We start from the raw sequence: 72089 nt of genomic DNA on the forward strand, positions 1-72089 counted from the left end.
TTTACTTGTTTAGAAGTGTCCTTGCCCTACTTTCCTAAGAGCTCTCCCAGAACATCGACCATATTTCACTTCCCTCTTCATCTCCCATACCTGACACAGATTGGCTTAATAAATTAATAAATTATCCAGAGGCTCAGGTGTCTTAAAATCAATAACCTGGTTCATGGTAAGTGTCAAGTAAATTAAATTCCTTTACCCTCTTTTCTCCTTCTTGCCTGTGAGTAATCCAACAAGGCCTGTGGCGCATGTGGCCCCCTCAACCTATAACACCTACCCCTCACTTCCACCTGGCTGACTCCCACCCTTCCTTTGAGGCCAGTTTGCCTCTCTGACCCTCTCCCTCACCACATTAATGCCTTTTTTATATTCTCATAAAAACTTTATTATTTTCCCTTATAACATTCTGTCACCATCCTGACTATAGTGTCTAATGTCTATTCCAACTTCACTGTAAGCCCCATCAGGCCAGAGAAAATGTTTATCATGCTCATCTCATTTCCTAGGACAGTGCTTAGCTCACAGTAGATGCTTAAACAGGTGCCTGGTCTAGGCCAAACAAATCCCACTGTCTCTCTAGTATTAAAACAGCAATTTCATGTAAATAGCTCATTCTTAGGAAAAGCACAAAAACAACAAAAAAAGAGAGTAATCCAATTAGTATACCTATACACACATTCCCCCCAATTAAATTAATACATTATACATGCTTATATTGGCATGTATTTGTATATATTAGTATTGCTAACATGTCATTAGGATATCTGTATGTAATCTGTTATTCTACATCTTTTCATCTCCTTATTCATGAAATATCAATTAAATTAATGTATTTTATTTTATTACTAGCATATATATATGCATATATATGTAACACAAAGAGAGAGAAACAGAGATAGAGAGATACAGAGATATGAAAAAACCTAGAGAGTAGATTCAAAGAGATGGGTTTACTGACAGTTTTTCAACAATATAGAAAGTATAAAATACCTCAAATTAAAATATATATATATATTAAACTTCTGAGGTCTGTTTTTACTATTTTAAATAGTACCTTTTTGTTTGTTTGTTTGAACCTATGAATTATACACTAATCATGGGGAAACATCAAAAACCATAAATTTTAAACTATAAATTTCAGTGTTTTAAACAACGCCTGATTTTGGATATCAGCCCCAACATACTCAATGAATAAATGCCTGATAATAATGAAAGCAAATTAAATTTCCTTTGAGTGGGTGAAATACATATTTTGCAAAGTAATAAACATCACTGGTTTACCTTTCTTTATTGTTATTTAAGATCTTTGCTTTTCCAAAATGAAAGATTATAAGTTTAGTTTGTTTATAAATCATAGGATAAGACCTATTGGTAATATCCTTGCAATTCTATTTGTCGTGCTCATGTTATAATTGGTGATTCCATAAAGAAAATAAGTTACAGTATATTAGTGAAGTATAACCTATACAAAAACCTCAATGACAGTTGTTACTCATCAATTTTTGATCCCTCCACTAGCGAACTCAAGAACTAATATATCTGGAAAAAATTAATCTAATGTATAACTTCTAGGCATATGTCTTAATATTTTCTTCACACACACCCCAAAAATACTATTTTCACTCTGTTATCCACCTAAAACACTCTCATATATTAAATCACTGGGAATTGAACAAGTGTCAACTAAAATCTACTCTATGTTACTGCTCCAATCCAGACAATTTCAATGTGTAATTAATGCTTTTCATTCTACCAGACTTTCCTGCATGCCTCTGGGTGTGACACATTCACATTATTCTTCAATTACTGAAGGTATGACAAGATCTATGATAAATATGACTAGTGGTATTGTTTTTCTATGATAGTTTTAATTCTTGCACAAGGAAAAGAATTGCTCTGGATAACTCATATTGTACATAACCTCAAAAGTCCTTCCTGGATGTTACAATTGAGAAATTTACCAGACAGAAGGAGCATCTGGGGATTTCAGTTTGCCTCCCTGACTAAATCACGGAAGACAAGGAAAGTGCACATGATGCTAATTGTTGGCAGGTGGTCATGGGTGGCTTTTAGTCAGCAAAATTAATAGTATATTTTTCAGAAGGGCGGTTCATACTTCAAATATGTAGAGTGAAGTAATAACATAGAAAGACCTAGCATTTAGGCATAAAATTTTGTTTCTAGAAAGTTTAAATATTGAGACATTGCAAAATTACCCCCAACATTGAAAAATCCATGTTCTTAATAAATATGTTTCCACTGACACATAAGTGTGTATGATTGTAACAGTCGGGAATTGTAACCCACTCGACCATTCTTTTCACATTTTTTCTGAAAATGCTGAATCTGACTAATATGTAGCTTGTAGATGAATGGCATGTTTGTATAAGAATCCTAGGAACCAACTTCAGAAGATGCAGACTCTGACCTTCAGTCATCCCAGTTTCAGGAGATTTCCTAACCTTCAACTGTAGAACCAGAATGACTTTAGAACCAGGATGATGAAGACCAGGATGACGCACGCCAGACCATCACTTGACCGGTTTTGAGATCTTTACTGGAATGGACTGTGCTGACTTGCATGTAGAGAACCTTTTAACCGCCCCCCCCCGCCATGATCTTTTTTGTTTTGCTTTACTTCTCCCTCCTTATAAAAACCTCTACCTACACTGAGATGTGGAGATGGGCTTTGGACAACATTCCTCTATCTTCTTGAGATGCCAGCACTTGAATAAACCTTTTTCCTTTTTCATCAGCACCTGCTTCACGAGCTTGGCTTTATGGCAGCAGGTGGCTGAACTTGGGGTTTGGTTACATGATGATTGTTTTTGACCCACCTCTAGAGTTGGATCAAAAGAAAAATAGTTGATTCATTTTCAGCAAGAGAGGCCAGTGACATTTCTTTATAATTTGTAGTGCAGTACAAAGTCAGAAGAACTGTATTTCAAATCTAGTTTTGAGTATTTTTAGCTATGCGACTTTGGCAGTTTATTTGACATCTTCATCCCTCAGTTTTCTCATCTGTAAAATCAGTACAATAATATATATCTCTCAGGCTTTAAGAGCTATTCTGGAACAAGGAGATGCTTGATAAATATTAATTGCTTTCCCAGGTCTCCTAATTCAAACTTCCCTTGACAAATGAGAAGACTGAGAGCTTAACAGTTTATTTTTTCAGATTTATCTATATTCTTTCCACCTAGGAATGAATGATTAATTTTAGTGCTTCTAAGAATTTTTTCCACCATTCTTTTTTAGGAAGCTTCTGGAATCAATGCATTCATATTTTGCTATATTTTTATCAATTATGTGCTAACATTATCAAAATGTATGATGTATTTTCCTTCTTATAAACATTCATCTATCGAATATCAATAGGTTTGAGATCATTTATTGATAAGCCTGTTACATAATGGACCCTGTGCAGGATCCTTATGATATAGAAATTACAAAGATGAGATGCTTTCAGCCTTGCAGGAAGTACAGAAGCAGAGTTGGGCAGGGGAAGAGTTGCTGTTAAGACAAAAGATTCAGATGGTTCTATGAGAAGCTCTGGAGCTGGGATGGCCTTTCAGGGTTATTCCGAATTGCACCAAGGAAGGCATCTCTGTATCCTTCCATTGACCAGCCATTAGATATGAGGCACCCCTGGAGGGTGGGCATAGCTTTGGGTGCGACAGCTCCTTTAGGCCATGGGCTATGCCCAGAGAGGGCCTCAGTTGTGAGCTTTCTGTGCCCACTATTCCAGCAGGTAAAGAAAGCCATGGTGCTAAAAGGGCGTCTGGGTGTTGCATCATGGTTTCAGGGGCAGGGGAGGAGAAGGAGGAGGTGGAGGAGAGGAAAGAAAAGAGAAGATGGAAAAGGGGGAGGGAGGAGAGGGAAGGACTCCTGTCCTTTTTCTCTTTTTTCTTTCTTCCTTTCCCTCACCTATTCTCCTTTCTCCTTCCTCCCTTCCCTTCCCTCTCCCTGCTTCCCTTTTTCCTTCCTTCTTCTCATTCATTCTTTAGTTGTTCCTGAGAAATAAAATAAAGATCCTTAAGAGAGGGGGAGGAGCAAGAGGACCCATGTGTCCCAGCTGATACCTCAGCCAGCAGCCAGCTCCACCCACCTCCGTGCGACCGTTTTGGACTTCTCAGCTTTTCAGCTGTCCTCTGATTACATCCACTTAAGTGAGCTCAGGACGGTGACAGCCGCAGAACCTCTCCTTAGCATACAGAGTTGTCAGAAGTAATGAACTGCTGCTGTAAGCCACTAAGTCTGGGGTTGGCTTGTTACACGGCAAAAACGATTAAAAGAGGCACATCATGCATCTAATGTTCAGCCAATGATTTAATCAACATAAAATCAGAATAAAAATGCTCAGGCTGCAAAACAGTGCAGTGATCCTGTATAATGAATAGCACCCAGGAAGATATTCCTCCTCAACTCCTTCACCCTCCCCCCTGCCCCCACCCCACCCCACGCTTCACCTCCAAGCAGTACACCCCGCAGCTGAATGAGTCCCAGAGGAACCGAGGCCTGGATTATTCTTGCCAACTCAGAGTTATACAAAAACATTTCACTTCATCACTTATAGGGGATCTTTTGTTGGCAGGACTTCAATCTACCGATTCAAGTGCTTTAACGAACTCACCCAAATTTTTATTATCCCTGAGGTCTTCTGTACCAGTTGCTTTTATGACTAATTTGCAGGAAATAGCTTATTTTCTTCATACATGGAGATGTCACTTTAACAGGCAGAGTTAATATATGTCTTAATTTTAATGGAATTCGGTCACCCAATGTCTCTGGCTAGTTTCTGTTAAAATTGCTAACAGATAAGTTCTGTTTTGAATTTTAGAAAACTTGCTAGTTTCCTGAATGACTCTGCTATTTATACAATGACTTAAAGGAAAAAGAGATAAAATAACTTACCACCACCAAAAAAACCACACACAACAAAAAACATCCCAAAACCAAAAACCCCATGAGGGTGACAATGTAAAACTCATAAAAAGACTGTCAAGTTATTTTTATACCCAAGAACCTCTGATACTAATTCTCTAGCATTCATTTAAGTTATAATTTTAAAAGCTAACTTCTTTTGATTGAATAATGATTTTAAAATTTGGTTACACATTTCTGTACAGTTTATCAGCGTCTGTATTGTGTTTCTGCTCAAGAATACCAAAGAAAATTATGCAAATAACAGTAATAGCAATTATCAGTAGTAGTAGTAAGAGATTAGTAACTTATATTCCATGACTTTGCACAAATATTTGGGGTCTCACATTTTGAATAAAAATAGTTAAGTGACTAAGTCACACAATGAAGAGAATTTTGTAATGCCTGGAACATAATAACTACTAATCCAAATTTATTAAATAAATGAAAACTAGTAAAAATTCATTTACCTCAAATGCTGACTAATAAGTTTGTAAAATTTTAGTGACTCAAGAAACTTGCTAATACTTACTCATGAACCTTGCTGACAATGTATCTTTTGTGACAAAATACAGTTGTTGGTTAAGACAATGACTTGGTGATCCTGTGCTATACACATTCCTCTTTCCTGGTACCACTAACTCAAACAGCATCATTAGTATAAAAGACTTCCCATATTGTTTCCCCAAAAGAACCGGGAACTTCTGAGTAATTATATTAAATGAACCAGGAAAGAAACTTGAATCCAAGTTTGAGTTTCAATGATGCCAATAAATATTGTACACCATGGGGGTTGTGATGGACAGAAAAAAGAAGATGCTATGAATAATGTTAAAAACCTTTCTATCTTGCTCTGGAAATGGTTTTGAGCTTATATTTGAATTAAAACATGTCTGGTTTGAAAATTAGCAATATTATCAGTCTCAGTGATGGCGAAAGGCTATAAAGTCATCACTCAGAAAGACTTACAAAGAAGTTTGCTTTCCTCACTCTGTTTTCTGTTGAGATTCTCTCCACAGTTCACTCCACATCTCAGCTTTTAGAAGGATGCTAATGTCCAGCTTAAGCTTTTCCTTAAGCTTGTTCTTAAACTATGAATTTCTGGTTTGGAAGAGGTGGAAAATCATTTTAATTTAATATGTTTTACTGCTAGACTGTAAGTTATAAGAAGAAAACAAATGGGATGGAGAAAAATAAGGAATACATTGAAAAACAGGAACTAAGAACTTAAGGAGATGTAGCTTGTAACTTATAATAGAAAAAATTGTTTTATAAGGTTTTTTTAAAGCTTGGGAAAATTAATTACTACAATCATTCTTTTGATAGAAAGTAATTTTGTACATTTAATATTTTGAGAGCTTCTTCTAGAATTTTAAAGCTATAAAAATTAAGCAAAAAGAAAATTGGAAGTTTAAATATTGTATAAGATTTGAATATAGTTGTAAGAGGAAGACAACTTGTGGCCAGGGCCTTACTCTTTATGACCAGCCTTCCAAACCACCTTTTTATATCACAGGTACTCTGGGCCACCGGAGTCTGGTTTGAGAATTGCAGCTGATTAGGAAGCAAAGAGAGGACTCCCCTTCAGGTGATACATACTCACCGATTTATTCACTAACGCTGTTGAGGGCCCGCTATATATTGCGCTACCCGGTACCCTACAGGACGCACGAGACGTGCAAAAAAACCTTGGACATGCCTCTGCCTTCCGCCGAGGAGGCAGGTCTTTACACGGAACAGAGGTCCTCCGGACAATAACACATACAAGCCAGCCCGTGATGCTAGGTCCGCCTCTGTCTCTGAGGGGCTTTGTCTGTAAAGTGGAGTTTGAGATCAAGACCCTTAATTAGGGTCTGAGAATTAAGGAATAAATATCTTACTGCATTTGTTTAGTGCAAAACTGGAAACGCCCTTAAAGCCACCAATAAGACAGGTTGGACAATGATTGCCAGTGCCACTGAATGTCAACACAGCCATTAAAGGAATGGGCAAAACTACATTGAGGTAGCATGAGAGGATGCTGAAGACATATTTTTGAAGGACAAAAGCTGTATAATGATCCCATTTATATAAAAAGATCCATGTCTATCTCTACGTATATATGCTTATCTCTGTGTATTCCATGTGTCTCTGTGTATTGTATCTGTATTTGTATCTGTATATGTATCTGTATATGTATCTGTATATATATTTGTATATGTATCTGTATATGTATCTGTATCTGTATATATATTTGTATATGTATCTGTATATGTATCTGTATCTGTATATATATTTGTATATGTATCTGTATATGTATCTGTATATATATTTATATATGTATCTGTATATGTATACGTATCTATATGTATCTGTATATGTATCTGTATATATATTTGTATATGTATATATTAATGAAGACAGAACAGAACACTAAAGTTAAATTATTACTGATGGTTACCACCATAGAGTGGGAATGTGAAATAATAATAAAGAGAAACTTGCATGTTTTATTCCACATACATCTGCAGTCTATGAATCTTTTACAGTAAATTGTAGTATATATTTCTCTGTTAGATTAAAAAGAAGAGGAAAAATAATGATGCTGGGTCTGGCTTTTTAGGGCATATTCAGACAGTAGAAAAAGTAGTTTATTTTATAACACAAGGGAAGATGTTTGCTTCTACTTCCTGAATAAAATTACAAAAATAATACATTTCAAAGACAGAAAACCCCCCATAAACTAATATGCAAAGTGAGGCTTTGATGGGAATTAGTTCATTTTATCCATAGACGGCAAATGAATCCCAAGGTTTATCAGCAAACAAGATAAGAGCATCTGCTTTCCAAGGCAACTACAAAGGGAAGATAATTCTCTTTTCAAAGTCACCTATTCATGCTTTCAGGTACTCATAAAGCACCTGTTTGGCCTCACATAAATTACATTATAGGACAGGCAAGCCATGTTTCATAGTTACACAAAGAAGAGATATGTTCTATTTCAGTCCAGCTCTTACCTAAGTGCGGTGTTTAATATGTGTAAGGGGGACGGTACCGAGAAAGGGGGAGTGTGAGTGTGAAGTAATGTGTAAGATGAAATTTAGCAGGAACTTTGACTTGCCTGGTGTTTTATCTGGGTTGGGCACAACATAATTATCCTTATACAAATATTACCACATGTTCTCACTTCCCCCGGCCCTATCCCTTTTCTCTTTGCTGGCTTGAGGGGGTGTGTATAAAAGACATCAGCAGAGCCTGGAAGCCACTGAGCGGTGGACTCCTGGGCCACAGCCCACCCTCAGCGCTGAGGTCGCCCGGCTCTGGGAACAGCTCCCGCTCAGTGCCCTTCACCATGAGCCTCGGACCCAGGCCCACCTCTGCTCCTGCCTTACAGGTGTTGCTGCTGCTCTCACTGCTCCTGACTGTGCTGGGTCCCTCCGCCGCCAGGGAAAGTAAGAGAAGCTTCAGGGAAGCGGAAGGTGGGGCCCTGCTTTCCCGCGGCTGTGGTTCTCCTGCTGCAGCTGCCCTGGGGAGACTGCCGGGGGGCTGCTGGGGCTGGGGAAGGCCATTATACCACACGTCTATACGCGGGAGCTGCACTTAGTGGGCGCTCGATCTTGTGCCAGGCCTTGGGCTTGGGTGCTTGACTGTCGGTTTCAGATCAAATTCACAGTGGCCTTGTGAGAGGGCTACAGTCCACAGCTAGGACCATTAATACATCTCGGTTTCTATCCTAGCTGACAGCATGGGCACTGAGCGGTACTTGGAACTTCGCTGCACGTGTGTAAAGACAACCTCTGGCGTTAATCTCGGTAACATCCAAAATCTGAAGGTCACCAGGGCAGGACCCCATTGCTCCAAAGTCGAAGTGATGTAAGTCCATGCTACTGTAGTATTAACTCATTAGAGAAGCCCTCCGCCTCAGTCCTCACCACCACTCTTTTGCTCAGCCCCATTGATCCCATCTGAAAGGCCAAGAAGCACACAAACATTCTATTTTCTCTTGCAGAGCCAAGTTAAAGAATGGGAAGGAAGTCTGCCTGGACCCAGAAGCTCCAAGAATCAGGAAAATAGTCCAGAAAATGTTGAAAAGTGATGAGCTAGCTGCTTAATCTGTTTACTGTCTGTCAAACCTTTTCATCTCCCCAGAAGAGTAAGAGTTTGCAGCCTTAACGTTCTGGAGTTTTAATTTGTCCAGGATACCTATTCATACTGTATTAAACTTTGGATGAGTTTTCCATTCTGTCTCAAGAAGTCACATTTTATTCTGGGGAGGCTGGCTAATAGATGACAAAGATAAAAGTAAGCAAGCCTAGTGTCAAAATATAATATGTGGCTTACCCCCTCACTCTAGGCTAAATGTGGTACTATGCTTTGCATTTCTTTATTAAAAATTTTCTTTCCAAATACATTTGTGTTAACTTATCTTGCTCTACTTTACTGTTAGACTAGACGCACCCATGGTGATTAAAAGCTTCCACAATGGTCAGTGGTATTAGGAATCATACAGAGTCCAGCATAGAGCGCTTGCTCAATAAATGTTTGTTAATATACTTAGGGACTTTATAGAGTTTTTCATTATCTTAGTTCTAGGATGTCCTGTTTAAGACAATTCTCTGAAAGATTTTTCTAATGTTGATTTTAGTCTTCAAACCCTAAAATTAAAAACACTTGTAGAATGTAATTCTTGTAAGCAGTATTTACTTTGAATTGAATATATTTAATACTACTAAGCCAAAAAATAAATTTAAAAAAAGTATGAAAAAGCTCTATCAAAAACTCTGGTATTTTCAGTAATAATAATAATAATAATAATACAGATTCTACTTGGTATTAAATATTTTACCTTGGCATATTTGTACATATTTGCATTTACTTAATATTTGCAAGGTTACAATTTCAGTATTAAAATCGATCTTGCAAATAAGTACAATAATTAAAACTATACCAGAGTACTAATTATTATTTTATAATCAACAGAACTTTAATTTATTTCTTAATCCCTTAAACTTATCCCCACATAGTTTACAGAACTATTAGAATAAAATCCAAAGTTGTTATTACTTTGCTGTCATATATGATTAATTTTAACAGAATCGTTTGGGGTGAGAAGCCTTAATTATCTTTTTATTCTTTTTTATACTTTGGCGTTCACATATGACCAACAACAGAGCCACTCCTTGACAATCTGTTCCATTTTCTATGTACCAGAATAATACCTAAACTTTATGAATAACTTTTAATATGCCAGGCCTATGAAGTGTTTTACATGCATGAACAAATAATTCTTACCAGATAGATATAATCTGATTGAAAGCATGTCCTCTAGAGAGAGAATGACTCGGTAACTCCGTTCTACCACTTGCTAGCTGTTTAACTTTGGGCAGGTTGCTTAACTTCTCTGTTCTTAATTTTCATCATCTCTAAAATTGGATAATAATATTGCTTATCTCATAGAGTTGATGTGAAAATTAAGAGTTAAAAATTCAAAGCGTGAAAATAAAACATGTCATACAATAACCCATATAAAGATGTTAGTGATTATTTGTTATTACTACTATAGCACCCCCAGTATTACAGAGAAGAAGTTCAAAGAGATTAGGAAATTTGCCCCAAGATCAGGTAACTAAATAGGGGATAACTAGAGGGGGAGTTGGAATTGCACTCTCTCTTCGCCCCCGCAGAGCACCACTTTCCTTGATTCCTTCTTTCTCTAATGGAGAGGTTACATTATATAGCATATAGTGTTACTGACACACAGGGTAGGACTTGGTACATCAGCAGCATGCTGCATATACTACAATCATTATAGGAGAATAAGTTCACCTACCCCAACTTGTGCACGGAATTTTGGGAACATTCATACATTAAGCATCTAGTTTACAAACCTGACATTATTAAGGTCTCCTTTTTTTTAAAAAAAAAATCTTTATTGTTGAAAGTATTACAGGTACCCCTTCCCCCCATTGACCCCTTCTACCCCCCCCCCCCCCCGGCCTTCACCTATGGTCTGTGTCCATGGGTTATGCACATATGCATATATGTTCTTTGGTTAATCTCTTCCCACCCTCCTTCCCCTCTTCCCTCTGAGTTCTGTCAGTCTGTTCCATGCTTCCATGTCTCTGGATCTTTTTTTTTTGGTCAGTTTATTTTGTTCATTAGATTCTACATATAAGTGAGATCATGCGATACTTGACTTTCTCTGACTGTCTTATTTTGCTTAACATAATACTCTCCAGGTCCCTCCATGCTGTCTCAAAGGGTAAGAGATCCTTATTTTTCATTGCTGCATAGTGTTCTGTTGTGTAAATACACCACAGTTTTTAAATCCATTCATCTACTGATGGGCACTTGGGCTGTTCTCAGATCTTAGCTATTGTGAATAATGCTGTTATGAACATAGGGGGGCATATATTCTTTCTGATTGATGTTTCTGGCTTCTTAGGTATAATTTCACCTTTATAACTTCAATGTCTTAAAATGCTTAGTCTAAAAAATAAGTGCATTTAATAGTTTATCCAAAATATGCATAAATAAACATGTAATAAAGCAGTACAAGAGGATTGTAGTCATTGTCAGTTTTTGTCAAATAATTCAAAATAGCTCAGCATCTCATTCATTTCTCCAGTCGCTTCCTACTGCAATCCAACAGCACCGGCTCCTGAGACATGCCACAGTGTTTACGCTACGCTAATATCTCCTTAGGTGTAGATGTATTTTATTTTTGAGTGCACATTTAGAATTGTTGTATTTAGATGCAGAGAAAGAACAATTTAATTGTCATTTACTACTCTCTGGATTCCTTTATACTTCAAATACTAAAATCCAGGGCGAGGCTGTGCGAATCCAGTATGTTGCCATCCATCTCCAAAACTGCCTTCGGACTCATTCCCTCTGCCGCTGACCTGACTTGGGATTCCAAGTTTCAGTTCTATAAACATCGTCTGCATCAGCCATCGTGTCGGATGCAGGATATTAAAAAACATGGAATTCACAGAGGATTGCCCTTGAAGAGATCAGTGTCTGGTGGAAGAGGCAGACAACTGACAAATAATCACAGCCACGCGTGACGCTTGTTCATAAAGAGGCATTCTCCAGTTGCATGAAGAAGCATACGTGAACGGGACAGAGCCTCAGCATGGCCAGTTTTAGCTCTGATTATCTTGACTAAATGCGGCGATTTTATGCTGAGTTCCTGTATTGCACCAGGGTGACAGTGATGAACCTTATGGTCTCTCACCTCACAGAGCTCCTCATTTGGGAAGAGGAGCCGTTTTAAGCACTTTAAACACACACATACGGGCACACACACATCTCTGTGCATAACGTGTGCGTGTTTGTGTGACCTGTGAGAAACAGGAAAGCAGATGATGCTACAAGCCATAACCACAGGGAACAAATTGCCCACAGCTGTCAGGGAAGGCCCTCTGAGGAAGCAGTGTCTAAGGCGGCTCCAGAAATGTGAAAAGGGCTTGGGCCGCTGAAAGAGCAGGCGGTGGGAGAGGAAGAGAAAGGCCATTCTGGGCCCAGGAATTAAACTGCACAGCCCTGCAGGAGTCTGGTTCCGCTGGGCGTGGGGCCACCGGCTAGTTGGGCGCAGTGGCTCTGAGGCCCGGCACCGCCGTCCACCAGCCCGACAGAGGGCCCGGCTAGAGGGCGAGCGTGCGCGCGGCCCTGAGCGCGAGGCAGAGTCATTCTTCTCCGGGGAGGATGGTCCATGTTAACCTCCCCACTTCCCTGTGCGGGTTCCGCCGCATGCCGTCCACCCTGCTCCCCGCCGCTTTCCGCACACCTCCTGGGGGCCGCGTCCTGAGGGCGCCGCGGCTCCTGCCAGCGTGGCCCATCGCACCGGCCCGGCCCGCAGGCCCTGGGAGCTGTGGCCTGCAGGTTCCCCTCCGGCCGCTCTCCTGCGCTGAGCAGAAGCAGCCTGCAGGCCCACGTTTTTCAGAAAGAGTGCATTCAAGTGTCACTTTCACCATTTTCCCCAGGGTGCGAGGGTCATGAGGAGGACGGACCTTGCTTCCCAGAGTAGGTCGGATGGTGGGGTGCAGGGCTGGGGGTCCCCTTCAAGAGACTGAGGAGGCCTTGCACGGCCAGGCGAGTTCAGAGCTGAGTCACCGCCTGGCAGCGGGAAAGAAGCACAAAGCGCACGCCTGGGACACGCGCCCCGCGGCCGAACGCGGCGCGGGGAAGGACAGAGCGCACGCCTGGGACACGGGCCCCGAACGCGGCGCGGGGAAGGACAGAGCGCACGCCTGGGACACGGGCCCCCGAACGCGGCGCGGGGAAGGACAGAGCGCACGCCTGGGACACGGGCCCCGAACGCGGCGCGGGGAAGGACAGAGCGCACGCCTGGGACACGCGCCCCGCGGCCGAACGCGGCGCGGGGAAGGACAGAGCGCACGCCTGGGACACGGGCCCCGAACGCGGCGCGGGGAAGGACAGAGCGCACGCCTGGGACACGGGCCCCGAACGCGGCGCGGGGAAGGGCAGAGCGCACGCCTGGGACACGGGCCCCGAACGCGGCGCGGGGAAGGACAGAGCGCACGCCTGGGACACGGGCCCCGAACGCGGCGCGGGGAAGGGCAGAGCGCACGCCTGGGACACGGGCCCCCGAACGCGGCGCGGGGAAGGACAGAGCGCACGCCTGGGACACGGGCCCCGAACGCGGCGCGGGGAAGGGCAGAGCGCACGCCTGGGACACGGGCCCCGAACGCGGCGCGGGGAAGGGCAGAGCGCACGCCTGGGACACGGGCCCCGAACGCGGCGCGGGGAAGGACAGAGCGCACGCCTGGGACACGGGCCCCGAACGCGGCGCGGGGAAGGACAGAGCGCACGCCTGGGACACGGGCCCCCGAACGCGGCGCGGGGAAGGACAGAGCGCACGCCTGGGACACGGGCCCCCGAACGCGGCGCGGGGAAGGACAGAGCGCACGCCTGGGACACGGGCCCCCGAACGCGGCGCGGGGAAGGACAGAGCGCACGCCTGGGACACGGGCCCCGAACGCGGCGCGGGGAAGGACAGAGCGCACGCCTGGGACACGGGCCCCGAACGCGGCGCGGGGAAGGACAGAGCGCACGCCTGGGACACGGGCCCCGAACGCGGCGCGGGGAAGGGCAGAGCGCACGCCTGGGACACGGGCCCCGAACGCGGCGCGGGGAAGGACAGAGCGCACGCCTGGGACACGGGCCCCGAACGCGGCGCGGGGAAGGACAGAGCGCACGCCTGGGACACGGGCCCCGAACGCGGCGCGGGGAAGGACAGAGCGCACGCCTGGGACACGGGCCCCGAACGCGGCGCGGGGAAGGGCAGAGCGCACGCCTGGGACACGGGCCCCCGAACGCGGCGCGGGGAAGGGCAGAGCGCACGCCTGGGACACGGGCCCCGAACGCGGCGCGGGGAAGGACAGAGCGCACGCCTGGGACACGGGCCCCGAACGCGGCGCGGGGAAGGACAGAGCGCACGCCTGGGACACGGGCCCCGAACGCGGCGCGGGGAAGGGCAGAGCGCACGCCTGGGACACGGGCCCCCGAACGCGGCGCGGGGAAGGCGGGGTCCGGGGGGGGGGGCGCGGGCGCGGCGGGAACAGGTGGCTCGGGCGCGGGAGGCGCGCCGCGCTGGGCGACACTGTGACGGGGACGCGCTGCCGGGAAGCGCGCTCATCTCCCGCGGCCCGAGCGGCGTCCGACCCCACGCGTGCCTGTGCGTACAGTCGTGTTGGAGCGCGGACCCCGCCGCCGGCCGCAGCGCGCGCAGTTGACCCAGCCCCCGCCCCCGAGTCCAGCTCCCCGGCCTCTGCACCCCGCTCCCCACTCTCCACCCCAGGCTTCCGGGCAGCGGGGATAAAGGGGCTCGGCCTCCGCCCCCCGCCCGCTGCCCGCACCCGGCCTCCCGGCGGCGACATGAGTCTCGGACCCGGCTCGCTGCCCCGGCCCGGCCCGCGCCTGCTGCTCCTGGGGCTGCTGCTGCTGCCCGCGGCCCGGGGCGGGCGTGAGTGCGGGGCGGGGGCGGGGGCCGGGAGCGAGGCTGGGGGCCGGGAGGGGCCGTGACCACCGGGCCCCTGCGCTCGCGGGCGGGAGGCCCTGGGCCCGCGCAGCCCCGCCGCCCGGGCCGGCGTTTCTCACCCGGGGGGCGCGGGGTGGCGGGGAAAAGCGGGGGGCAAGGCCCCCAAAGCGTCCTCCCCGGGCCACCCCCCACTCGCGCCTTTCCCTCCGACAGGCCCGACGGTGGCCGAGGACCGGCAGTGCGTGTGCCTGCGGACCACCCCCCGCGTGCACCCCGAGCGCGTGGCCAGCCTGGAGGTGATGCGCCCCGGGCCGCACTGCCCCGCGGCCCAGATGCTGTGAGTCCCGCGCCCCGCACCCCGCTCCCCCTCGGCCTCCTGCCCCCCTCCGCGCCCCGCACCCCGCTCCCCCTCGGCCTCCTGCCCCCCTCCGCGCCCCGCACCCCGCTCCCCCTCGGCCTCCTGCCCCCCTCCGCGCCCCGCACCCCGCTCCCCCTCGGCCTCCTGCCCCCCTCCGCGCCCCGCACCCCGCTCCCCCCTCGGCCTCCTGCCCCCCCACCCCTCTCCGCGCCCCGCACCCCGCTCCCCCCTCGGCCTCCTGCCCCCCCACCCCTCTCCGCGCCCCGCAGCACCCCGCTCCCCCCTCGGCCTCCTGCCCCCCCTCCGCGCCCCGCACCCCGCTCCCCCCTCGGCCTCCTGCCCCCCCCACCCCTCTCCGCGCCCCGCAGCACCCCGCTCCCCCCCTTGGCCTCCTGCCCCCCCACCCCTCTCCGCGCCCCGCACCCCGCTCCCCCCTCGGCCTCCTGCCCCCCTCCGCGCCCCGCACCCCGCTCCCCCCTCGGCCTCCTGCCCCCCCACCCCTCTCCGCGCCCCGCAGCACCCCGCTCCCCCCTCGGCCTCCTGCCCCCCCACCCCTCTCCGCGCCCCGCAGCACCCCGCTCCCCCCTCGGCCTCCTGCCCCCCCACCCCTCTCCGCGCCCCGCAGCACCCCGCTCCCCCCTCGGCCTCCTGCCCCCCTCCGCGCCCCGCACCCCGCTCCCCCCTCGGCCTCCTGCCCCCCCACCCCTCTCCGCGCCCCGCAGCACCCCGCTCCCCCCTCGGCCTCCTGCCCCCCCCGCGCCCCCGCACCCCGCTCCCCCCCCCCCGCCTCCTGCCCCCCCAGCGCCCGCTGCAGGCCCCGCCCGTCCCGCCCGCAGAGCCACCTTGAGGAGCGGGAGGAAGGTCTGCCTGGACCCCCACGCCCGCGCCTATAAGAGGATCCTCAGGGAGCTCACGGGAAGGAGGCTGGCGGCCCACTGAAGCTGCTCACCTACAACGCGCTTGGCTTTTCTTTTTTTTGTTTTCATTTTCAATCTAACTTTGGAAAAACCTGATGTCTTATTACCCTTCAAATTCTTAATAAAGTCAACCAAGTTGTCGTGCATTCAGAATATTTCTTAATGGAGCAAAGCATCACAACTGCGTATATAAAGAAACCCGAGAATTCTAAGCAGAAGTGGCCTCTGAAGGAGGCTTTGGCCCAGTGAGCACTGGGTCCCCTTGGCGTTCTGTTCGCCGAGACCCACTTGCGTATGCCCACGATCGCATTACTTAATAGCTACTTATTTACATGTCAATGCTATGATTATTTTTGTCAGTAAATATTAATAGCACTTAAACTTTACTGGAATGCTTTGTAAAAAATAAATAAATCAGACTGCGTTTATCCTCTTGAGATTTATACTGTACCCCAGTACTAGGAAACTAATAAAAATAAAACCAGAACCTCTACCATGTAATGGAAATATATCTATATTCCAGAGAATGATAGTAAAATATTTTACTCTTTATAGGTCCTTTGATAATGCTGACATTACACAAAAATCAAATGTTAAGAACAGTTTTCATACCCACAGTAGTGCCTGAGTGAACCCTGCACTTGGCAAACCCGCAGAACTGGTTCATAGTCCCTTCCATTTGTACACCGTGAGAGCTGCTCTAAGGATGCAAATGTCTTGCATAGATCTTTTTCCTTAGTATTCCCAGGTTCAGTGAAACTGTATTTTCAGTTTACCACTGATCCACGAATCCCTTAACATTGGAGATATTACAATTATATGTTAAACAGCCGTGGAAGCCTGGAGAGAGGCAAAGTTGTATTTTCAGTCATGCTTTAGGAAGACACTACTATTCTTTCGGGAGAAAGGAAGGTGTTTAAAGATGGGTGTGTTCACTTCCCATTGCTTCCGTAATCAGTTACCACCAATTCAATGGCTTAAACAACACAAATTTTTTATCTTACAGTTCTGAAAGTCACAAGTCCAAATTGAGTCTTGTGAGCTAAACTCAGAGTGTCCTGAGAGTCGCATTCCTTCTGGAAGCTCTAGGGGAAAATCCATTTCCTTGTCTTTCTCAGCTTCTACAGGTGACCTGCAGTGCTCAGCTGGCGGCCCCATCTTCCATCTTCAAGCTGTATCACTCCAACCTCGGCTTCTGTTGTCACTCTGACCCTCCGCTTCTACCCTACCTGCCTCTTACAAGCACCCTGGTGATTATGTTGGGCACATTGGGATAATGCAGGATAATGTTCCCATCTCATGATCCTTACATCTGAGGTCTTTTTTGCCATATAGGTAACATTTTCTCAGGTTCCAGGGATTACAGCATGGAAATCCCAGGGGGAGAGGTCATTCATTATTCAGCCTACCATAATGGACAAGAAGGCAGAATCTAGTTGAGGCAGGAGAAAACTACAGACCTTCACTCATGAGCTAATGTCGTTTTAACCTAATATGGTAGTGTTTGTGCAGAGGAAGGGATCCAACTGCTATGCTAAGAAAAAATGTAGAATGGTACAAGTCAGTTTCCTTGGGGAGTGTGGGGTGGGGAGCAGCAGAGGCTTTGAGAAACTACTTAACTAAACACTATTTCTAGAGGTTTATGAAGTACCACAGTATCTACCTTCTGAATTTCCACGCCCACTTTGCCTATTAGGTAACATTATTCGCATTATGGAGTTGAGGTAACAATCTCAGAAAGGTTAAGGACTCTCCCAAGGCCATGGCTTCTTAGAGGCTGAGCAGATCAGTCTGACTACCAACTGCCTGCTCTCGCTTCCCCACTACGCTGCCTTTCACACAGGCCAACGGCATGTTTATTGATTATTCATAGAGGAACTGTTCCTTAAACCAGCTCTGGAAGGTGGAGGAGGAATTCACCAGGGAGGCAACGGGAAGAACACAACTGCCACAAGATGAAAAATAAGTAGAAAGACACAGGATCAGTAAGTCCTCAGCATGTTTATTGCTCTGCAGAGCTGGAGTGTCTGTGGGGAGAGTGAATGACGGGTTCCCAACTAGTTATCACCCATTTTAAGTTTTTCATTTTCAGTCCGCCTTATGCATAGTCATCCGAATTATCCTTTCAAAACACAGATACTTCCCTGCATAAGGCTTTCATGGTCCAAAGTCCCGAGCATGGCACCCAAGTCTGTGTCCCACTCACTCCCCGTCAGTGCTTTAGTTTCCTCATCTGTAAAATGGGAGTGTTCTGAGTGTCTGCTTCATAGATTACTGTGAGGACTAAGAGGATGATGTATGGAAAACACCTAGCGTCCTTCCTCATGTATAGTCTGTGCTTTAAAATTAGCAAGTCTTAATTATTATTATCACTCTCAATATTTCTTTCTCTCAATGCACCGTCCCAGTTATTTTGGAGTGTAGAATAAGTCATTTATTTAACAGAGTGATACTTGGTGATAAGTAGCAAAAATGATTGCAGTGGCAATAAAATTTCCTCAAGTCAAATGAATTTGGAGAGAGAAAGCATTGAAAATGGGGTGTGAGTGGTACAATACTTTTTGCTTGTTTTTCCTCTCACTCCCTGCCTCAAACAACACACTTAGTTGGAATCAATAATTAGTAGGTGTGACTCAAAGGGGCGAAGAACCAAAACAAAATTTCCAGTGTCAACAGATGCTGGCGCCTTGTAAATACTCCCTCAGAATGACATTGACTAAACACTTTCAAGCTGCCCCGTTATCGGCAATGGTATCGAGAGAGCTCTTTGCTGCTGGGAAGTGGCCAAGTCAGGTGCAGTTTACTGCAGCTGTTTGCCATTTTAAACATTTATGGAGTCATAAAGATTGAATGTACTTAAACCTTTTATTTATTTATTTGTCTGTTTATTCATTTTATTATTTTTTTTTTCATTTGCTGGCTTGAAGCAGTCAGCAGAAAATGTTCACAAACTGGGCACTTACTGCACAGTCAAGAACCAAAACCACCAAAGATTATTTTGCTCTTGGAAGTTGTTCCTCATTTTTCTACTTTTTGTTTTTTTTCTCCCCTTCTAAGGCCTGTGTGATAAAAAAACAGTTTCCTCTTCAATGCATAGAGCATTGAGGTTTAGTTGGTTTTAAAGATACATACTTTTTTTGTCATTATAAAAGACAATGAATGCATGCTCATTCTAGATAACAGGAAACAGAGAAAATAAGGAGGAACTTTAAAAAAACAGTTTTGCTACTCCAAAAAAATGTTCTTTTCTCTTTTGAAAATATTAGCCATTTAATATTGTCAGGGGGCAGGAAAGAACTCCCTCCACTCTGCCTTTCCTCTGTCCAGTCTTAGTTCTCATGACTGGACTAGTTAGAAAATGAGAAGATCGACACAGACTAGATTAATAGAAGAAAAAGCAATCTAACGTGTGCACACAGAAGAATCACAACTTGAAGCTGACATCACAGAATGAGGTTCAAAGATATTATTGCAGTAGGACTTTCTATACTTTTTAGACAAAGAAACAATAAATTTTTGAGAAATCAACAGGACAAAGTGCTCATCAGAAAGGGATCTAAGCAGGCTTGGGTATATTCATCGATGAGGAATCAGCACTAAGCCTGGGCGTTACGAGGTTTGTGCATGCATGCTTTCCAACCCTGGATTTTATGGCTTTGGTAATAAGGTTGCCTCTCAGTCTTCAGGAGCAGGGAGAGCACCTGTTATAGAGATTTATTTTCTGGTTTTGAGCAGACAGAGGAGAGGAGGACTCTTTTCAGATGACTTTAGTCCAAATTAATAAGTATCCCACTGGGGGATATCTTGGGGGCAGGCAGCCTGCCCTGAGCCCTGACAATGTAGCTATCAGGTGAACTGCTAATTTTCCATAAAATACTTTCTAAGCAGTCATAAAGGAAACACTTATTAATGACTTTGTTGCATTGACATTAGTTAGAAAGCATGTCTTGTCTCAGTTTGGGGTAATAGAGTAAGTTTTTCCCTGGCCAGGGAGAGAATGTGGGACCCGTGTGGTCTCGCATTCGCTTATGCATTTATACTGTGTATATATGTAGTCACTGTGTGCTTATGTATGTATATATGTATGCATATCTGTATTTACATACACACACCCCTAAAACAAGTTCACAATACAATACTTATACTTGCTTTGTACAATGTGTTCTGATATTTATTTTCTATATTATCCTATCCTACTTTATCCACTTTTTAAAAACAATGTTGGCCACAGGCCTATAAAGTGATTTCATAGCCCACTGCTGGATCGTAACTCATAGTTTGAAAACATTGCTCAATTTCTTTGACTAAAGAGTCAAATTTTAGCATTCTGTGTTGGAGTCCACACTCTAATTCGTGCTTTCCAGGATATTTAGGACAGTACAGCCAGGATGCTGAGGACCAGCAAGATAGTTAAATCTCTTTTCCTGCAGTTCATCTTCAGCCTGAACCTCCAGGCCTGACCTGGGGTTGGAGTCCTTGGGAACCCCATGAGGAGCAGCTCTGGAGGGGAAGGTGTAACAGCAAGTAGGACGTTGTCGGATTGTTGAGATTCTGCATCCTTTACTGCTGGGGTCTCTTATTTATACTCACTGCCCACTTGGCTTTAGCCATGCACACCCCAGTTTGGGACCCCATGCAAACTGATTTGAGAGTTGAAAATACATTGCTTTCTAGGAGGACTTGGAAAAAGCAAACACACTTAGTGAATTAAATTCATGGCTTTATAATTATTTCTTCTTCACCTATAGCTCTTTCCCTTATCCCTACAGTTTCTGAATTTAGCCCAATAGGTTTTGAATAAGATAGTCTTGGGTCACATCTCAATTTGACTCTGTGTGAGTCTGAATTTCATCAGTTTCCTCATCTGCCAAACAAAGGCAGCACTGTCCACCCCACAGTGCTCTGGAAAGGAATAAATCTCCCTTACAAGACGACCCAGCATGGGTCTGACTCAGAATTAAAACCCAGTAAATACAAGTTACTTTTCTTCTCTTTTTTGGAGTTTTATCCCCAGAACACATATTTACAAACAGCAGTGGCCACAATCCTTGAGCTAATAAACAATCTATTAAGAACACAGACAACAAGCCAGACCATCTCCCAACATGGAACCACAACCCAAAGCTTAGGTGCTGATAACTAGTTAAGAAAGAAAAGTTTAACATGATAAATACAAGCTGTATTACCCTTCATGGTAACAACTAAAGGAAAGTCAAATAACAAAACCACAATGTTTATCAACCATCATATCTGTAAGGTATACAGGACTGCTGGTGATGTGGAGCCTGGCTTAACTGTCTATCTACTAAAGAAAACAAGGAAAAGAAATAAACTTTGGATATAACATTGTCAAATGTTTATTTCATTGCTGAAATGGCACAACATGGGGATTATGCTATTATTAGCTGGCTTGTGGTGAGAGGTAGTAAAAGTTGAAAGCAGAATGTCCAGCTCTTACTTACCAGCTGTGTTTGGAGATTGTTTTCTTTTTCCAGTAATTCTAGAGATAACAATAGGATCTATTGTAGAATAAGTAATAAAGCAATTTATACTTATCTCCACAGAATATGATTAAACTGACCTGTAATTCTTTACTTGTTTTCCTCCTTTAGATCAGGGAATAAAGGTCATGCCTATTAACCTCTCTTTATTCCTACTTCCAGAAAAATGACTGACAAAGTAGGTGCTAAATAAATGTCAAATATTAACTACATGGAAGGAAATAATAATGCAGTTAGCAGAGTGCTGGATAAGGCATCTTACCAATGCAAAGTTGGTTAACTCCTGGCCTTGTTAGGCAAAGAGACTAAACCAAATTTCTCATAGACATTGCAACACACTCATGCCATTTGCCCCATCAGTGATTTGTATGATTTTTCGTTAGAGTTCCCTCTGTAACTATCAGAGAATCTGCCAAGAGTTTTGCTCACCTGTCCATTTACCCCTCTGATCACACATGTATGCTATATGAGCTCATTAAATGTTATTTGGTTATAGATATTCACATTCGATGGATAACATACACGTATATAAAATACATACAACCAAGCCATTCACCACTTCTACCATATCTAATTGGATTTCATAGTTCTTTAATGTCCTCAACTATTTTAGAAATGTTAATCAATGGACTAGCTCAGGTATACACTTACAGAACCGCCCCTTTCACATAAATATCATTTCAGATTCCCTGCCTCCAAGATTACCTGAATATATGGACAGAGCCTAGAAAGGAAAAATAAAAACAAATACATTTCTGGCCAAAAATGTGAAGGATAATGAACATTGGAAAATACTGTTGACATTATGCCCAATATCATGCTTTTATGATTATTTATCATTTTCCTAGTTGAAATCTATTTCTTTATGCTGTGCAGGCTATTTTCTTCTGTGGTTTACACATTCATCTTTCAACTTCCTAAATTTTGTTGCATGATATCATAATGTCATAATGATGTTTTCATCTCCAAAACAAACTTCCTATGTGATTATTTCTAAGAAAAGTTTTTTCATTTCCTTATTCTTTTGAAATTTTGGCAATCCTGAATTTCTTCTTGTTTCACTATATGGTCATCATGTCATTTGTTTAGTGAGTACCACTTCCAGAAAGTTTAGGAAACAATTTTAAGAAAATAGAGATGAAAAACCATTTATAAAAATATTTTTAAAAATCTGCCCAGAACTAATATATCAAATGGTTCTAAGTGTTAAGTGAATGATTTCAAATATTTGTAGGCTGATCATATCATCAGATTATCGTCCAGGAACAGAAAAATAAATAATCTAACATTGTTGAAAAAAGTAGACAGGATAAAGGAAGAATTTTATGGTAGAAGTTGGACTTTATCCATCTTACATCTCCTACTACACCTATCACATTGTCTTATACACACAAATACATGTTAAAAAGGTATAAGATGAATAGCTATTATCTCTTCATTTCCTGCCCAAACCTTGTACTTCTAATTAGCTGGACCCTCCCATCTCCCATCTATTATGAGTCAGATGGATCATAAAGGCCAAACATACTCCAGCTCCATTTGTGGCAGTCAACCAGGACCTTCCTTGCTTTATTTCTGACACTGCTCAAATTCTGTTCTAGACCTCGGCACCTCAGGCCTTCTGGCTTTGAATATATCAGAAGGTCCCACTTGAGTTCTTTGGACCTATTGACAGACCTTAGTCTCAGAACCTTCTAGGGACTTTGATTCAGACTTATTTCTCTGGTTGCCCCAGATAGAATACTCTTCCCCAGCTCTTACACATAATTCAAACTCTGGTTCACCTATGTCTGATGAGAGGTTTTATTCATGCTGAGTGGTCAAAATAGACAAAAGAAAATAAGAACATTTTAGGCTGTTGCAATCCTTCAAGACTATCCTGACTTTATAGGAAACAGTGGCCTGAAATGATTTGTTCACGTATTATTTCAACAAACATTTGTTGAATGCTTAGTATGAACCAGATACATATTGGAGATGGGTAATGCAAAGACAAATGAGATATGTTATCTCCCTTGCAGGGTACATAATCTAGCATGGGAGTGTGTAAACCAGTGCTCCCCCACAATGTGACCTGTATCCAAGGGTCAAAGTAACCACTGGGATAGAGTTATGGGCTTTCTGATGGAGTCGGCATATGAAACGTTTCCTAAGTGAGTGACAAGCAGGAGCCTCTGGTGACTGGGCCATGTCTATCCTCCTGCTCGGTCTCTCTGCACCCCATGCTTCAATGTGAAATTCCAGGTTTAAAAAAACACAAGAAATCTACTGAGATTAAAGACGACAGTGGACTGAGTGGAAGCTATACTGACACTCTCCCAGGACCAAACTGGAATTACAACTAAAATACAGAAAAATCATCCTGAATAATTAACTGCAACTGAAGATGAGCTGGAGAGCACCCTCATATCCAAGGAGGAAAAGTGGACACCACATAGAAATTGGTAGGAAGTTCAGAGGCGAGAGAGGGCTGGCCAGGATCCCACAGGCAGCAGCTGAAGGTCCGGAGAGATAGCTCAGCTGTAGGGGGTTTCCACTGAGGACTCTGGGGCCTAAATCCCAGGCTGGGATTCCCAGTCAAGAGCACCAGAACTGAGAAAGGTGCCCACATAACATATGGCTGCGAAAAGCAGCCGTGTTTCTGTCTGCCAGGAAGAGATAGCTGGAAATGCAGGCACCCTGTTAAAGAGCCAACACATAAAGGTTCATGTGTAGCCACTCACCTTGGGCTCCAGCAGAGGGAGGGCAGAGTGGACTGGAGCAGTGTGAGCAGAATCTAGGGTTGTAGGCTCTGAAGATAGAGTGTAGAGGGCACTCTTCTGGATTCCTGTGCCGAGTCATTCCCCCATACTTCAGAGGACATCTTTCACAGGCAGACATTTACTTTCCAAGCAGCCTTTTGCCTGAGAGGGAAGCAATTGCCCCACCCTGCTGGAAAACCTCTTGTCATACCTCATGGAGTTTCTATAGCCTGAGGTTCATTAAGAGACTGATAACATTCAGCTGCCCCACCCTGTGAAGTTTCTATAGCCTGGGGCTCATTAAGAGAATCAGATTAATCAGGCTGCAGGCAGAGGCAGACCTCAGAGTGCTTTTAGTCTTTGCCTGATGTACTTCTGGATCCAGGCCTTGGAAAAGCAGACTTTGGTGTGAATCTTGGTCCTGTCCAAATGTGCCCAGCCCCAACAGAAGACAACTCAAGCCTAGGGTTGTTGATAGCTCCAAACAGGGTACTCAAGGCCAGTCACAAACAGTGTTTGACATTGGCCTGCACCAAACACCTTCCAAAAAGACTGAGAGTTCTAGCAGGCCTACCTAATACATAGAAACAAACCCAAATAGGCAGCCAAAGTGGTGAGACAAAAAAAAAGAGACCCAAATGATAGAACAAGAGAAGTCCCCAGAAAAAGAGCTAAATAAAATGGATATAAGCAAACTATGAGATATAGAGTTCAGAATACTGATTGTAAGGATGCTCAACAGCATGAAAAAGATATGGAAACTATGAAAAATGACCAGTCAGAAATGAAGAATGACGTAGCAGAAATAAAGAATACATTGGAAGGAATAAACAGCAGTTTAGAGGAAGCTGAGGATTGGATCAGTGAATTAGAAGACAGTAGAAAAAAAATCACTCAGTCAGAGATCCAAAAAGAAAAAGCAATTAAAAAACAGGAGGACAGTCTAAGGGAGCTGTGGGACAACATTAAGACATAACAATATTAGCATCATAGGAGTGCCAGAAAGTAAGCAAGGGTTAGAGAACCTGTTTGAAGAAATAATGGCAGAAAACTTTCCTAACCTGGTGAAGGAAAAAGTCACACAAGTTCAGGAGGCACAGAGAGTCCCAAGCAAGAAGAATCCAAAGAGGCCCACACCCAGACACATTATAATTAAAATGCTAAAAATTCAAGACAAGGAGAGAATCTTAAAGGCAGCAAGAGAAAAGCAATCTGTTACCTACAAAGGAGCTCCCATAAGGCTTTCAGTTGAATTCTCATCAGAAACTCTATAGGCCAGAAGGGAATAGCATGATGTATTCAAGATAATTCAAGAAAAGGATCTGAAACCAAGACTACTCTATCCAGCAAGGCAATCATTCAAAATAGATGGTGAAATAAAGAGATTCCCAGATAAAAAAGGCTAAAGGAGTTTATCACCACCAAACCAACATTGCAAGAAATGTTAAGGGGACTGCTGTAATAATAAGAAGAAATAGAGAGAGAAACAGAGGCATAAAGAATTAAAATGGCAATAAATAAGGACCTATCCATAATAACCTTAAGGATTTAAGGGAGAGATCAACAGCAATACAGTCATAGTCGTGGACTTTAACACCCCACTGACTTCACTGGATAGATCTTCCAGACAAAAAGTCAACACAGAAACAGTGACTCTAAATGGCACACTAGATCAGATGGATCCAATTGATATTTACAGAACATTTCACTCTAAAGCTGCAGAATACACATTCCTCTCAAGTGTACATGGGTCATTCTTAAAGATAGACCACATGTTAGGACACAAAACCAGTCTCTACAAGTTCAAGAGGATTGAAATCATATCAAGCATCTCAGATCACAAGGGCATGAAATTAGAAATCAACTACAGTAAAAACACTCAAAAAACATTCAAACATGTGAAGGCTAAATAAGATGTTATTCAACAATGAATGGGTTACCAATAAGATCAAGAAAGGAATCAGAAACTTTCTGGAAACAAATGAAAATGAACACACAACAACCCCAAGTCTATGGAACACAGTGAAAGCAGTCCTAAGAGGGAAGTTCATAGCAATGCAGGCCTACCTCAAAAAAAGCAAGAACTTTTTTTGGTAAACTATTTAACCCTACAATTTAAGAATTAGAAAGCTCCCCCGTGGAGCCATCTGGACTAGGGCTTTTGTTTGCTGGGAGTGTTTTTATTACTGCTTCAATTTCATCAGTTGTTATTAGCCTATTCAGGTTTTCTGATTCTTCCTAATTCAGTTTTATGTGGAACCTAATGAACAAAATAGACTGAGGAACAAAATAGATTCAGAGACATAGAAACATGGAACAGACTGATGAATCTCAGTGGGAAGGCGGGGGTGGGGGAGTAGGTGGGGTGAGATTGATCAAAGAGTTTATATGCACATATGCATAACCCATGGACACAGACAATAGTGTGGTGAAGGCCTGGGGTGGAGGCAGATTCCGGTTGGAGGGGATCAGTGGGGGAAGTGAAAGGGGGATATCTAATACTTTCAATAATAAAGATAAATTATAAAGAAAAATAAATAAATAAATAAATAATAAACTACTTACTTTTTTTCTGGGGTCATACCACACTGCTTCCAGCTTTCATGCCTTTGCTCACTTGGTTCTCTTTTCCTGGAATGAGTCCCCTACCCACTCACCTTAGGTAGCACCCTCCTCTGGAAAGTTTTCTCTGATAGCTCCTACCCTTCCAAGGAGGGCATCAGATGTGCCTCCCCCTCTCTTCCGAGTCCCTGTAAAGCTCTGCACATTGCTGAGTATCGTGGCCTCCAGACAACTTCTTATCTTTCTGTTCTACTCCCATAGACTGTGGATTTGGTAGTGGCACAGTTTGTCTTTTCCCTCTTTGTAGCCTAATTGAGAATCTAACTTAGTTCCTAGCTTATAAGTGGTGATAAATGTTGAAGAGATGAATGGCTAGATGGGTTAAAAATAGAGTAAATAGAGCGGTTTGTGTAGGAAAGTTACTTCTAGCAGAAGTGTGAAAGATGGATGGTGTTAAGCAAAACCATTTCACTAGCAAGAGAGAGACATCTAATTTAAATGGTCTTAAAAAAAAAAAAAAGGAGAGAAAAGAAAATCTGTTGGTCTACATAACCAAAAAGTCCATGAATAAATCAGAGCCACCTGGAAGACTTAGGTGTTTAAACAAAGTTTTAAATAATTTGTCCCATTGCATGTGCTTTTCTCTGGGAAAGTGTCGTTGTAAGGCAGGCTTTCTTCAAGCACTGGCTAACTCTAGGCCTCATTTTACCAGTTTAGCAAAAAACAAGAATAATTATGAACCTTTTTGTACTGTTTCAACAGAAACTCTAGGGACCGTTTCTCATTTGACCTGGCTTATGGCACTTGTGCATCTGAATCAATCATCAGGGTTGGGAGAGTGAGCCCCTAAAGGAAGGAACTGAACCCCATGGACTATACACAGGTAGATCTAGGGTGTGTTATCAGAGAAAGAGAAAGGGGAACAGTTATGCAGTCGAAGGGGAGTCTTGAATAGAGAGGTTGATTCTGTTTCTGATGCACACTCATGCCCTTGCCCTTTAGGGGTAGATTGAACCAAGAATTTAATGTCATGTTCAGAAATCTTCCCTCTTCTTCACACAGAGCAGAGTCACTAGGTAACCTTAGGGAAATGGACCTGGAAGCTGTGGGGGAATAAGCTCTTAAGGCACGCTAGGCGTAGACCAGGGCTCCACTGCCCATTCCTGCCTGCCAGGCAGCATGGCTCATTCCCAGGATGCAGCCGTGTCCTAGCCTAAGTGCCCTCACAAAAGCAGAGCGAATCATCAGCCTGTCATACAGGCAGACTGATTTGGGGAAATGTCCCCAGCGTACAGGACTAGAGAGCTAGGACGAGCGAAGTAGACAAAGAGGGTGTGGGCAACTGGGGTTTAATCCTACTGGAGATGTTCTGAGAAATCAGGTAGAATAGCTGCCTAAAACATGAAAGAAGGGGGAATGTTTATTGAATGCCTCCTGTTCCTTGCTGGGCAAGAGATTTTCCATGGTAGTGACAGAGAAACTTTGTGGCAGAAAGATTCCTGGTTCAGCTGAGGAGAGGAGCTTTAAGTTCACATCTGCCTGCGGTTGGTGGCTGCAGTAATGGCAGGGGAAAAACAGTGGGCCCAGAAGCTGTGAGCATCCTGGATTGTACTAATGTCAATTCTGAAAGATTCATGATGATTACAGGGCAAAAGAAATTTACCCCCCAAAGTTTCCATTTTAAATATTCCATTTCTTTAAGAGTCATTGCATGGGTTCAAAGATTGTGCATAAAAACCTGGCGAACAACATGCAAAAGTCATTGTATTGTAGAAATACTTCTTCAAACAACAGAATGAGCACTAGACTAACCATCCCTGTGCTTATAAATATTTGCATATTTTGGTTGATGGAGATATTACAGATTCAAATGGCATGTTAAGAAGAAAATAACAGTGACCAAAAAGAAATTTTTCTTTTTATTACATTTCTGAAAGCAAGTGATTTTGATGAAAGCCATTCCCAGGAATCAAATCTATGCAATCTACATATGTTGGATAGGCTTAATTTGCTTTTCTGGAAGCTCCTTTCATAACCTGGAATTTTGAATTTCCTATGTACCCCTCACTTGCATCAGTTGTGTGCTGGGTCATTACAGCAAATACTTCCTGTGTTTCTTTTAGTTACAAGAAATAGATGAGCAATTTAGACATCATGATTAATGCTGAAGATAAGCTACCTGAGCATATGAAACACCATGAATGTCCAAACAGGGGAAGTAGATATTTTGGATTATCATATTTGAGCAAATATGAACTCAACAAAAATTCAATCCCCTTTCTGGGAAGCTACAATGTAAAGCATGTGAGTCCACTGCTTTTATTTTGGTGGTATTCTAAACTGACTGAGAAGGGGAAACTTTTATTAAAGCAAACTTTTTAGTTTGAAATCATTTTAAATTTACAAAAGTTGCAAAGAGTGCACAGTTTCAGTACACCCTTCTCGGGGTTACCCACTGTGAACATTTTACATTACCAAGGTACATTTGCCAAAGCTAAGAAACCAGCAGTGACACATTACTATTAACAAAACTCCAGACTTTATTTGGATTTCATCGGTTTTTCCGCTTACTGTCCTCTTTTTGTTCCAGGATGCAATCCACATTGCAGTTAGTTGTCTACGTCTCCATTCTTCTTTTTGAACTGTGACAGTTTCTCAGTCTTTTCCTATTTTTCATGACCTTGACAGTTTTGAAGAGTACTAGTCAGCTATTTAATATTCCTCAACTTAGTTTTGAAGAATGTTGTTCCCATGGTTAGACTTGGCTTATGAACTTTTGGAAAAAATGCTAAAGAGGTGATGCACCCTTCTCATCATATCAGACCAGTGGTCCGGGATTTCCATCAGGCATCACACTGATGATGTTACCCTCCATCATGTCGTCCAGGGACAGATGTTTGCCAGCCTCCCAGTGCACTCCACGTCTTCGAGAGGTTTGAATCCAACCTGGAGAATTACACTTACTTCTTCTCTACCTAATGCCGAATCAACCAATGTTTCACTATTTGAGAAAACAGGAAAGGCGTCAGGTTAAAACACTGGAATTCCTGGACAGAAAACAGACGTGTCAATGTTTGTTTCTGGAGAAAGGGGGACCCACACTGAAGGTCTTGGAGTAAATGAAACAGGGCTACCGGTGGGATGCAGCATTTCATATTTTCCCCACACAGCTGAGTAAGGGTGCGGCAGGTCCCTCCTCTCTAGTGTGCAGGTGCTGCTTTGTCCAAGGACAGACCGCAAAAGGTGAGCCCCTGAGCCTGCCCTACTAGCCCCTGCACAGCTCCAGAGTGACCCCCAGCCCTGTATGTCCTAGTTCAAATCTGAACCCCTCGCATGGGGAAGATCTCCCAGGAACCTAGGAAGTTCCAGCGTTAGAGAGGCAATAAGGGAGTTCAGCAGAGACGGAAGGGTCATGCCACAGCCCTCAGCTTTCTTTGAAATTAACTGGGTTCAACTTTGACAGGGATCCTTCTGATCACCAAATGGAAAATAAAGCCAAGATATCCTAAGTGTGATTTAAGAAAATAAAACAAGGGAACAGGTAGAATATTTCTCTCTAGATCCCAGATAACTGTGATATTTTTAACAGAGCAACACACACACACACACGCACAGACGCACATGCACACACACATGCACACACATGCACACGCACACATGCACACACGTGCGCACATGCACACACATGCACACGCGCGCGCACATGCACACACGCGCGCACATGCACACGCACGCACACGCGCACATGCACACACACATGCACACGCGCGCACATGCACACACATGCACACACACATATGCAAAACCGAAATCTAGAGAGCCGCGGAATAAATATAAAGGCAGTGCGTGTAGATAGCTAAGCGAAGGCTGCCCCGGGCCCCGCCTTGATTCCTTGATTCCCCAGGTCTGGTAACTGAAGGGACAACTCTCGCTCTAAGGCGCCGCCCTGCTGGAGGGTCTCTGGCGCGCCCCAGCCCGCCCTGAGCCGGTCCCTCGCGGACGGCAGCTGCCCCGTGCGGATCCGCGCGGGCGGGGACAGCGCAGCCGGCCGAGCCCCGGGGCGGCGCTCCCGGGCCCGCGACCCCGACTCCGCGGCGGGCGGGCCTTCCCGCGACCCGACGACCCAGCTCCGGGAACCTCCCGCCCCGGGCTGCGAGCTTTCACCCCGACCCTGGATAAAAGGGGTTCGCCCGTCTCGGGGAGTCACAGCTCGCGCTCCGCCAGCTCTCCCGCCAGCTCGCGCTCCAGACACCGCCCGACCCTCCGAGCTGCGCCCATGGCCCGCACCGCCGCCGCCCGCGCCCCCCGCGCCCCCGGGCTCCTCCGGGCCGCGCTGCCGCTCCTGCTCCTGCTCCTGGTGGCCGTCTGCCGGCGCGCTGCAGGTGACACTCGGGGCCCGGGAGCCCGAGGGCGGGCGGGGGGCGCGGGGGGCGCGGGGGGCGGGCGCCCGTCGGGGGGCAGCCCCGCTAACCGAGCCCCCTGTCCCCGCAGGGGCGCCCGTGGCTTCTGAGCTGCGCTGCCAGTGCTTGCAGACCTCGCAGGGGATCCACCCCAAGAACATCCAGAGTGTGCAGGTGACGTCCCCGGGACCCCACTGCGCCCAAACCCAAGTCATGTAAGTGCCTGCCCTGGTCGCCCCAGACGCCCCGCCCTGCCCCCAGCCCGCCCCGTCTCACCCGGACCCCCTTCTGTCCGCAGAGCCACCCTCAAGAATGGGCAGAAAGCTTGTCTCAACCCCGCGGCCCCCATGGTGAAGAGGATCCTGGACAAGATGCTGAACAAGTGAGTTATGGGGCCAGAGTCACTTGGGACAGACACTGGGGTCTGCCCCCTGAAACCATGCAGGGAAACCCAGGGTTAGCTGAAGGGGTGAAAATGATCAGTATTTCACGACCAGATTTGCCAGCAAGGTCACGAATGTGCCCTGGTGCCACAGGAGCCCGGGCGCGCGGGGATGCGGCCGGCTGGCCGTGGGGACACGGGCGCCCCTCCTCCCGAGAGCCCCTGGCCGTGCGCAGCCAACGGCTCGGCGAGGACCACGGGCACCCCCCCCCCCCCCCCCCCGCCTTCCTGAATGCGGGCGCTCCCGAGCCTGCCGGCCCCCAGCAGCCGCTGTGCCGGGCTGGGGAAGCCGCGGAGTCCGGGCGCAGGGCCGGGGCCGTGCGCCTTTCCTGGGCAGCCACTAAGCGCACCCGTCTTCCCGTCTTCTCCCGACAAGGACGGCCCCGCCCGACCGGAGGAAGCAGCACCGAAAGCAGGCCCTGCCCTCCAGGAGTCCCAGAGTGAAAAGCAGAATCGGCCGCTCCCAGCGCCACCTGGATTGCGCTTAATATGTCCGAGTATCTCCTGGGAGAGTTCTTCTACGTATTATTTATTTATTGGTTGGCTTTCAAATATTCTGTTAATATTTTACATGTAAAATCATTAAGGATGTGACTGACTCTACTTGGGCACCATATTGTTATTTTTATTGTTTATTTGATGTCAACCCATGTTCTTCCAATTCTGATTCCTATTTAATTTGAAGGTAAAATGTTTGCAAGTATTCTCTAGTCATTAAAGCAATATTTCTGAGAAGCCCACAGCAAGGTCAGCTGCTATGACAAAGGATGGGGGAAGCCAAGCAACACTGAGGTCATGGTCAGGGTAGGGGGACGTATGTGTACATCTGCTTTTGTGACTGTTCAAAAGGATATCAGTTGTTATGCACTGAAACAATTTCACAGTATGTGGTCAACATTCCTAATGTTGAAGCTTTAAGAATTAATATCCCTTGGGCATTTCATGTCTTTCTTGTAAGGCAGGTGTTTAGTGTTAATTGTGCAATGTTTGTATCTTTTAAAAAAAGAGATTTAAGTATTTATGGATGTTTTTGTGAAAAAACACATGAAAATAAACTATTTCAAAATCAACAGTGTTTGTTTTATTTTCTGGGAAAAAAGTCACTATCTTTACTGTATAATCTGATGATTTACATCGTTTCTCAACATTCTTTTCCTCCTGGGCATTCAATTGGCTACCCATATAAATCAAACGATAAGTTATCCTTAACTTCATCTGATGATAGCTGTCATTCTACTTGGCTCTCACCTACCCAAGAATGTGGTTTTCCAACTGTGGTCCAGCTCCTCCCCACTCAGTGCAAGAGTCATATGTTTTTACTGATTTTAGAGAAAGAGGAAGGGGGTGGGAAAGAAAGAGAGAGAGAGAAACATCGATGCCCTGAGGGGACTGAGCCCCCAACCTGGGCAGTTGCCTAGACTCGGAATCTCAGTGGAGGCCCTTAGGTGCACAGGACACCCAGCCAGCAGCTGCGCCAGCCTGGGCTATTGCTGTTTTTTATAAGGAGCTCCTTGCTACCTTGCCACTCAAGTTTACCTCCATAAAAAAACATTTACATGTAAAGTGGATTTTTTTTCTTCAAAACTAAAACAATTTTTATTATCAGTAGAAGCAAAAAGAGTGAATGGCTGATTACTTCACTTAGAAAAAGATCTAATCGATAGTTGGGTTTAATTTCTAACCTCCATTTATAAGGAGCTAACAGTGAGTTTAATGTTTATCAAATAGAATGGTTTTAAGATTGAGTGCATTAGTTCCCACTTTTTATAGTGCAATTTTTATGGAACCTGATGATTGGTTAGCTTCAGAAAGCTATGGCCGCAGCACCCCTGGTTTCCAAGACAAACAAAACTGGTATGTCACGGGAGGAAAGATCCCTATGATCTAAAAGAAACCACATTCCAAACCTTAAAAAGCAGGAATGTTTGTGGACATGCGGGGGGTGTGCTTGTCTCGGATTAGGGGCTTGTTCAGGAAATCCTGAGCCCGAAGGTAAAAGCCTTTGGCAGAGGCAAGAAGGCGCGACCAGCAGCCTGAATAGTTGAGATCAAGTTCTGTCTTGCTCCAAGGAACTGGGTACATAAGGGCTTTTATTCTAAGTAACAAGGAACAACCTCTGTGAGCTTTTGTTTGCACTTAAAAGAATGAAAAATAATAATCTCTTTATAACTCCGATGTAATTAGTTATAAATGAGAAGGAAGGAAATTTGTAAACTGTGCAGCAGTAAATAAATGCAAACCATTCTAGGACCTCATTTCAGCTGTGGAGAGGGTGGCGCTCCTGCAGATGTTTTGCCCTCCAAATTAGAAGTGGGAACTTTTTTTAAGCGAGAGGTAGTAGAAATTGTACCTCTTCCTCCCCCCCCCCCAACAGTTCCCTGGAGAAGAAACCACATAGTTCGGAGAGGAATGGACAAGTCAAGTATTAAAACCAGGAGCTGGTCTCCTAGCATCCAGGCAGGAGTTTTGTTCAAAATCTGAGAGATCATACAAAAAAATTAGTTCTTTTATTATATAGATGGGACTGTGGAGGCTCAGAGACCGCTAAGTGATTAGCGAATGTCACAGAACTGTTTTATTTAAAAATGGACTGGGCCCAGCCAGGCATGGCTCAGCGGTTGAGAGTCGACCTAGGATCCAGGCGATCAGGGTTCGATTCCCAGTCAGGGCACATGCCCGGGTTGCGGGCTGCAGCCGGTCGATGACTCTCTCATCATTGATGTTTCTATCTCTCTCTCCCTCTCCTTTCCTCTCTCTGAAATCAATAAAGATATATTTAAAAAATAAAATAAAATAAAATAAAAATGGACTGGAACTCAGCATTCTGATAGTTAGTATAAGACTATTTTCGTTAACTAGATCATTCCGATAATTGCCAAAGAGGATTATTACCTTGAAATCTTGGTTCTAGGATTGGCTTTCTAAAATTTGTAGAACAAATCTCAGAGTACTAATTAATAACCAACAGCTGATTCATACCACAAGCCAGTGTTGAGCGGCTTCAAGGAACTATGAATATCGTGGCCAACCAATTTGAAGGAAAAAGTGAGTTCAGCCACCTTGTGTGATGGGCTAAATTACTCTGCCAGTTATCTATTGTCTTCCGAAAAGGTAGTGGCTTAAAACAATAACGATTTGATTCTGGCCCATGGGCCCACACATCATCAGTTTGGGTTTGGTGGTGCAACAGCTAAGCTGGGCTCAGCTTGGTGGTTCTTCTCATGGCCTCTCCCGGGGTCACTCGTGTGGCTGAAGTCACCCGGTGACTTGAGCAGGACTGCTTCACTTACATGCCTGGTGGTTGGTGCTAGCTGCTGGTTGGGCCTCATGTCTCTATCAGACGAGCCCTGCTATCTCCCTATGATGACAACAGCATTTCAAAAAGGCAGGAGTGGAAGCTCCTAAGTTATTTGCATTTTTGGTCTGGAGCATCCACATCACTTTTACCACATCTTACTGGCCAAAGCAAGTCATAAGGTCAACACAGAGTCAAGGGATTTGGGAAACAGACTACATACCTTGAAGTGAGAAGCTGCTAAGAATTTGTGGCTATTTTTAATCTTTAACAATTATTTAATCTTTCTGGAATATTCAATTTCCTCATCTATAAGATAGAAACATGCCTTGTAAAGTTTCCAGATAATATACAAAAAGTTCATAGAGGTGTGTTGACACAAAGCAGAACTCAATAAGTAATCATCACCATTATCACATTACATTACACCTCTGTTAGTGTAGCTAAATATTTTAAAGAATAAAGCATAAGATTACAATTAAAAATAAGATTTTTTTAGTGACTTGGATTTTTATATAGGTCTCAGGCTTGAGTGAAAATTCAACTAATAAAATAGATTGTCTATAAAACCTTAGAAGTTGTTAATCTGAGCAATTTAAACAATTTCGATCTAATTGTAAATTAATTCTGCCCCAGATCTAGTATAGATTTTAGTAGGTCTATAATTAGAGGCCTGTATTTGATAAAGAAGATCCTCAGATCTTTTATCAACCTGTTTAACAAACTTCTCAACAACTATCATGATGTCCTAAGCCTGTCTTTAAAGTTAAAAAAAATAAAATTATTTGGAGTCTTTCAACATTTGGTTATCGACCTTTGTATACTTCCTTATTACCATCATAATATCTACACATATTAATAACATAGCATTTTGTGACCTCTACTTGGTACAGAAGAAAAACGAGACTCAAAGAAATGAAGGTTATGTCTGAATGATGTTCCTAACTTATTCACAGCTTTTTGGTTTGTATAAAGGATGAGGTCTGATCAGTCACTTGAATGTTGCCAAGTTATTAATATTTATCTCATTTTGAGACTGCAATACCTTTTTTCCCTTCCTTGACATGCCAATACCCTTGTCTTAGTCTGTTCAGGCTGCTGCAGCAAAATACTGTGGACTGGGTGGCTTATAAACAACAGACATTTATTTCTACTAGTTCTGGAGGCTAAAAGTTTGAGATCAGGGTGCAGCATTACAGACTAGTCTTTGTGTCATCACAGGACGGAAGGGTCTAGAGAGCTCTGTGGAGTCTCTTTTGCAAGGGCACTGATCCCATTCATGTGGGCTCCACCTTCATGGCCTCCCAAAGGCCCCACCCCCTAACACCATCACGTTGGGGGCAAGGATTCCAACCCCCCCAAATAATTTTATGTTAATTTGTGGGGAAACATAAACATTCAGACCATAGCAACTCTTCACAAAGCTGCGCCTCTTTGTGCACTTACCTGTCAGGAATGTTTGTCAGCCTTTTATTATGATGCATTTTCTCTCATTTTTAACAAGTCCAACGTTACTTCCCCTTTGATGTCTTCCCTCCCGCCTCCTCCAGCCAAGTCTTCCCTCCTCTGTCTCAGGGGTGCCCCAGGTACATATCTAGTATAACACAGATCACCTTTTAGTTTAATTTGCTATGTGTCTGTCTCTCTACACAGGCTGTGAACGTCTCAAGAGCGGAAACTCAATTTTTATTCTTTAAATATCTAGTGTCCAACAAAGGCTCTGGCAGGTAATAGGGGCTCAATGAGAACTGACAAACTGACCTTATTATTATTTAGGCTAGGTTTACCTTTGTGCTATATCAGCCCTTCAGTAATCACTAATTCTTCAGTTAAATGCTTTATGGGTTGAGTTATACCCCCCTCCCAAATTCATTTTTTAAAGTCCTAACCCCAGTACCTCATTTGCAGACAGTTTTTACAGAATTAACCAAATGAAAGTGAGCTCATTGGGATGGGTCCTTACCCAACATGACCAGTGTTCTTATAAATAGGGAAAATTTGGAGACAGGCATATACACAGGCAGAACATCATGTGAAGATGAAAATGACCATCTACAAGCCAAGGAAACAGGCTTCAGACAGCTCCCTCACTCACCGCCCTAAGAAAGAATCGACCTTGTCAGTACCTTGATTTTGGACTTGTACCCTTCAGAATTGTGAGACAAAAATTTCTGTTTTTAAGCCACCCAATCTGTGGTACTTTGTTATGGCAGCCCTAGGAAACTAATACAAATACTTTAGTGTTTGATTTGTTAATGCAAAAAATAAATGAGGTCAGTACGGAATTATTAAAGTCACTTATAAATCTTAAGAAAAAAAATTTAAAGCACATAGTTCCTTGTTAGATAATTCAGCTTCAAGCTCATTGAAAATGCTGCTTTCAAACCAAAAGTAAACTGTTCTTAGGAAGACAAGGATTATTGTAGTCTGAACTTCGGTTTCTTTGTGGTTACCTATGCTGTAACTATAGTTAGAGCTTGGCAGATTCTATTATGACTTTGAGCTGGATTATGCAAATAGGCATAAAAGCCAAAAGCAAATACTTGCTGCAAAAAAAAAAAAAAATCTTAATTTCCTACTTTGTACAAATATGACCTTTGAAAGGGGATATAGACATTTTTTGTGATTCCATTCTGTAAGTCACCATTATCTACACCTGGAACTGAACCCTTCACAATCACAAAGTTTCACCACCCTCAGGACACAATAGGTTCATTTTTCTATTCAACTAATTCACCTCATTCTGTCCCAAACCCCAAATTAAACAAAACTTGAAAAACAAACCCAGCTTCCTTTTTAGCTTGTAAGTGACAAACGTGTTCTTTTCACTCTTCAGTGGGGGGAGAGAATGCAAGAACAACAAAAAATTCTCAGGGCTACAGAGAGCACACAGAAGAGGGCTTTTAGTGTTGAGTCCACCATTCCGACAAGGAGCACGGTCAAGCACAGATATGGCTGCTGACAGCTCATGGACAGCCTACTTCTGGCTGCCCTTGTCCTGGGTATCTTTGGTAGGCCAACCATGCCTTTTGTCTTTTCCTTCTAGGCACTAGAAAAACTCAGAAAATATTCCAGTTAAGCAATGCAATGTGAGGGGAGGACCTTGGGTTTTTTCATTCTATAGCTATGGTTTAGTGTTCCAGATCCACCAGCAATAAGTTATATCATTCTGGATAATTAACACTGGGGTTCTACATGTTTTTATTTGTTCTTATTTTGCTCTATCATGAGAGAACTAGAGATAATACACATAAAATATTTAATTATAGCTATCATTAATTTTCAGCTCACCAAAACATGGACTTTTTCTTTATTTTTTTAATTAATTTTTTTACAAGGGACACACAAGAGTAATGCTGTGTATCTGTATAATTACATGTCACTATGCTTGTATCGTAGTGGCCCTAATTGATGACCACACAAGGAACATCAAATCCTATGGATATCAAGAGCCCTTGGTTTCATCATGAGCTTGGACATCCTTCAGAATTTTCTTTGAAAGTAGCACCAATTTATGCTAATTTAAGACTATAATGAACTGCTTTCTCTGTTTATGCTGCAGATCTAAAGATTGTTTTCAGTCAGGTGACTGGCTATGTGTGAGGGGAGCAATGGAAGGCAAGGTGATGAAATGTCCAGTATCTAGGAAGGATAGTCCCCCAAAACTCATGTAGCAGGTAAGAGGTTTCCCTGTTAGGCTCAATATATCAAGAGATTTCACCACTTCCATGCTGACCCCACCACCCTTTGGTCCATTTAGCTTCCTAGCTAACTGGCATTTGACCACTGGTTTTCTCTCCACCCCATTTTTTGATATCATCTTTAATAACATCAGTATGTTTGTTTGTTTTTTATTAATTTATCAACCCTCTGATCTCAATGCTCAATATTTTGAGTTCCAAAGGCCTTAACCTCCACCCCATTTTAGTCACCCACAACCTTGGACCTCAGTATAAAGTAAGATTATTTATATACAGTATTCAAAATACTCTTTTTAGATGAATGTTTCATTCATTATAAGATCTGAAATAAAAATGCATTAAGAGAAGAAAATGGGGTGTCATACATTTCTATACTAAAATTGTCTTAAATTTTAAGAATTCACCTTTAAATTAAGCAAACCTAATAGATAACATCAGCCAAGAGTAGAAGTGATCCCTCCTAGGAAACTGTAAAGTCATCATGCGAGGAGAGGGGAGGAAATGAATGACCATTAAGTCCCTGGGAAGGCCACAGCATACTGCCTCAGAAAGAGGAGATGGAAAGCACAGAGCTAAATTAATGTTCTAATCACCCAACTTCTTAGAATTTCTGCATATGTAACACCATGAGTGAATAAACATCAATTTTTTTTTACTGTTTCTGAAAAAAAATGTGCTAACAAATGAGTGATTATCTCATGGAGTCAATGAATAGGAATGCTACTTCAGAAAGTGTCTCAGTCGGGTGGGGCTACTATAACAAATTACCGCCAACTTGGTGGCTTAAACAACAAACATTATTTATCAGTCTGGAGGCTGGAAATCCAAGGCCAGGCTGCCAGTACAGTCAGGTTTCTGTGAGGGCCTTCTTCCCGGTTTACTGATGGCCGTCTTCTTGCTGTCTTCTCTGGCTTTTTCTTTTAAGAGCGCTGGTATTATTTATGAGAGTTCCACTCTCCTGATCTAACTGCTTTCCAAAGGCCCTACCTTCAAATACCATCACACTGAGTTAGGGTTTCAACATATGAACTTTGGAGGGACACAAACATTCACTAGATAGCAGAAAGGGGTTCAGTCTACAGGCATTAGAGCCCTCAGGAATTTGCTTGTCATCTGTTGTGTCTTTGCTGACTTAAGGTTTCTTTCTTTCTCTCTGCTCTTTTGGTCTCTTTGGCAAATTGTCCACGAAAAGTAACTTGCTTTCCCTAAGATTCAATTTCCAACTCTCAGAATAGAAGCCCTTATTGGCCATAGTGATCCAGGTGTCCACACAGGTCCAATCAACTGTGGCCAAGGGGCCAGGGTTACATGGCGCTCACAAGGCCGTCTGGGACCCCCCGCTGTCCAATGCAGAAACAGTTTCCAGAGAAGTGAGAGTTTTATGAATTAGGCAGGTGCCTCCAAAGGATTCTATCATGCATGTGTGCGTCTGCATGTGCCAGTGGGAAAACAAGGCCAGAGAGATTGAAAGATAAAACACAGTTCCTTGGGGGAAACTATTGTTTTTAGATAGGTAATACACACAAAGAGCCCTAGGCAAGAAAAGATTTGGGCTCAATAATTCTGTGCAAATATCTGAACTTCTCTACACTCTGTTGTAAATGTGGCAAAACAAGACAAAACAAAGTATCTCTATCCCTCTCAGGGTTATTAGGAGTTAATAAAATTGAAGTTGCTTTGAAAGTTAGCATAATATCATAAAGTGTACCCATTATTATTATTAAAATCATAGAATTACTTCTCAATTAGAACTTAATAAAGCCAGTTTTATGGTACCTGTTCACATGATCTTATCCATAAGTATATAAACCAAGACACCAAAGCAGGTGGCAAGTTTTACACTGCTGTGGCTCACTGCAAAAATAATAATTATGTTATTAAGCTGTACACTAACAATTAGCTCTGAGATTTAGTTTAATAAAAGAACTATCTTAGAACCACAAGTAGAAGATTCAAAGTATTTTGAATACAAAATTCCAAATTTTAAGAGAAAAGGATCCATTTAGCACAGTTGAGTCATGCACCCATTTATGGCCTAGACCCCCGTGGACAGGAGAGTGGGAACACACTACAGAGACATGGCCACCAGGAGCCACCCCTGGGTCAGGCAGGCAACCTCCAGAGTACATGGGAGACAACTCAGGGGGCCTCTCTGCAACTCCAAGAATGCTCTTCTCAAAATCAGTATGGCACTTCTGGTTCCAGAACGTGGTTTATTTTATTTATTTAAAAAATATTTTGGGCAAAATAACCTGAAAATTCTTATACTAAAAATCACTTAGAAATATTAAATGAGATATGAAATGTCTTTTAAAATGAATAGCTTAATTCTCCAGAAACTAGAGAAAAAAATCTCAGGATCTTCCCCCTTGGCCTGTCAAAAACAGAAGCAGAAAGTAGGAGAGGACATTTCATAGGTAAGTGATTGAGGTTGTCCAGGGTGAGGATTGAAGGTAGTTTTATCAATAACCTACATGCTGATGTTTTAATGTCACGTCAGGACAGATGACATGACTGTGCATCTTGCTAAGATAGAGAGTTGTAACAGAGATCCTTGTATAACATCAGAACCTTCAGAAAAAAATAAAGCTACTAAAAACATAGGTTTTTGATAAGGAAACATGTCCGTTTCATCATAAATAATGATTGAGGGGAGCAATTTTCCCCCTGAAAAAATCTCTGCTAAGAGTCTCCCTTCAAGAAGGTTTGGAATTCTATCATAACACCTGTATGGTCTGGGAACTCCCAGGTAGCAGAGAAGGGGGTCTAGATCAATGTCTGGCAGAAATGAGAGTAAAAGTGGCCCAGCAGGTTGGACCCCACAGGAGTCTCAAAGATAAAGCCATGTTGAAGATGAGCCCACAGTCCAAATTTACAAAACTCTGGCAGAGTCATCCACCCTGCACAAGAGTTAGGACCCACAATAAACAGCATCCCTAAATTGAAAGTGTTAAAATCAACAAGGAGATCATTATAAATATGTTTCAAGTCATTTGCCATCAAAGAAGGAATTGGATCCTAAGGAAGGGATAAGATACTATGAAACCAAGAAGATTGATGAGGGGGCAGACAAATAAAAAATATGGAAAGGAACAGCAAATTAAAAAACAAACAAACAATGAAGGAACTTTTGGGAATAAAAATATGATTATATAAAGTAAAATCTCATTGGATGGCTTACACGAACAGTAGATTAGATTCAGCTAGAGAAACAATTATTTTAAACACACCTAGAATGCAGCAGAGATAAAAACATAGAAGATACAAAAAGGAGGCTAAGAGACTTCGAGAATAGTATGAGAATATCCAACTTCTTTTCTAAAAAATATGTCTTTATTGATTTTAGAGAGGGAGAAAGAGAGAGGGAGAGAGAGAGAAACGTGGACGAGAGAGTGAAATGTTTATTGGCTGCCTCCTGCGCCCCCTACTGGGGATCCTACCCACAACCCCAGCATGTGGCCTTGGCCGGGAGTCGAATTAGCGATCTCCAGTGGCCTGGGACAGCCTCCAATCAACTGAGCCACACAGGCCAGGGCAAGAATATCTGACTTATTTCTGAAAGGAGCTCAGACAGCGAGGAGGGGGAGAGTGGGTGCGAAGTAAGTAATATTGGAAAGGATAATGATTGAGATGAAGGCCCCTTATTCAGGAAGCCTAATAGTGTCTACGCAGAATAGGAAAATAAAATTCACACCCAACTACATCATAGTGAACCTGCAAGAGACGAAATACAAAGAAAAGACAAGGAAATGACGAACAGGGCCTACCATGCGGCAAGTGCTCCGAAAGAACTCAAGGGAAGGTCCGAGCCGTGGCAGGTCCCTGGAAACACATGGTTTTGCTAAAATGGAACTGCTCTTGGTGATTTAGCTGTCGAAGAAAATCAAATTGCTGTGTTTTCTAATGTACGTTTGCAATAAACAATCGGGGCCACCCAATTTGGCATGTATTAATTTTGCTTAAATGTGAGATAGTTCTGTGAGTAGCTGTTTGCAAGACAGTTTCTAAAGGATATTGTGAGCTACTAAGAAGAAACCAGGGTTGGTGATTCATTGATTTATTTGACTGGTTTTACAAGAAAGGTTTGCTTCCTTGTGTTTGTGGTTCAAACATTATATATCTAATGACTCACATGTTTTATATTTTTTCACTGTAACTTTTTTCTTAAGGCTCAAAGAGTTTTTCAAAGTGCGCCCTGCCGGGCGTGGCTCAGCGGTTGAGCGTCGACCTAGGATCCAGGAGATCGGGGTTCGATTCCTGGTCAGGGCACATGCCCGGGTTGTGGGCTCGATCAATGACTTTCTCATCATTGATGTTTCTCTCTCTCCTTCTCCTTTCCTCTCTCTAAAATCAATAAAGATATATTTTTTAAAAAAATAAAGGAACAAAGTGTAACCTGCTGGAGACACTGAGAAAAGTATGCCCCCGTTACCACTGCCCCACCCACCCATCTTAATGTGTTAATGTGGGGAAGTGACAAAAATTAATAGTTAAAACAGGATTTGGAGCACACAGACCCTTCTGGTTCTACATTTACAACATACGGGATTTCAGGCAAGTAACTGTTCTGAATTTCAATTTCTTTTTCTATAACATGTCAACATTAATATCTACTTCAGAGGTGGTTGCAAGGACTGGAGACGAAAATGAGCCCACAGTCCAAATTAACACTCTCAGAATAGAATCTCTCTCACCTATTTGTGCTCCAGAAGTCATACCCCATTACTTACAGTCTTTCTGAAGGTACCATTCTATTTCTTGGCTTAATGCTTTTATTCATACTGTTCCCTCTACCTGAATCTGTTCCTCTTGCCCTGGTTTCTTACCCTTCACCTAACCTAACATTTAAAGGGACTAAGATCTGAAGAATGATTTTAGTTCATGTGTCACCTCTTCCAAGGGGCCCTCCCATATCCCTCAAGTCTGGGGTATTTTCCCCTTGTCTGTATAAACTGTCAGACTTACAGTTGCTTCACATTTTACTTGTTTTTTCACAGAGGAAGCCTTTCAGTAAACACAAATTTAAATGACTTGGCAAGGATTGTAGAGCTGGCTAGTGACAAAGCCAAGGCGTGGATCCAGGATTCCTGACTCGAGCCCCAGTTGCCTCCATTACTTCCCTGCAGCCAGCTCTACCCCGTCACACCGCCCCTGTGGAATGCCGAGGCGCAGCTTCTCCAGAAAGAGACCCTCTGTGTGTTTCTGGGTGAGGTGCATTGCTTGCCCATGACACACGAATTCATCAGGCTAACACATCCTGATTGCTGCTGCTTCCCAGCTCTACCAGCCTCCCTTCACGGGTTATCGGGTGCTGTCGTTTTGGTCTGGACCACGCCTGTCTTCTGCATTTTCTTCTTGGCACCAACAAAAATACGTTATCATTTTAATTTAGTCAAATCTCCTTCCAGGACTCACCATTCAAAAAGAGATTTTTCTCTTCCCTTGAGACTCAATAATTGTCATTGTTGAAAAGAATTGTCCCCCCACCTCTCACCACCACCCCCAACCTGAAAAACACACATGTTTATCCATGATTATGCCCAACCTCATGGGCCATAGGGCTCAAAGAGAAGGAGGTGCATTCATTATCTTCCCCAAGTCCTCTGTTCTGTTGTTATATTTTAGAACATGACAGCTCATCCAGCTGCTTAAGCCAGGGGCTTAAAGGTCATTATAGACTAACCCTCTCCCTCTGTGCCTCAACCAGCCGGGCTTGAGGTCCTGCCATTTCTACACCCTTTTCAACCCTCATTTATCCCTCCTCTCTCTTCCCTCTGCCATCAACTTAGTTCTGGCCTTCTCAAGCTGTTCCCTGCATCTGAAATGGCCTCCTACCTAGTTTCCATGACTCCAGTATGCCCCTGTTTCAATCAGTCTTAGTCACTGCAAAGTGATTGTTCTAAAATGCAAATCCTCCCAGGTGAGATGGATCGCTCATCTATAAGCCAGGCCAATCAATAATTAAGAAAGGCCATTAATTAGATCCTTTATGAAAATTTTCATTATTCTTGATTTGCCTCAAAACAAAGTAGTTCATTTTTGTTGTTGTTGCTGTTGTTTTTAAATATATTGTTATTGATTTCAGAAAAAGGAAAGGAAGGGAGAGGGAGAGAGATAGAAACAACAATGATGAGAGAGTCACTGACCGGCTGCCTCCTGCATGTCCCCTATTGGGGATGGAGCTCGAAACCCGGGCATGTGCCCTGACCCAGAATCAAACACGATCTCCTGGATCCTAGGTTGACGCTCAACCACTGAGCCACGCTGACTGGGCAAAGTAGTTCATGTTTTTAAATGGATTAATATATTATGTCAGTGTCATTTCCTGGGAAGAATAAATATAACTTTAAACATAGGTATATATGTGTGTTTGTGTGTATTTATTACATGCATTTATGTTTGTGTACATATATCTATTAAGTAAAAACCATATATAGTATTTTATATTAAATATACATCTATGTACATAAATATTCCATATTTTGTACAAAAATAATGTATATATACTTATATACAAAATATACTGTCTATATTTGTATACAAAAATGCTATATACATACAGTTTTTCACTGAATAAGAGTTTTAACACTGCAATATATTTTGGACAATAGGTGAGAAAGTAATTACTTAAGCCTCACTATATTAACATAATTACCACCTATCTCCTTTCAGTATGCTTTAGATGTATAAAAATTTTACTTGTAAGTCATCTTTAAAAGATTTTACAAATCGTCTTTAAGAGACTTTACAAAGAAGTTTCCTGTTAGATAAAAAACAAACAAACAAATAAACAAACAAACAAAAAACACCATCAGAAAGAAGCTGGAGGTATAGTGCCATGGGGAGAGAAGCCTGGGGCAGGAGGGGTCCATAAGTTAGGTGGAGCCTGCATTATGCCTTGTCCCCATCAAGGAATGGAATGGTGCAGAGTATTTTGTGTGAGGATATTTGGAGAATTAACCAACATGCTCATAAAAAACTAACATGTGCAGCCTGCTGTACAATAATGCATGACCAGCCAGTATCAGCCAAGAAAGAACCACAAACAGTACAAATTAAGCAAAAAAAAAAATTGTGTCCTCTTTCTCTATACCTCCCTACCCCTGTTCTGATTCTAGAAAATACTGAAGCAGCAGAACGAGTAGAGGAGAAGAGGAAATTGAAAGTAGAAGAAGAGAAAAGGAACACACGTTGGTGATTTTGTCCAGTCTCATGACTTTAAACACGTGTTGGCGATTTCGTGCAGTCTCATGACTTTAAATACCATCCATGGGCCAATCACCCCCAAACTTGTAACTGCACCCTTGACCCCTCTCCTGAGCTCCAGACTTGGATAGCTAACTTCCTAGCCCACATCTCCTCTTGAATATCTAATAGCTGTCTCAGAGTTAACATGTACAACACGCTGATTTACCTCAGCGGCTCTCTCCCACAGAGTGGATGGCAATTTCATCTTTTCAATTGTTCAGGCCCAAAATCTTGAAGGCTTTCTTGACTTCTCTTTACTCACAGATGGCATATTATTTTTGTCAGGAAAGCCTGTGGCATTGACCTTTAAAAATATGTAGAATCAAACCACCTTCAGTTTCTCACCCACTATTTCCCTGATTTAAGCTAGCTTCATCAGCTGCAAGCAATTATAAAAATCACTACGGAAATGAAATGAACATCGTGACCGGTGGGCCATCACGGCCCTGCTTGCAAAGCGGGTCAGCGCGACTGCTCGCTGCGTGTCTGTGGTTAGGGCGCACACAGCCAGCCCCAGATGGGGCTGTGATGCCTCCCTGTCTTCCCAGTGGTAAACACAGAATTTTTCCCAAAATGGGTCATCAAAGGAGGGAATTGGCCATCAAAGAAGAAACTGCAGCAAACAAATGAAAAATGATAAATCTAAACATGAAACTCAAGTCAAGTGTAAATAGACACGGAGAAGAAATAGTCAGCCACGGGGAGGCTGACACGGCGGCCTTTGCAGAAACTCCAGCCGTGCAGCCAAAGGAACTCAGCCAAGGTGGACTTAGGGACACCCATGAGGAGAGTGGTTGTGATGTAAGGGTTGAGAATATCCCAGAGGAACTGATGCCGGCAAAACACTTTACACCAGAGTTACCTGGAGATATTGCATGGCATTGAAGTGCAAAAGAGGAAGCGATGAATACAGACTCAAACTCAGAAAGGGATCTAGCAGCTGCGAGCAGGAGAGAGTACGTTATACAATGCAAAGAAGACAGGCACTGTTTAACAAGCTTTTTACAAAGAAATAAAATATGTTCACACTCAGTTTTATAGTGTTTAAAATTACAGTGTTCTAAAATAAGCTTTAGGCCCGGCCGGGCGTGGCTCAGCGGTTAAGCATCGACCTGGCATCCAGGCGATCGGGGTTCGATTCCCGGTCAGGGCACATGCCCGGGTTGCGGGCTCGATCAATGACTCTCTCACCATTGATGTTTCTATCTCTCTCTCTCCCTCTCCTTTCCTCTCTCTGAAATCAATAAAGATATAAAAAATAAGCTTTAGTTTCACTATTTTTTTCATTTCCTAGACATTTATAGCTGATAATAAGAGAGATTTTAATGTTTTGACAAAAATTTAAAGGTAATGGAAAAACTGAATTTTCCCCATAATCCTTAATGTCACTTTTGATTCACGCAGCTTGCACTTTTGTGGTCCCAGACCTCCATGTAAGTGAGGACAGAACAGCCTCTATCAGGTAGAGTAAGTATTATAGTAACATTTAATGAATGTTTCCATATGCCAGATACAGAGAGTGAGAGTAACCCATTACTGGCTAAAATAAATATAAGAAGACACTCTAAATTTAAATTAAGAACTATAATATTAATAGCAATAGATAATACTTATTGAGCACTTACTATATATGCCAGCACCTTAAATACTTTTATACATTAAGTTATTTAATCTTTGCAACAATCTTATGAAGTAGGTTCTGTTATTATCCCCACAGCAGATGCAGTAGGATGAAGAGATTTAATAATCTTGTTAATGCAGAATAAACAAAGAATTGCTTTTATTTAAATTTAACCAGTTTCCAAGGCTAGATTCTAGAAAATAGAGAGAAAATAGATTCTTTCACAATCTAGGACCAAGGCAGCTTTAAGCCTATTAGCAAATGAAAACTCCATTCCATGTAACCTAAGAGCCTGGCACACTTGCATCCATCCATCCATCCATCCATCCATCCATCCATCCATCCATCCACCCATCCATCCATCCATCCATCCATCCATCCATCCATCCATCCATCCATCCATCCACCCACCCATCCACCCACCCATCCACCCATCCATCCATCCATCCATCCATCCATCCATCCATCCATCCATCCATCCATCCAGTTACTCATTCAAATTCATTCATTAATTCAATAATTCAACAGATATGTGTTGAGTGCCTCCACTTGCCTAGACTATTTCTAGAAACAGGGTACAGCAGAGCTCTGTCCTGATGGTGTTGATATCACCATTGGGAAGACAAGACAGTAACAAAATAAGTACATATATAACATAACATCAGGTTATATTATGATACAGTCTAATATTTATATCAGAAAAAAAATGAGATAGGGTAAGGAAGAAAAGTAAATGGGCAAGGAAATTGCTAGGATATTCCAGAAAGACTTTCATGAGGAGGGATGTTATTTGAACAGAAAATACAATAAAATGAGGGAAGAAGTCACATGACTGTGTGGTGGAAGAACGTTCCTGAAATGAAACTGCCTGTGACAAGTGTGAGGAAGACTAAGGAAAAAAAGGTGTGGCTCAGCGGTTAAGCATCGACCTGGGATCCAGGCGATCGGGGTTCAATTCCCGGTCAGGGCACAGGCCCGGGTTGCGGGCTGCAGCCGGTCAATGACTCTCTCATCATTGATGTTTCTATCTCTCTCTCTCCCTCTCCTCTCCTCTCTCTGACATCAATAAAGATATATTAAAAAAAAAAAAAAAAAAAAGAGGTAGCCAGGGACTCTAATAAAGGAGTTGCAGCCATGGAAAAGATTTTAGATTTTCTTCTAAAATCTATGGCGGTGGAAAGCCATAGAAAGACTGAGAGCAAGACAGTGAGACGTTTTATTTCATTTCAAAATTTCAGCCTGGCTAGAGCGCAGCGAGTGGGGTGGGGGGCAAGAGTGGAGGCGAAGAGGCAAGTCTGCTGGCTGTTAAGTAGCTCATATGACACGGGACGCTGGCTTGGACTAAGGGGCCAACGGCAGGAGGAGTGAGACGTATGGAATGAGCGATACATTCCGGAGACAGTCAACGGGGTTTGCTAATGAAGTGATGCAGGGCCTGAAAAAAAAGCAAAGACTCAAGGCAGGCAGCAGTTTTGGTCTTAGCAACTGTGAATGGTGGCGCCTTTTACTAAATAAATAGATATTAGGGATAAGTGACTTTGTGCTGGAGGATAACTAGAGTTCTTTTTGGACAAGCAGGGCTTGAGATGGCTGTTAGGCGCCTACGTGGAGCTGCTGAACAGTGAGTGGGAGCACACGCTCTGACGCTCAGAGGAAAGGCGAGAGGTGGACACACCAGTGGAAGCACCAGCAGCATACGAGTGGTAATTAAAGCTATGGAACTAGGTTAGTTAACCTAGGTCTTGATTGTAGATAGATTGAGAAGAGGTCACAGGGTGGACTCGGGCACAGGCCAGCATTTAGAGGTCAGAACATTGATGATGATCCAGCAATGGTGGCTGAAAGAAAAAATACTTTGGTTTTTTCTTCTTCTTTTTAAAAATATATCTTTATTGATTTCAGAGAGTGGGAGGGTGAGGGAGAGAGAGACATAGAAACATCAATGATGAGAGTCATTGATCGGCTGCCTCCTGCACGCCCCCGGCTGGGGATTGAGTGGAAACCATAGGTTGATGCTCAGACACTGAGCCACACCAGCCAGGCATATTATGTTAGATTCTTAATGGCAGGTGGCATGTCTTATCCCCAGAAGGAACTCATTTAAGCTTTGCACAAAGCAGGCACTTAAGATTTATGTAATTAAAACAGATTTCAAAGCATTGCTTGAGAAACTAACTCTGAAACAATCACTTCGGTCATTTCCCACATTTCTCAGTTGCAACAAGGAATCCTCTTGAGCAATAAAAAAAGTTCCCAAGCCTTCCCCTCACTTTCCACTTAGAGTTTACAGCAAGTAATGTGACAGGCCCCAGTTCATTCTTCTACAAAGTTCAGCTGCTGGAACATTCAATTGTCATTAGTCCAATTTGTGATAATAAACATGTTTCATCAAGCTACTTCACAGAACTCATAAAGTAGTTTTAGTTCACAGGGAAAGAAAAAATTTGGCTCCCAAGGAGCATAATTCTACACAGATGTGGTCAAGCAAGACTGAATGCCAAAGTGCATGACAATATATGAAATGATGTGGAAAGGGGAAGAAATCATTTGCATAAAACCAGAAACTTGTGTTACCTTAATTGCCAGTAACCTCCATCCATAAAAATTTGATGAAAAAGCATGATAAAGTATGGGCTGCCTTAAAGAGGATAGAATAACATTTGCAGCTAGTGCAGGAGATGGCCTAGCAAGTTTGAACTACACCTTGATCTGACTCCTTTGCAAGAGAATGGTACTGGCCCTAAAGGAAGAATGTTTATAAACCTCTCTAACATAAAGAGATGTTATAGTCACCAATTAGAAAGAGAGAGACAATGCTGTGAAGAAGCAAAAGCAAGGCTAGGTGCACACCGAATATAAATTTTAACATAAGGTTGATTCTGCTTGCAGTGACTTCTAAAATATTATTTAAGAGTTCTTTAGAAGACCTTGGATTTAATACATTACAATGTGCTAGACAGACATTATAATCTGTAGTGATATAATATAGGTAACTTAATTTACAGAGCCCCTGTTTCTTTTCAGATCAAGATGGGATGATAGCAATAATCACTTAATAGGACTGTTGTATAGATTAAATGAAGTAATTCAGGTCAAGGATCCAGGTCAGTTTCTGGCATTTAATAAGCTCTACATAAATATCTGTACACACACACACACACACACACACACACACACACACACACACACGCACTTTGGGAAAAAATGAAAATAAGGTAAGCGAACAAAAACACTTAATTTGTGCTAAGCTACAAAGGGCATTTGAGGGATAGAGCAAGGGATCTGGAAACAGATAACCTGGTGTCCAATCCCAGGTAAATTGTTTCTTGATCTTACTGAGACTCTTTCTCTGTGAATTAGAAATAACAGTATCTATTTCATAGAGTTATGAAGAATTTATTTAGATAACATGCAAAGTGCGCAGCAAAGAGCCTGGCACCTAGTGATCACTCACAAAATGATAGGTTTTATTATAAAAAAAAGTGGAATAATGATAGTATTAGTGTCTTCTCTATATGTTGGTGAGTTTGTGGAGAATGGAACATTTTAGATGGAACTTTGTGGCTGAGAACATGGGTGTGAGGTGATGGATGGTGGCATGGGAGGAAGGTAAAGAGCATTTGGACAGAGCAAAGTGCAAAGCAAAGGCAAGGAACCAGGAAATATACACAGTATAATGACAGGGATAAGAGCTGTGACTTAAAACATTATCAGAATGGGAGTTTCCCTCTGCAACTCTTAAATATCCTGCAAAGAGAAATTCTGCACTCTTGGTCATACAATTAGAAAGTAATTATAACAAAAAGATCATGGGGTCAAGATTTAATATCAATTCCTTGAGTTATGTTAAAAAGATAGCTTGAAAAACGGTGCTCTCTAGCTTTATAAAGGGCCAACTTGACCCATCTCATACTAAGAAACAACTCCTGTGTGTCGATGCTTTGTTGAACATGGTAATTGTTTGGTTTTATCGCAGACAGAAAATATTGCTGTACTCTTATCTGAAACATACAGCAATACAGAAATAATTGTTATTTACTATGAAATTTAATTTAGTTCAATAACACTTTGAATTTCTGTTTCCCCCTTAAAACTAAACATAGGTTAATGCTTTCATTTACTTACTCATACACTAATTCATTCAGCAATATTCATTAATATTTCCTAGAGTTAAGAGGGATTGAGTTAGGTAACACATGCAAAGTGCCCAGCAAAGAGCCTGGCACCTAATAGTAGCTCACAAGAGGATAGGTTTTATTATCAAAAAGTTTTCCTGCAATGAGTGTGCAATCTCATAACTCTTCACTGCTCATAGCTCCCAGCCCTTGGGATGCAAAATTGATACAGTACAAAGAGCACAGACTTCGGAATCAGATAAACTTGAAATGAAATCTTGTTCTATCATTTAAAACAGTGAGTGTGTGGGCATTTTTCTAAAACTAGGCCCGCTCTGTTTGTGCCTGAGATAATTAGAATACTTCCCACCTCAAAGGTTGCTGTGAAGATCGTACAAAATAACCGACATAAAGGTACCGACTAGTGCACAGGAAGCGTGGAGTCGCGGCTGCCCTCCCCTCCGTTATTTTTGGGCTCCCTCTCACGTCTGTTCTGAGAGATGAAAGTCACACACCCTGACCTCAGCCTGGGTATGTTTAGCCTCAAAGACTATCTTGGTGTGAAGCCAGGCGGGAGATTAGGCATTGTTTCTATCGTGAGTTATGGCTTTCAGAACAGGACAAAAGTAGAACCAAACTAACCCAACCCCTTCACTTGCCAGACCTCTTGCCGTCTGACTCCCATTAACACTTCACAGACATTAGCCACAGGCTGCCAGTGGGCAGGTGAGCCGCTGTGCCATGTTTTCAACTGGATAAATCATGAGAAATAAGGAAAGAAGGAAGGGCCAACAGACAGTGCAGGAGGGGGGCTGTGAAAGTATGAAAGTAAAGGGGGTAATTTTAATGAATCTGGGGCAGAGGACAGCACATACATTACTGTAGAAGGAGGAGTTTTCCCCCCACATGGAAATACACAGAATTCGACCACCTAAATAAATAAGCTTTCTTTATATTTGGGAGTTGTTATGGTACAGAGGCTAAGAAAGCTGGTTTAGGAAGAGGGTTGTTGAGTTCAGACTCTGGCTCCACCACTTGTGAGAAGGACAGCCTTCCCCAAGTTATCTGAAGTTTCTGAGCTGCAGTTTCCTTAGTAGTTCCTAAGTCATTATATTAATGCAGTAATTAAATATTATAATCCACTCAAAGCAGTGAAATAGTCTTGGCACATAGTACATATTCAAAAATATTAGCTTTTTAATTGTGATTTAAGATTTCAGCTGAGTCAGCACAGCTTGAAATTTGGAAAGCAGAGGTAATTATCCTTTGTAGGTGATGCTGATGACAAATGAATTAGCCTGGCAGCCTGAATGACTTTCATTTCTTAGATTGACTCAGTATAGAATATTCTCCTGAAAATGACTTTCCTACTAGACCCATCTTCTTTTCCCATTTTTAAAAACCTATATTTTTCTAATCTTCTGATAGATGGCACTTCTCTTTTCTTGAGAAACTGCCTTTATTAAAAATGTGTATCAAGGGACTTCTCAAGTACTGTCAGGCTTGGCTATGGTCACAGATGCTCAATCTAGTCATTACCACTCCTCCTGCGGTTTAGATCTTACTGTCTTTCCTTCTTACTCAACGCAGTCATTATAATCTTGCCAATACCCCTGGGAAGCAACAAAGCCCTTTTCACCTTGCAGCTTTCTGGGGGTATTCTCTTTACCAGAAAGTGCCCTCTTGTCCTCCACCTAGCATTTATCAAGCATCAATTTTATGCCTAGAGTCGTGCTGGGTACTCTGAGTCTACAGATGCAAAATATGGGTCTTGCCTTCCAACAATTCGGAATCTAATAAAAGGAACAGATCTCTGATGCATGAAATGGGTGGAGAACAGAGTCAAAGCAGTTATGAAAATATGGAGTATAATATGGTAAACATTGGTTACGGGCCCACCAGAGGAAGGAGAATAGATATACAGTCTGTTGTGTTTTTGGAAACAGTGATCACTACAGCTGGGAAAGCCAGAGGAGGCAGTGAGGAAATACTTCGATGGATTAGCCAGCCGGCTGACGGCGCCGCAGCTGGGGGCTGACACTGTCTGACCTGCCGCAGCCCCTCTTGCCACACAGTGCGCTTCCCCCGCGAGGCGTCAGGAACAGCACTGGGTTTCTCACATAGGCCACAAGAGTGATACGTCCAAAGAGCGCTGAACCGCAGAGCATAAGTGTACACTAACAAGCAACATTGTGCAGGTATTGCAGTATAAAAGAGCTTTTGCTTACCTTGCCTTACTTAATGTTCATAACTAACCACCTTAGGAGGGAGTTATTATTATTTCCATTTTCAAATGACTAAAATGATGTTAATAGAAATTCAGCGAATTTCTCAAGGCCACTAATTTAGACCATAACCATTGCTGGTGGGTTATTTCCATGTTCTATTCCCAAACCTGTGCTGCACTATGTTGCTTGACATTTAGGATTAGAAAGAGTGTAAGGGTATGTGTGTGTTTGTGTGTGTGTGTGTATTGGGGGTGTCAAAAGAAGGGTTATTCTGTGAAGTAATCCATCATTTAGAACATTATTTCTAGAGAAAAACACTTCAATAATAACAAACCACTGTGGATTAAATGTTTTTCAGAATATAACTCATTTGTAAGTTGTAAACTGATGACACAAAATGCAAATCTGGATCATCAGCTTAGTATTTTATTACCTGATTTCTCTGTCAAACAAAAATATATGAATTTCTTTTTCAGTATATTTTTCATGTACTGGTTTTCGAGATATTTGGAGATCTATTAATATAGCTCTATTTTTCTCTTTGATATTAGAATGACAATCATCATGCTAGAAATGAAAGGATTCCCTCTATCACTAATAACATGCCTCTTTGGTAAGCTGTATAATGCATTAGTTTCCGAGGAACTTTCTGCTATAAAACCTCATTAAAAATAATGTTTATAATATATTTCACTTAGTCTGTTTGGCTTGACATGAAAAGAAATTCCACACTTTATCCCACTTTATATTCTAGTTTTTCATATCTAAGGTCAAGTTTTTGGTCATAGGCGATCAAGCCACATTTGTTTTAGTGAATTCTTAAGTCTTCCAAACCCTTGGCTGTCTGCCCCTGGAATATTTCATTATCACTCTTTTTTGTTCTTAACAACATGTGCCTAACCAGGACACTTTCTTTGCTAAGAAATTATACTAATGGTTAGAGATAAGCATTAAAAAATCTTTGAAAAAGACTATTTCCTTTTCCCTGATTCCAAAAATCTATCAATGTGTGGTTAACAGAATGAGGCTGTAATTTTCTTCTTTTGGGAAATGAATAATCTTAGAGATACGCTGTCACCAATTAATATTTTTACAAAGCTCTGTTCTCTGTTAGAGTCGACCAGAATTTTAGAACATTTTCATTTGGCCAACATTTTATTATTTTTTTATTTTTAAATGTGTTTTTATTGATTTCAGAAAGAGAAAGAGAGAAGAAGAGAGAGATAGAAACATCAAGGTTGCCTTCTGCACACCCCCTACAGGGGATGGAGCCCTCATCTGGGCATGTACCTTGACAGGGAATCCAACCGGTGACCTCCTGGTGCAAGGGATGATGCAAAACCAACTGAGCCACACCAGCCAGGCAATTTGGCCAACATTTTAGAATGATTTTAACTGTTATATGCTAGGATATCAGAGCTATTTTTCCATTATTAAAAAACCTTATAAATATGAATATTAAATCACACATATAATTAAAAATAAATTTAAAAAAATTTAAAAATATTAAAAGATGATATGGGTTATAAGCTGAACAGTGACGACTTACTTCTATTCCCATCTGTTCGCCAGATGAACTTGACCTGGATGGATTGCTTTGTAATTTTTCTCATAGCCAGCACTTTCCTCCTAGTCCTGAACTTGATCCACAGGATTCTACTCCCTCTGATCCCTATTTCTATAAGACTGGTACCAATATCTTATTTAAACTAGAAGCTGCTGTGGACAGTACAGTTGGTCTCTGACACTCCTCTTTAGGTTCCCATGGTCATCTTCTTTGCAACTCACTGAGCTCTTCCAAGACCTTTCATTTAAAAGTTGAGATTTGTTTGGCAGCTCACTAACTTGTGTTAGCCTATCTTTTGTTTGGAATGTGAATTTAGCACCCAGTGTGCAATTGAAAATTGGAGACTATCTCTTCATAGTGACTTTAGGAAGTGTGTGAGTTATGGTGTTGAGAACAATCACTGCCCTACCTGTCTTCAGGATCTTGGCTTCTACTCAGGTCATGTCTGTGAGACTTTTTTTTTTTTTTTAATATATCTTTATTGACTTCAGAGAAAGGAAGGGAGAGGGAGAGAGAGAGATAGAAACATCAATGATGAGAAAGTCGTCATTGATCGGCTGCCTCCTGCACACTCCCGAATGGGGATCGAGCCTGCAGCCCGCATATGTGCCCTGACCTAGAATTGAACCTCAGTCTCCTGGATCCTAGGTTGATGCTCAACCACTGAGCCACGCCCGGCTGGGCTGTGAGACAATTTTGTGGACTGGAAGATTTGCCCTTTACCTCCTGCCTCGACATGATATGTTACACAATAATCCAAATAAAAGCCTGACCACAGAACCCAACCCCCTGGGGAAAGTCAGGAGACTTAGGAGGACATACAGCTGTCCTCAAATGCAAGTCTGTTTGTTCAGACTCCTTCTTTCACTTGCCCTGGGAAAATCCAAGAAGAGCCAGACTTTCCGGGGTAAGAGGTAGCACAGGCAGAACTCTGGATCCAGAAAGCACTAAAGAATCCAAGGCCTAAGTTTAAGGGGTAAAATGATCTACATTTAGAAATTAACTTGTCCTCTAAATGACTGAAACTTCTGAGTTATTCAGGGGTAAAAGCCACTACAGAAGAGTAAATAAGGGATGACAGGTAGAAAAAAGAGAAAAGGAGTCTCATAGGAAGTTCTAAATAAATTTTTGTTCAAGAAAGTCTGGATCATTAAAACAAAATCATGTCTTTGGCATAGGAATTAAACTTCTAGGAATATATCCTAAAAGATAATCTGAAATAATTGCATAAAAAATTTTAAACACAAAAAAATCACTGTAATATTTTTATGGTAAAAAATAAGAGCAATGTATAGTCTTAAAAACAAGGAAATGGTTAAATAAATAATAATATACCATAGAAAGTGAAGTCATAATATTCAAACAACTCAAAATATTTTAAATTGTGCATGATTATACATCAAATAAAAAAGTGAAAACTTTGCACTGGCATAATATTTTATATGTGCAAAAAACTTTAAAAATGTAGACAATGATTATTCCTTAGCAATACAGTTACGGGTGACATTTATTTCTCATTATTTTCCAACTTTTCTGAAGAACTTGGAAGCCGTCTAACAATGTGCCAAAGCTCAAGATCTGCATTAGGCTGCCTGGCTTCTCATTTTTTTGCTAGATTTACTTAAAATTCTTGGGGCTTCTGTTTTCTCATCTGTGAAAATGGAATGATAATAACACATATCTCAAAGCTGCTTTAAATATTAAATGAAATAAAGTATATAGAACAATCCCTGCACACAGTTAACAACTTGATAAATTTTAGCTATTCATTACCTTTAAAAACATATGTGTGTGGCTGCATGTGCACATGTGTGTGGATGCACACACATATATGCACACACATATTTAGGTTTTTAAACAATGAAAATAAACACAGTTCTCTATTTATTAAAACTGCTGAGTATTTTTATATCCCAAATTTAATCACATTTAGTTTACAGTGAGAAAGACATAGGGAAGAAACTGATGGAGGGTAGGCTGATCAAGGCCATAAGTCTATTCCATGTCCAAGCAAAGCATGCCTCAACCCTGTGGCTTCATTCATCACTGTTACTCATGGGTCACATTTGTCAACTTCTCCTTGATTGCTCAGTACTTTGGAATGAATTGAGATTATTCATAATGTTTTATAAATGTGACATGATACACCTAGAAATACAGATTTTTTCTATAAAGCAGTGACTGTGGGAAGCACAATGCTCAAATACTCTTTCTCCATTCACTGAGGACTATATTAGCAGAATGCATTGAATTGACTTTGTGTATTTTTCCAGTGCCCTGCAAGTTATAGTAAGTCTCTATCTCAGGGTCTTCCTTTGCTCCAAAAGAGAGTAAAGTGGATTGGAAGAACCAATCCCCTAGAAAAAAATGACTGCTAAAGAACTAATTTTGCAGTTTAAACGCCATTCTCTATAGTAATCTCTATCCATGAGATGGTGTGCATTAATAGAAAAGCATAGATTGAATTTAAAAGCTGGGCTTATTAGAGCTGAAATTGGGTAAGTTATAGAATTTCATTACATTTCCCATTTATAAATCAAAATTGATACTAGACACTGCATAGAGATATTGGAAGGATTAATGAAATATTACTTGGGGTAAACTATGTGATACGTAGTAAGCATCATTAAATGGTAGCTGCTGCTGTACAAGAGCCAGGGAACAAAGGGACATGTTATCATTCCATAATGATAACGGGAGCTAATACTTGTAGATGTTTAATATGTGTCAAGCATTATTTTGAACACTTTACCTATGATAATGCAGGCAATCATCATAACAGCTTTAAGAGTTGAATAAGACAGATTAAAGACAGCAGTGGACTGAGTGGAAGCTACACTGACACTCCCCCAGGACCAAACTGGAATTACAACTAAAATATAGAAAAATCATCCTGACTAATCAACTGTAACTGAAGATGAGCTGGAGAGCACCCTCATAACCAAGGAGGAAAAGTGGAGACCACATAGAGACTGGTAGGCAGTACAGAGGCATGAGAGGGCTGGCTGGGCTCCCACAGGCAGCAGCTGAAGGTCTGGAGGGATAGCTCAGCTGTGGGGGGTTCCCACTGAGGACTCTGGGGCCTAAACCCCAGGCTGGGATTCCCAGTCAAGAGCGCCAGAACTGAGAAAGGTGCCCACATGACATCTGGCTGTGAAAAGCAGCTGGGTTTTTGCCTGCCAGGGAGAGACAGCTGGGAATGCAGGCACCCTGTTAAAGAGCCAACGCACAAAGTTTCATGTGTATCCACTCACCTTGGGCTCCAGCAGAGGGAGGGCAGAGTGGACTGGAGCAGAGTCTAGGGTTGTGGGCTCTGGAGGTAGAGTATAGAGGGCAGCCCTCTGAATTCCTGTGCCGAGCCATTCCCCCATACTGCAGAGGACATCTTTCACAGACAGACATTTACCTCCCAAGCAGCCTTTTGCCTGGGAGGGAAGCAATTGCCCCACCCTGCTGGAAAACCTCTTGTCATACCTCAAGGAGTTTCTACAGCCTGAGGCTCATTAAGAGAATTAGATCAATCAGCCTGCTGGCAGAGGCAGACCTCAGGGTGCTTTGAGTCTTTGCCTGATGTGCTTCTGGACCCGAGCCTTGGAAAAGCAGACTGTGCTGTGCATCTTAGTCCTGTCCAAAAGAACCCAGCCCCAGCAGAGAAAACCACAAGTTGAGGAGTGTGGAAAACTTCAAACAGGGTACTCAAGGCCAGTCACAAACAGCGTCTGACATTGCCCTGCACCTGACCATCCAAAAGAGTGGGATTTCTAGCAGATCTACCTAATACATAGACACAAACCCAAATAGACAGTCAAAATGGGAAGACAAAAAACAAAACAAAACAAAAACAAAAAACCCAAGTGAAAGAACAAGAGAAGTCTCCAGATAAAGAACTAAGTGAAATGGAGATAAGCAATCTATCAGATATAGAATTCAGAATACTGATTGTAAGGATGATTTAAAAAGATGGAATAAACAGCAGATTAGAGGAAGCTGAGGATCAGATCAGCAAATTAGAAGACAGGGTAAAAAAAAAAAAAAAATTAAAAAATCACTGGATCAGAGATCCAAAAAGAAAAAATAATAGAAAAACAGGAGGACAGTCTAAAGGAACTGAGGGACATGCAATGTAACAATATTTGCATCATAGAAGTGTCAGAAAATGTAGAAAGCAAGCAAGGGTTAGATAACCTGTTTGAAGAAATAATGGCAGAAAACTTCCCTAATATGGTCAAAGAAAAAGTCACACAAGTTCAGGAGGCACAGAGAGTCCCAAGCAAGAAAAAGCCAAAGAGGCCCATGCCCAAACACATCATAATAAAATGCCAAAAATTCAAGACAGAATCTTAATGGCAGATAGAGAAAAGCAATCTCTTACCTACAAAGGAGCTCCCATAAGGCTGTCAGCTGACTTCTCATCAGAAACTCTATAGACCAGAAGGGAATGGCATGAAGTATTCAAAAGTAATGCAAGACAAGGATCTGAAACCAAGCCTACTCTATCCAGCAAGGCTATCATCCAAAAAAGATTGTGAAATGAAGATGTTTCCAGACAAGAAAAGGCTAAAGGAGTTTGTTACCACCAACCCAGCATTGCCAGAACTGTTAAAGGGACAGCTGTAATAAGAAGTAGAAAAATAGAAGGAAACATAGGCATAAAGAATTAAATGACAATAGATAAGTATCTATCAATAATAACCTTAAATGTAAATGTATTAAATGCTCCAATAAAAAGACATAGGGTGGCTGAATGAATAAGAAAACATGACCCAAATATATGCTGTCTACAAGAGACCTGCCTCAAAACAAAAGACTCACACAAGATGAGAGTGAAGGGATGGAAAAAATTTTCCCATGCAAATGGAAATGAAAAAAAAGTTGGGGTAGCAATATTCATATTGGACAAAAATAGACTTCAAAATGACCATAACGAGAGATAAGAAAGGTCACTACATAGCACTAGAGAGTTCATTCCAACAGGAAGATATAATGTTGATAAACATATATACACCCAATATAGGAGCAACTACATTTATTAAAAAAACTTCTAAAGGACTTTAAGGGAGAGATCAACAGCAATCAAGTCATACTAGTGGACTTTAACACCCCACTGACTTCACTGGATAGATAGGTCTTCCAGACAAAAAATCAACAAGGAAACAGTGATCCTAAATGACACAGTAGATCAGATGGATTTAATTGACATTTACAGAACATTCTACCCCAAAGCTGCAGAATATATATTTTTCTCAAGTGCACATGGACTTTTCTCAAAGATAGACCACATGTTAGGACACAAAACCAGTCTCTATAAGTTCAAGAAGATTGAAATCATATCAAGCATCTTCTTGGATCACAATGGCATGAAATTAGAAATCAATTACAATAAAAACACTCAAAAACATTCAAATACATAGAGGCTAAAAAGCATGTTTTTAAACAATGAGTGGGTTACCAAGAAGATCAAGAAAGAAATCTAAAACTTCCTGTAAACAAATGAAAATAAACACACGACTATCCCAGATCTATGGGACACAATGAAATCAGTCCTGAGAGGGAAGTTCATAGCACTACAGGCTTACCTCAAAAAAATAAGAAAAACTTCTAATAGACTTTCTAACTCTACAACCTAAAGGCTTAGAAAGAGAACAACAAGAAAATCCCAGAGTAAGTAGAAGGAAGGAAATAATAAAGATCAGAGCAGAAATAAATGAATAGAGACTAAAAAAACATTATAAAAGATCAATGAAACCAAGAGTTGGCTCTTTGAAAAGATAAAGAAGATTGATGAACTTTTAGCCAGAGTCATCAAGAAACAGAGAGAGGACTCAAATAAACAAAATCAGAAACAAAAGAGGTGAAGTAAAAACTGATGCAAGAGGAATACAAAGGATTGTAAAAAAAAATTATGAATAAGCCACCAAGCTGGACAACCTGGATGAAATGGATAAATTCCTAGAAAAATACAACCTTTCAAAATTCAATCAGGAAGAGTCAGAAAGCCTGAATAGGCTGATAACTGCTGATGGAGTTGAAACAGTAATCAAAGGGCTCCCAGCACACAAAAGCCCTGGCCCAGATGGCTTCACAGGGGAGTTTTACCAAACATTCAAAGAAGAACTAACACCTATCCTCAAACTATTCCAAAAAATCTGAGAGGAAGGAGCACTTCCAAACTCTTTTTACTAGGCCAGCATTAGTCTAATTCCAAAACCAGATAAAGACACTACAAAGAAAGAGAATTACAGGCCAATATCCCTGATGAACATAGACTCTAAAATCCTCAACAAAATATTAGCAAATCGGAAGCAGCAATATATTAGAAAGATCATACACCATGACCAAGTGGGATTTATTCCAGGGATGCAAGGCTGGTACAATATTCGCAAATCAATAAACATGGTACATCACATAAACAAATTGAAAGACAAAAATCACATGATCATATCAATAGATGCAGAAAAACCACTCGATAAAATATAACACCCATTTTTTTTTTTTTTTTTTATAAAACCTCAGCAAAGTGGAAATAGAGGGATCATACCTCAACATAATATAGGCCATATATGACAAACCTACAGCCAACATCATACTCAGTGGGCAAAAACTAAAATCATTTTCCCTAAGAACAAGAACAAGACAGGAGTGTCCACTTTCACCACTCTTATTCAACATAGTACTGGAAGTCCTAGCCACAGCGATCAGACAAGAAGAAAACATAAAGGCACATGAGTTGGAAAGGAGGTAGTAAAACTGTCATTATTTGCAGATGACATGATATTGTACATAGAGAATCCTAAAGACTCCACCAAAAACTATTAGATTTAATAAATGAATTCAGCAGGGTAGCAGGACACAAAATTAACACCCAGAAATTGATGGCATTTTTATACACCAGTAATGAACTCTAAGGTAGAGAAACTAAAAAAACAATCCCATTTACCATTGCAACAAAATATTAAGATACTTAGGAATAAATTTAACCAAGGAGGTAAATGACCTGTACTTGGAAAACTACAGGACATTTCAAAAAGAGGTAGAAGAAGATATAAACAAGTGGAAGAATATACTGTGTTCATGGATTGGAAGAAGCAACATCATTAAAATGTCCATACTACCCAAAGCAATCTATAAATTCAATGCAATTCCTATTAAAATACCAACTGCATACTTCACAGATCTAGAACAAACACTTCAAAACATTATATGAAACCAAAAAAGACCCAGAATAGCCACAGCAATCTTGAGAAAGAACGAAGTTGAAGGGATCACAATACCAGATATCAAATTATACTACAAAGCCAATGTAATCAAAACAGCCTGGTATTGGCACAAGAACAGACATATAGATCAGTGGAACAGGACAGAGAACCCAGAAATTGACCCATGCCATTATGGTCAATTAATATTTGATAAAAGAGGCAAGAACATACAATGGAGTAAAGACAGTCTCTTCAATAAGTGGTGCTGGGAAAATTGGACAGGTACATGCAGAAAAATGAAACTAGACCACCAACTTACACCATACACAAAAAAAACTCAAAATGGATAAAAGACTTAAATGTAAGACTTGAAACCATGAAAATCCTAGAAAAAAACATAGACAGAAAATCTCAGACATTTCTCATAGCAATATACTTGCTGATACATCTCCTAGGGCAAGATAAACAAAGGAGAAAATAAACCAATGGAACTGCATCAAAATAAAAATCTTCTGCTCAGCAAAAGAAACCATCAACAAAAAGAAAAGGGAGCCCACTGTATGGGAGAACGGATTTGCCAACGACACATCTGATAAAGGCTTAATATCCAAAATATATAAGGAATTCATACAACTTAACAAAAGGAAGATAAACAATCCAATTAAAAAATGGGCAAAGAACCTAAATAGATACTTCTCCAAAGAGGACACAAAGATGGCTAAGAGACACATGAAAAAATGCTCAGCATTGCCATTCATCAGAGAGATGCAAATTAAAACCACAATGAGGTATCACTTCACACCTGTCAGATTGGCTCCATCAGCAAATCAACAAATGACAAGTGCTGGTGAGGATGTGGAGAAAGGGGACCCTAGTACACTGCTGGTGGGAATGCAGACTGGGGCAGCCACTATGGAAAGCAGTATGGAGGTTCCTCAAAAGATTAAAAATTGAGCTGCCATTTGACCCAGTGATCCTACCTCCAGGAATATATCTTAAGAAACCCAAAACACGAAACAGAAAGAACGTATGCACCCCTGTATTCACAGCAGCACAATTTACAATAGCTAAGATCTGGGAACAGCCCAAGTGCCCATCAGTAGATGAGTGGATGAAAAAGCTGTGGGACATTCACACCATGGAATACTACGCAGCTGTAAAGAACAAGGATCTCGTTCCCTTTGGAACAGCATGGATGGACCTGGGGAATATTATGCTAAGTGAAATAAGCCAGGCAGAGAAAGACAAGTACAACATGACTTCACTCATATGTGGAATGTAATAAACAAAGTAAACTGATGAATGAAATAGATCCAGAGACATAGAAGCATGGAACAGACTGAGGGATCTCAGAGGGAAGGCGGGAGTGAGGGAGTGGGGGAGGAGAGATTAATCAAAAACTTCTATCCTTATATGCAAAACGTATGGATACAGACATTGGTACGGGGAAGGTGTGGGGGTGGGGTGAATGTGGGGTGGAGGGGATCAATGGGAGAAAAGGGGGGACATCTGTAATACTTTCAACAACAAAGATAAATTTTTTAGAAGAAATGAAAAAAATAATAACAAAATAAAAAATTTTAAATCTAAAAAAAAAGAGTTGGATAGTATTATTAATTTATTCAATATGAATTTACACAATGTCAAATTTCTCCATTTTATAAATAAGGCTATTAAATATGAAATGCAATTTGGAGTAGAGCTCCTTGCAACACAATATTTGTATTATAAAATGCCTTTCACTCTAGATTGTGAACTCTTGAATGACAAAAACCATGCCTTTATATCCCTAAATTGTCCTACTTACAGAAAATATATGATAAACATACACTAAAGAGAACCTATCTGCCTCTGTGGGTGGAAATCAGTACTACGCTCAGTACAGCAATTCATTTTATTTTATTATTTTTTAAGTTTTGTCAATTACAGTCTACATTTAATATTATTTTGTATTAGTTTCAAGTGTAAATTCATCTCATTTAAGATTTCAGTGGTTACAAAGGACTGGATTCATTGAATCTTCTTTATTTACAATACATATTTTCACATGTGGACATGAGGATTTTATAATAATTATCAAGATTGTTCATCACTGTGTAATGAGTAACAACTCACTACAGCTTTTATACTGGCAGTTATGGATCATGTTGCTACTTTTGCTTCTCTGCTGCCAATTCAGTGTTTTCATCACTTTCTGCTGTTTCCATAAACATACCAAGTCAACCGCAACATAGTCCATTTCTTTCATCTGGTTTTGCTCAAGGCATAATTAAGCCAATAAAATGTGTAACAGTTTGAACCAGCCATTAGACAACAGAAATAACCATAGCCAGGGACCAGGCCACAATCTGAGGAACCTGGTTAAGTGGCCGCCAACGTGGCTGACGTCAGGCGCATTGGCATATGCACATTAATGATCTGTAAGCAATGCAATAAACTGTATATGAACAAAAAGTCCTTTGAAAAAATCCTCTTCAGCGTTATGACATCAAAGAAAGCAAATGCCAGAGAATGTTTAAGGTCATTGTAATAAATCTGTTTGAATTCTGAAGATCTCTTTCAGAACCACATTTCTTGAGAACAGTGAATTGCCTTGAACATTTCAGGGAAGAGTGAGAGATTAAATGACTTTTATACAATATATTTGTTTTCTAATTGTATGAATATTTAAAAAATAGGACTTTCACATAGCTTTGAACCATTCATATGTAAGTGATTTGTGGCTATGGGTATTTAACCTTCTGAGCCAACATTTTACTGGCTATGGAAATGCTATGGTTGCTCAGGAATGTGTTTGATGTGCCAACAGGGACACCAAATAGTTAGAAAAGCTCATGATTTATTTTGAACTTTTATTCTTTGGTAATACAAAATGATCCTCATTTAAAGATGCAACTGCTTATGCTAATGGTTACCAATCAAATCCCCGTTGACGTAAGCATGCAGACTTTTTAGAGAGTCCTAGAGAAGAAGTCTCCCTGAAAACATAATTGCTGGTGATGCAGACCTGATGTGCACACCTGTAAACACAGGCAGAGAGTGGTAGGATCTGGGGTCTGTGGAGCAGCTGAAGGAGCATGGGGAATGTTTGAAGAAAGGTATACCATTTATTAGCATTGGCTAAACTTTCAATAAAACATCAATTAAGTGACACAGTTTGTGGTGAGATGGATAAAAATTTCCATCCATAATCACAGGTATGCAAGAAATCTCTCTCTCCTTTCCTGTAGTCCAGCTCAATTTCAATTAATCTTATTCTACCTAGGTGGTGGACAGACTCTCGCACTCCACAGTTGGTTCTTTCCTTTTATAAGGATTATATCTCTTACATGCCATTGCAGGAGCACATTTCTGTGTTCTATGAAGTGATCGGAAGCCTCCTTTGCCCAGACTTCATTTTTAAAATTTATTTTTATTGATGAGAGCATTACAGACTTCTTTAGTAAACTGCTTTTGATCAGATCCTGCAAATTCACTTGGGGTTTTATCATTTCTCCAACACTCTTCTAGGAGAGAGAGCACAGGGTCCCTCTCTCTCTGGAACCCACAAATATCTGCACTGTCACGACCCCCTCCCATCCCTTCAACCCTGTCTACCCCCACACCAACAAAAACTTTTCTTGTGTCTAGAACAGGGTTTCTCAACATATTTGGTCAGATAATTCTATGCTGCAAGAAGCTGTCTTGTGCATTATAAGATATTTAGGAGCATCCTTGGCCTCTACCCAATAGGCACCAAGTCATGACAATCAAAAATGTCTCTGGACTTTACCAAAAGTCCCTGGAAGGGGTGGGGGTGGGGGGGCAAATCACTCCAGTTGGGAACCACTGCTCTGGAAGAAGCCCCTCAAATCTCACTTTTCTCAAATATTTTCTCTAAGCTCTAGATCCTCAAAATGCCCTATGGGCTTATCCTACCCCCTCAGAGGGAGAAGCAGGGGAGCAACGTATAAAGGAGAAAAAGAGGCATGTTAAAAAATCCTTTCATAATAACACCTCTCCTTGACCATGCAATAATTCCTTCCCATTAAGTAAATGAATAACAGCTTGTATGAAGTCTTTGCAAGAGCTATCATATTACTGTACTGATTACCTTTTTATAAGTGGGTGTAGAGCTAATAAGACATCCTCAATATTGACAGGTAAATAATCATGTAGAGTATCTTCTTTTCTCTTATTCAACTGATTAGTTTAAAAATTAAGTTACCGTAAAATTTTTCAGAAATTCAAAGCAGTGTAAAAATAACCTAATAAATCGTACATCCACCATACCTTTTAAGAACGAAAATATTACCCCTGCAGGAAGCCCCTGTGGACTCCCCCTAATTGCACCTCCAGTGGTGGCCCCTATTTTGAATTTGATGATAAATGATGCACAATCACATGGAGGTTTTCCCGGCTGGGCAACCATGTAGCCAATATTCAGTTCTTTGGACCTAGCTATTGGCAGTAGAAACTTTCAAAGTAAAAAATGTTCAGAGAGAATTAGGATAAGGATCTTTGGCTCATTTCAAATGAAAAATCTGCCAATGTTCCAATAAAACAGAATAACAACTTAATAGAGCCACTTGGACAGCTAGATGCTTATCTGAGGGCCCGGTGGTCTCAGCCCCACTCTCCCGGCCTTGTTTACATCCCTCCTTCACTCGTTATTCCAGCTGTCAAACGGAGGAAGAAACATCTTATGTTGCAAGTTGAGGGTCACATCCCCTTCATTTGTCTCTCTACTTCTCTCCCTTCCCTTTGCTTTCCCACAATATCACTCACTTTGTTTTTATAATAAAATACAAAAAGTTCTTTGATTGTGGCTTTAATCCAAGCTCTGTGGTATTGCAGGAATAAGTCACTCTTTATTAGTACTCAGCCCCATGTATGTTTATATAAGGCCAGAGGATAACCATACGTCAAAGGATAACCATACGTTTTTATCCACTATCAGTAAAGTGATACCATTTCTGAGCAAAAAAATTCAATGGCCTTGGCCATGTGTAGCCCACATTGTTTGGGGAATGACAAGAACAAACAGCAGCAATCCTAACTAATGCTTCGGGGGGTGTTTGATGGCTGCCCGGGGAAAAGGTATAAAATTCTCACCCTCGCAGAGCCCTCCTCCTGTTTCCCCCACTTGCCCCAAGGGTAGAGTTTAGGTGAGAGGAACAGAGTTGCAAAATCACACGACTTTTTTCCTAGATGATAAGTGTTGTATAATATTGTGCAGATTATGCTGAAGGGAAGCAAAGCTTTCTAAAGATATGGAATAATAAAGACAACTCAATAACTGAAGTCTGATTATTAATATATGTTTAACCATAGAACAGGAATTATCAGGGATTAATAACATAGGCCAGGAAATAGAAGAAAGCAGGAAATAGACATTCCTGCAAAGACAGCGTAGGACAGAAGCATCACAGAACAATCTGGAAAGCATCAGAACCAGCGTACATGCGGCCTTCCTTAGGTACTCAGATGAAGTTTCCTTGGATAGGAAAAGAAACTGTATAAGAATTCACTAAATATTTGAGAGTTTGTCCAATGTAAATAAGTGTGAGAAGAGTAAGTGTTCTCCATGTTTCTCCTTCCCTCCTTCATGTAAGGATGGAGTTAGCATGTTCCAAGGTCCTTGTTATGTTGGTTGGAGGAGGGAATGGTGGAAGATTTGGAATGAGCTAAAGCTAAAACTTAGATTCATTTTAATCAGAGAAGGAAACTCATCTAAGGAAAGACAATTGAAACTTAATGCGTGAAGGAGGAGATGAATAACAGAACTGAGAAAAAAGTTAAGTGAGCCAAGGCTAAAGTGTTTTTATAAAATTTTTGGAATTGACAGAGAGGAGAGGTTTGTGGGAAGAGAGTATTGGGGTCTTAGGGAGATAGCTATAGATTTCTGACATAAAGCATGTGATTCCCCTCTGAGACAATGTAGACAGATTTTGGTAATTACTTTCTGGCTGGAGTGCACCAGCTCAGAGATGACACTTGAAGGTCGGGGCACCATCCTCCAGGATGTGGTGTATGTATTCAAACAGTGGTCAGTATATGGCGCTAGAATAAATTGATGGACCTGGGAAATACCAGGTAGAGATAGTACTCAGCTTCCTAATCATCATGTCCAACAACCCATATGCAGATTTTGTGCTTCTGAAACTCACAATGCTAAGCTCTGACAAATCAAATTTTGGTTCCAAGGAGAAGAACATTGGTACCAGTGCCAACCAAAGTGTTCCACTGAACCCAAAACTACAGCTTCCTCTGGTCACTTTGGACTACTCATGCTCATGGACCAGCAGATAAATAAAAGAGTTACTATCCTGGTTGATACAATAGACCCTGATTATCATGAGAAGTTAAGATTGCTAATACGGGGACTTGTGATGCTCCTACGCAGTGGGAAAATGGAAAATGGGCAATTTCAAAAACTGTGGCCAAATAAGGGCAAGACATCAAAAGTTAAAACCCCTCAGGGATGAAGGTCTATGTTATCTTCCACCAGGTAAGCAAATAAAATAAGCTCAATTTCTTACCAAGGACAATAAAAATCTAGAACAAACGTAGGCAAGAGAGATGACAAATACCAATGACGGCCTAGGACTAGTTGCAATAGTGGGGAATGTAGCTTGTCCCACTAAGACTCCGTGACCAGGTGAACTCATATGGCATTCTCGTGAATCTGAGTGGTACGAGGGGCAGCCTCTGACATTCATTTATTATCCTCCACATCACATACCCCAGGCTTACCTCTGATTTCAGTGCCAATGGTGGGGAAGAGTTCCATACGATCTCAGATTTTCCTGTCTCAAGAGCAGGCACCTTTTTGCATTCTGCTTTCAGAACTTTCCCAGAGGTAATGGGAGTCTGCTTGGCTAGTGTGCAAAGACAGCTATGAGTAGGGAGCGGGAGTTAATGCCCCAGCGACCAGCTGCTGGGTGAGGAGAATTAATGGTACATATTCCAGACGCCAGGCCTCTAAGGCATACAATTCGAGGAGGCATTCTGTGTGCTTCCTAGATGTTCCCAGGAAGTAGAAAACCTGTTGCCCTCAGCCCCGACTCCATGAGGCACACTTACCTATAGCTGTTTTCCACCCTTCTCTGTTCCACTTCACTCCCTCACTCTGGTATCCTGGGCCCCTTCACAAATGAACTAGAGCACGTAGGGCCCTGTCTCAGGTTCTGATTTTAAAATTATGGCAATTCTTTTTTAAAAAGGGGGGTGGCAGAGAAAATTTTGTCTACAGGAGTATGTTTCCCTCTGGTGTCCCATAGATTATAAAATCATTGAGCTTTCTGTTATCCAGTTGCCCACTCTAAGGTTATTTGGTTTGCATTTCTTTGGTCTTATGTTGTCTTTTTTTTAAGGAAATATTCAGTTATCCCCAAAACACCCCTCTTAATTTAGCCTCAGGATGGTAGTGCAGTCCCCAATGCTCTCCCCCTCACTTTCTTTAGCTTTGTGTTACAGTAAACAAAGTGAAGACATCGCCATAATTCTGGGACATGTTTAACACTTGCTCAGAGGTTCAGTTTTTATATATTTTTCCCAAATGGCTGATTTCCTCACAGTCCCTGTGGCTAGTTGTATTTGGAGATATTTGGCTATGAATTTAAAAATCTAAGTATGATCTTTCTTTAGAAAACACTGGACTGTGAGTCAGAGGCCCTTGACTCCTTTTTGGAATTCAGTTCATCATGTTGAGAAAATTCCTACCCTCTCGAGGCAGTTTCTTCATCTCTCATGGAGCCACTGGGCACTTATGTGTGTCCCAGACTAAGAGAAACAGTTAATAGGACTGGGAGCCTCTTCGATGTTTAAATCAGGGATGGGCCTGATTCCACTGCACTTCCTCATGTTTATAATCAAGATGGTTGTCTTATTTTGATGTAGTTGGAAATATTCTTTGACTACAAAAGAAGAAAGAATGATCTTTCTTGTTTTTGTGTAATAATTTCATTCTGATACAGAGAGAGGAAACTATTTCTGAGTGAGAGAAACAAAATGATTTAAAATACTGAATGGCCTGTTAGTTCTTTACATCCCTTCCTGAATTTCATCCTGACCCAGTCAATACTATGTTGCCTTCTAATCTTACAAGGATGAAATTCCTCCAGACAGATATGCACCAGTCCACAGGACACTTCTAGGAAGCTAAGAATGGCGTTTAAGAGCACTCTGTTATAAAACGCACATAAGCCTGTCCTATACTTAGAGCCCTGTGTATGAAATAGTTTGGGAGAGAAGGAAGGGGTATGGGAGCAAAGGGTTGCATGTGGCTGCAAAGCTCATTTTTTGCAATTTTACCTTTGGCCTGAGTGTGTGTGTGTGCATGCGTGTGCAAGCCTGTGTGTGCCTGGGCTCGTATTTGTGCATTGTTAGGGTGTTGTTAAAAAAGAAGTAGTCTGCAATAAACTGTAACTCCCACGTATCATCCTATTGGAGATGGCTCTTGGTCCTTCAATCTCTCCTTCGAGTTCCTTGATAAATATTTAGCTCACTCATTTATCTTAGGATCAAGCACTGTCACCAGATCAATCCCTTACTGATCTGCAGCATTGAGGTGAGGGTGGAGCTGGGGGGGGGGGTGAGGTGATTTTTATTTGGAAGGAGAGGTGGAGAAACTGGGAGGCAAGTTCTGGTCATGACAAAGTGACAAAGCTCTGGGTGCCAGAGTGTAGGGACAAAGGGTGGGTGGAGAGCAAAAAGGCTTGGGAATGAAGGTGGGAAGGTGACAAAAAGGGAAATTCCTTAACAATTGCTGACTATGCAATTTTGCCTAGTGAATTCTTATAATAATATGTTCAGGTTAGTATGAAAATGACAAAACTCCTTATCAATTCATCTTGGCTTTCCTAGTCAAGTCTGGTCCCCAGGTAGAAAAAGAAAGAGAAAGGTTAATTAAAAAGAGCTGCAAATATATATATTATATTACTACTACTTTTGTATGTATATATTACTACTACACACACACACACACACACACACACACGTAGTGGGGCACCCCCCATTCTTAATTACCAATACATTAAAAACACTAGGATTTATACCCCAAAATACTTACCTTTTATAATTATTATGCATTTTGTGTAAAACATCAAAAATGCACAGAAGAAATTGATGGGTCAGAACAGGAGAAATGAGACAGCGAGGAAAGGGTTATCCGCAGGAGGCTTTTGGAATAAAGGCAGAGGCAGTGTAGATATGCCCTAAACTGATAAGTGCCTGCATTTCAAGCTAAAATGGCACTTTTATCACCAATTATTATCAGTTTTACTCCCCGTATCTTTTGAATTCAATCTGA

At 42.0% G+C, this 72089-nt stretch overlaps 2 protein-coding genes across 2 annotated transcripts; both read left to right on the plus strand.

The window, feature by feature from the left end:
- Window positions 1-14502: 14502 nt before the first annotated feature.
- LOC308561005 (platelet factor 4-like) lies at window positions 14503-16607 on the plus strand. The gene is made up of 3 exons (XM_081145413.1): window positions 14503-14890; window positions 15119-15242; window positions 16100-16607. The coding sequence occupies exons 1-3, from the start codon at window positions 14803-14805 to the stop codon at window positions 16200-16202; spliced, it is 315 nt and encodes a 104-aa protein (XP_081001539.1). The 5' UTR covers window positions 14503-14802; the 3' UTR covers window positions 16203-16607.
- Window positions 16608-31064: 14457 nt separating this feature from the next.
- On the plus strand, window positions 31065-32845 carry LOC308562493 (growth-regulated alpha protein-like). The gene is made up of 4 exons (XM_081148660.1): window positions 31065-31366; window positions 31476-31599; window positions 31683-31766; window positions 32203-32845. The coding sequence occupies exons 1-4, from the start codon at window positions 31261-31263 to the stop codon at window positions 32312-32314; spliced, it is 426 nt and encodes a 141-aa protein (XP_081004786.1). The 5' UTR covers window positions 31065-31260; the 3' UTR covers window positions 32315-32845.
- Window positions 32846-72089: the final 39244 nt, after the last annotated feature.

This window comes from Miniopterus schreibersii (genome assembly GCF_964146895.1).
Source record: "Miniopterus schreibersii genome assembly, chromosome: 1".
NCBI lineage: Eukaryota > Metazoa > Chordata > Mammalia > Chiroptera > Miniopteridae > Miniopterus > Miniopterus schreibersii.

Excerpts from the sequence above, each read along its gene's own strand:
- LOC308561005 (XM_081145413.1), top strand. The coding sequence starts at position 14,803 with ATGAGTCTCGGACCCGGCTCGCTGCCCCGGCCCGGCCCGCGCCTGCTG. Across the intron at positions 14,891-15,118 it reads GCCCGCGGCCCGGGGCGGGC|GCCCGACGGTGGCCGAGGAC; the intron begins GTGAGTGCGGGG and ends TCCCTCCGACAG. Across the intron at positions 15,243-16,099 it reads TGCCCCGCGGCCCAGATGCT|AGCCACCTTGAGGAGCGGGA; the intron begins GTGAGTCCCGCG and ends TCCCGCCCGCAG.
- LOC308562493 (XM_081148660.1), top strand. The coding sequence starts at position 31,261 with ATGGCCCGCACCGCCGCCGCCCGCGCCCCCCGCGCCCCCGGGCTCCTC. Across the intron at positions 31,600-31,682 it reads TGCGCCCAAACCCAAGTCAT|AGCCACCCTCAAGAATGGGC; the intron begins GTAAGTGCCTGC and ends TTCTGTCCGCAG. Across the intron at positions 31,767-32,202 it reads CTGGACAAGATGCTGAACAA|GACGGCCCCGCCCGACCGGA; the intron begins GTGAGTTATGGG and ends TCTCCCGACAAG.